Source organism: Diadema antillarum, unplaced genomic scaffold (assembly GCF_040938485.1).
Source record: "Diadema antillarum isolate AM-2024a unplaced genomic scaffold, OU_Dant_1.0 scf00000072, whole genome shotgun sequence".
Classification (NCBI taxonomy): domain Eukaryota; kingdom Metazoa; phylum Echinodermata; class Echinoidea; order Diadematoida; family Diadematidae; genus Diadema; species Diadema antillarum.
Genome location: NW_027270961.1, coordinates 2,853,861 through 2,914,808, shown reverse-complemented (window position 1 = coordinate 2,914,808; position 60,948 = coordinate 2,853,861). Strand labels below are relative to the sequence as shown.

Genomic DNA, 60,948 nt, shown 5'->3' with positions numbered 1-60,948 from the left:
TAATCCGCACGCTCTCCTCCCCCCCCCCCCCTCTCTCTCTCTCCATAAATGAACATCTGAAGACCCATCTGTATGTATGATTTGTAGCAAGCATTATTGAAATTATCTCGTATGAATTATTGAAATTATCTCATTTATGTTTACTTTCATGAAAACGTGCCCTTCTTACTGTTTGCCGTTACCGTCATTATTGCGCAATGTGTTGATAAATGAAGCAGTACTGGTAGCTTACATTGCATGCATTCATGCAGCTGCACATCTCTCGTTCCATGTTTCCACACACGTTTGCACGTGCAAAAAATGCACAGGGGACTTCCCTGTCTGCTACTTCCTACTAACGACGTTAGAGCACTCAACTCGAAAACCCGTACCTGAATACTCGTCATTCTCAGGAAGTTTTGGTAACTGTTATTTCATTTGTCTCTTCATACGTGATTATTTCATTTCAGTTTTTCTCAAGATATATCTCCGGATCCAGGGGGTTCCGAGAAAAGTCTGTGACAATGCAATGTGTACTTGTACTAAAGTTTACCGACGAGCAAACGTATTCAGTCCCACATGTTAGATAGTGTGCTGGAAATTTCCAAGGTGAAGAGTGCGAGTGCAGTAAAGTGATGGTATTAAATGATCCGGCATGGCCTATATAATTCACCATTCAATACGTATTTGGAGGGGGCTTGACAAAGAAAGACTAATTAAAATAGAAAAAGTGAAGTTGTTAACTTTAAACACATGCAAGCCCAATGAGGCCGAGGTGACTGTAAAAAGTCCTATTGATGTAATAGTATTACAAAATAGGCTATGTGTATAAACATTTAGTGACTGTTACGGCCGGCTGGCCATGATATGATGGCTAGGTCTGGTAAAATTAGATTCGTCTCTAATTTTTTAAAGTAGTCTTTAGAGTAGGGCCAAGTCAGTAGCCTAGTAGGGGCTAGATCTACATCTAAACTCTTGTTTGAGAGTGGGTTTAGATCTAAGATATTTCATTGTTTGATATGGTTAGAGAGGTGTGGCACTAAGCAGAAGTTGTCTCCATGTAGATATTCTCACATTCTGTACTCCCAAATTGCAGCAGGATCACTCAGAATACATAAGCCTACTTCCAATCTCCCGCGTAAATTTGAACCAAGTCGGCGAGGCAATCGGTAATTAGAAAGCGTCGATCCACATCAACATCGACTTTTAATATGTATACTGCTTAAAACAACTCACTCTTTGTGAGCGATCATGACACGCTGCCTGCGCAATCTGAAACTGAAGTTGGCCTGTACTGTAGGCCTTTTGATAATATATGATGTATCTTTCAAGAAAATCAATATTAAAAGGATTTATTGCAAATTGAACGAAGTTGGTTGATAAATGCAGTTCGTAGAGCACACATCACACACACACACATGTACACACACTGTGACACAGACATTCGAGGCAGACACAGGTACACATGTACACACATGCATAATTTCTCAACCAACTTCTTTCATGAAACTAGCCAATTGGTATCATTGTACATTGATTACCAGTATTAGCTCCTGGCCCGGTTACCAGTAACTTTGCTAAAAAGACAGTTGATTTAAAATGCTTCTTTACATCATTTTAATGCTTGGAAAAAGATACTGGATATTTTCAGTTGAAATCCTCAGCTACAGTCATTAACTCTTTATATGCCAAGTTCGCACTCCCAACTCAACTGAAGGTGTGCCAACTTCGCATATTCTGCTCAAATGCACAAACCCGCCCAAACAGATTGATAAATCGCCAAAGGCCACAGTACAATGAAAGCATTCATCACACTCTCGTTCTCACATGTAGCGTGCATTTTGTGTGGTGATTAAACAAGTGGTGTTCCGTACAGGATTTGTGTGTAAATTGTAAGTTTCAGTCACTGTTTTGTGTGCAAAAGACATGCCTTTACAGTAATGTAGCTACTGGTCATTTGAAAGAAAAACAAACATAGATTAGTCATACAATTTACATCAAAGCAAAGCTTGGCATTTTCGCTACAACTTTGCTCACTACATGTCCAGCTTAACAGAAATCTATAGAAGTTACAAAGATTTGGAAAACAGAATGTTTTCTTAGGAGCAAAGCATGACTTTGATGGTGTCTCAGAATAATGTGGCACAGAGGGGGTTTCCACCATGGCACATAAAGAGATAACTGCCCATAAATGTTAGTAGTGTGGACTGCTCTCTTATGATTCAGATAATTCACTGTCCATGAACTTCATTGTGTATGGACTTGTCAGTGTCCAACAAATTTTGACAAGCAAAAAACAAAACAAACAAACAAACACACACACACGCAAAACGGCATTTATTGTTTTACTTTGGCTTTATTAGTTTAAGTAGTTCACTATATGAACACCCCAGCAAAATATGATTTTGATTCACATTTATTCCCTTGTGCCACTTGCCATGAAACAACATTGGCTACCTGACAATCACAAAAGGAGCACAACATGGATATTTACCATGCAATATTTGCAAAAAGTATAAAAGACATGTTCAAATGTTTGATAGAATTAGAATTTCTCTTTGTGTCATAGCAATACCCTTTCACCTGTCATGATATATTATGTCATCATGTGCTTCTGTCTCTCTGTTCAGGCATTACCCACACTGTGAGTTTTACATTTTGAAAAGAAATGCTGTGAGCAATCTGCAGTGTAACAGGAACAATGGCCAGAAAAATTGACAGGTAAGCTGCCTTTGGTTTTAAAACCAAATATGTCCAATTACACACTCAAATCAAGTTTCTACAAAGCAAATCTTACCACATTATCATTACTTTCTTAAGGTAAAACTTATATTTGGTTAAATATAACATTACAAAAATTCAATTTATATTGAATTGTTAATTAAAGGTACTGTTTACCTTTGGGAGCAGTGATTTTAAAAATATTTGAGTTATCACATTTGATGCATATGTGTAGGTCAGTTGTATCACAAAACACTCTACCATATAAAAATTTTGCAATAAAGCCTAAAATATAAGGAGATATCACTATTTTTCTCACTAAACCATAACTTTAGATGGTTTAGTCTAGAGACAATTTTATTATAACGATTGTTCACATATTGTATATTTAACAATACTTAACATTGATTATACTGATTAACTTTTTAACACTGGTTGTTTCTATCCCTAACTCATATTTCAGAATTATTTTGAAGCATTAAAGCTGGGTTTTTGTTTCATCTGCATATGGTAAACAATGCCTTTAGATGTAAAACCAATTTGAACAACTCACCTCCATCAAAGCTGTCCCAAAGCTTGTAGCATTTACTACAATCCTGTAAAGAAATAGTTGAGATATCACTTTCTACCTTCAATGTCAACAGGACTCAGAATGGAGGTGTGCTAGGATTTGAAATTTAGCTGCCAGTCATTGCATGGTACCAGGATGGTTATTGTTATGAAAATTCCAATTCATGAAACTTAAATGAAGTGTGCTACTATGAATGAAATTCTGTATTTAATTATTCAGTTACAATTACCACTCTTTTCAGTTAGCAATATCTGGTTTTGTGGAATTGATCAAAATGTTGACAGTTTTGAGTGTGTAAATCTACTTGTAAAAGTCAGATGTTTCATCAAAACTCCTTTGTTCTCTCCCCGGTACCAACTGTTCAGCTATAATTTGACTCCTCTTAGTTTTGTTTAAAAGATTATTAACACATTCTATGTGGTTTAAGTTGGTTTGTCATGATATATGCCATTTCATTGCTTTATTTTGCATTTACTGCTCCTCAGGTATACTGCTCCACCATTATTTGAAGAAGTGAGCTTTCCAGAGGGTGTGTACCCACTAAGCCAATCAGCAGCCAGTAAATCTAGCAAAGAACTGTGGCTAATCAGAGCTCCTGCACATGTAAGTTTTTTGGTATATTTTGTTAGTAGCTCTAATATCCAACATTTTCAACAATGTAGTGATCATATTATACAGTTTAGGATGAATTTTGTCGAGAAGAATTATCTCAAATTTTGGTCGACGCTTGGATGAATTGTCTTAATGTTTATGCCCACACAAATTTGTCTGCTGGTATTTCACATCTGAAGTGTATTTGTGAGTTCCTGTAGATTTCATGATATTGGGTTGCTGGTTTCTCTATTTATTTGAGTGTATGAAAGTTGAATGCATTTAGCAGATTTCAAGTTATGTGTGTAGATGTCAAGTAAAGTTTTTTTTTTTTTTCTGGAATCCCTTGATGTGTTATTTCATAGCCTATTGTGCCTGTCAAATGATATCCTATTCGTTTGAGAGAGGTTTCATATCATAGATGTCCTCTAACCCATTGAGGGCGAGTCCCGAGTATACTTGGGCAGGTGTCTGTGAGAAATGCATGTTGTAGCAAAATCAGTCTGTCCTCAATGGGTTAAGTATAGCATTTTATGTAGTGTCTCAGGACCGATAACATGATATTTGCTGCTGCAACAATTGCTCCGGTCTTATTTTCTCCAAGGATATAGGGTTAAGGTTGGAGTGTGATAGGGTCTATTTAGGTTTATTTTCATGTAAGGATTAGGATTAGGGTTAGGGTTGTGTTTGTTGATAGAATTTATGTTTGGCTCGGCATCCAGATATAAATGGGAGCAAAAGTCGCATGAGCAAATGTCATGGAACCATCAGGACTGTGTGTTTATTTGTACAAGTTTGCTATTTACTAAGATTCAATTGATGGATATTCCTACCAGCATGGAAGTTGTGCTGGGAGAGCTTTTTTTCGTCCCCTGAATAATCCTTTCTACATCAATGATTTGTTGATTAAAGGTGTTTGTAATGTGTCTATGTGGATGTTGGTGTGTGGTGCTGTTAAAAATCAGGGATGTTCTCAAATTTCCAAGCTCTCAACTATGATGACGATTTGTTGAATAAGAAGGTGTTATTTGTGAATTCATCCCCACAATTTGGATCTCAAAGATTCTAGAAAAAAAGTATTACAAGTAGTTGCTTTTACTGTGTACTGATTCTCTCAATATGCTCCTATTTCAGTGTAGATGTGTCATGTGATTGAATGTCCTTGGCTGAATTCAGACTTCTACAAAAATTAATGACAAAAAAAGAGGAATAAATAACTTTTTGTGGTCAGAATGAAAGTGATTTTCATTTTTGGCAATGAACAGTGTGATAACCCCGTATTTTCAACACAGTGAATGCATATTGCACAATAAATGTAGTTTATAATGGGAGTATTAGATACATCATGTGGTGGTTCATTGCCCTATAAATTCTCTATACTAGTACAGAGTTAATGGAGTGAATTCATAAAGCTTTTGGAGCTTTTTCACTATGCAATTCCTGTTAATGACAGAACCCTGAGTGTAGTCCCAAGGGGAATGATTCATTGTACTACATGTAGGTACAATTGATCGTTAGTTGTTGTTGTTTTTTTTAATACATGGTCAATTGCTGAATTGTGAATGACACTTCAAATGTCTACACATTGAATTAAGTATCATGCAGTTGTTCACTTAAAAATAACATTTTTGTACCAAAGTAGTTGTCTTTCATATAATGGCAGTACATCCAGACTACAGAGTAAAAAGAAGTTTCATTTCATTTTATTTAATTTCCAACAAAAACGCAATTGAAATAAGACATTTGAATACAAGTAGTTACACAAAATTAGTAACATTGTAATACAGGAAGATACTGTAAACTGAAGTACGATTGATGTTGTGACTTTTGTAACAAATACTGCTTAAGTTTGAAAAGTTCAAGTTTAGAATTAAATGCATAACACAATAGATATACATCCGTGGTCTGAAGATTAAAGAAAATAGATGAAAGATGTTGATGGCACTGTGTTGCCTTGAATCAACTGTGAAATGTTTACTTAATGACTCATGGGGGTGAACAGAATACAGTATGTTCCCAAAAAATTACAATCAGATTTTCACATGATTACACCCAATATGATCATACTGTCTAAATGCTACTTCAGGGTCTTAAAATATAACATCTTAACTCTATTTTGCAGAAAACTCCATTCAATTTGGTAAAGCGGTCACAGAGAAATGTGGATTGTTGTAAAGCATGTCATGAGTCTGATTCTTCAAAGTTTAGCACTTGGATGCTCATGTGTTTGAACACAATAGACAAAACTTGGAGGGAAGAGATTCCTGACATACTCAACAAAATTCCTCATTTCTCTTTGACCACTGAAGCAAATTGAATGGGGTTTCCTGTAAGATGTGGGCAATGAGTTATAGTTTCATACCCTGAAATTGTATTTGGATTGATTCACTGTTTTTAAAGTTATCATTATGGAGGGTACCGTTGTAATTTTTTTGGGGGACATACGGTACATCTACACATATTATGAGTCCACCCTGTAAATGTAGCATGAATAAGAGAGAAGAACACCCTGTTGCTAATGATTTGCAAAATCTACACTATGATGAGCTGTGTAATGATCATGAACTGGTCATGTGCAGGATCTAGCGATGCAGATGTATCTTACATTAAAAAAAAAAAAAAATGAAGTTCATTTCACCTGCAATTGTAATGTGTTGCACATTTACACATGAAAGTGCAGTGCAACTACCGGGGTAGGCAATGTGCATTCTACATTAATGTTGAACTTTTCATAGCATTTTGGTGATATAAGGCCACTGTGGTGGTATGTCTTTGATAGACTGATATGTGCTCTGTCTAGTTTTTAAAGGTACCATAAAAGTTCTTTTCCCCAACATGGCCTGTTTAGTTCTTCTGCATCTTGTTATGCTTTATTTGAAATATGCTACCTATCAAACCCGATGCCAAATGAATCCCCAATCAGGGTTGTTAGTGGGTGTGCAAACTTTCATGATCAATGTTTTTGTTGCAGATGATGATTCTTGCCATTATTATCACTCTGTCATCATTATTGCAATAATTTCACTCAAATTGTCACTTTCCAATTGCAATAATAATACATTAGCGTGGCAGTTGTAGCACACACATCATGCCAGTTGGTAGCGATGACTTTGCCGTCCAGGGGAAAAAAAACTTGGCAGACCATTTAGTGATGTCATCTGTTATTTTGTCCTAACTGGGCTGATATCGCTTCAGTGCCATCCTCACCCATGCGGTGGTAATACCATTGGCAATGTGCCAGCTCTGTGAAGGAAGCCATTATCACTGATCTGAACTTGAACTCATGATTTGCACTCTTTGTGGTCGCGGCCATGATGGAATATGGGAGACAACTTTCCTTTCTTTTCATTTCATTTTTGTCTAGAGATTCACTCCACAACAAAATTTAACTAGAGATTGTAATTTGTCATCACTGACAAATTAAGGTGATCCGATTTTTTTTTAAATCAATGATTCAAGTCCTGATAGTGCAAAGTCTCAGCTACAACATATTAAAATCTGAGAGAAATTCACCAAAGATAGTGCTCGATAAAGAGAGTCATGTTAATTTTCACATCTAAAAAATTCCCTCCCATAGAGATAACACGTCATAGCGAAGATAGAAAAAGAAGTACATATGACCTTTGACCCCACTTTGCACACCCAAGATTGCATCTGAACAAAATGTGGTTATTTTATGAAATGATCCCTGTAACATGGTCTTTACGTGTGCAGAATATGGGAAAGATAGGACATGTATTCACCAAGATACAGGATGAAACATCTATGGCCTTTGACCCTAATTTACATACCCAAGATGGTGTCTGATCAAGTAGTTGTTATTTTATGAAATAATGTTCGTGACATGAACTAAACATGTGCAAATATGGTGGTGATAGGGTATGTTTTTCTTGAGTTATTGCACATAAAGTTGCAAAAAGAAAGACATATTTCAATACGTCGTTGATGAGCTTTAATTTCAATCAAGTATTTTGACGTGATACCAACATCGTGTGAAAAAACAAAGGGCGCTTACATGGTAGCACAAAGTCTCAGCTACAACATATTAAAATCTAGGAGAAATTCACTGAAGCATAAGTGAGCTAGTGCTTGATAAAGATAGTCATGTCAATTTTCACATCTAGAAAAACTCCCTCCCATAGACATAACACGTAATAGCGAAGATTGAGAAAGAAGTACATAATTATGACCTTTGACCCCACTTTGCACACCCAAGATAGCATCTGAGCAATTAGTGGTTATTTTGTGAAATGATCCTTGTAACATGGTCTTTACGTGTGCAAAATATGAGAAAGATAGGACATGTATTCACTAAGATACAGGATGAAACATTTATGACCTTTGACCCTAATTTACATACCCAAGATGTTGTCCGATCTAGTAGTTGTTATTTTATTAAATAATGTACGTGACATGAACTAAACATGTGCAAAATATGGGGGTGATAGGGCGTGTTTTTCTTGAGTTATTGCAAAGAAAGTTGCAGAAAGAAAGAAATATCTCAATACATAGAAGATAAGCTTTAATTTCAACCAAGTTTTTTATCGTGATGCCGACATCGTATGAAAAAACGAGGGGCAATATCCCGATAGCGCAAAGTCTCAGCTACAACATATTAAAATCTGGGAGAAATTCACCGAAGGGTAAGTGAGCTAGTGCTCGATGAAGACAATCATGTCAATTTTCACATTTAAAAAAATGCCCTCCCGTAGAGACAACACGTCATAACGAAGATACAAAAAGAAGTACATATGACCTTTGACCTCAATTTGCACAGACAAGATGGCATCTGAGTTAAAAGTAGTTATTTTGTGAAATGATCCTTGTAACATGGTCTTTACGTGTGCAAAATATGAGAAAGATAGGACATGTATTCACTAAGATACAGGATGAAACATTTATGACCTTTGACCCTAATTTACATACCCAAGATGGTGTCCGATCAAGTAGTTGTTATTTTATGAAATAATTTACGTGACATGAACTAAAAATGTGCAAAATATGGAAGTGATAGAGGCCGTTTTTCTTGAGTTATTGCAAAATAAGTTGCAGAAAGAAAGAAATATCTCAATACATCGAAGATAAGCTTGAATTTCACCAAAAATTTTGACGTGATCCCGACAGCGTATGAAAAAACGAAGGGCACACTTACGGTAGCGTAAAGTCTCAGCTACAACATATTTAAATCTGGGAGAAATTTACCGAAGGATAAGTGAGCTAGTGCTCGATAAAGATAGTCATGTCAATTTTCATTTCCAGAAAAACTGCACTCCCATAGAGATAACACGTAAACTGGTCAAATTTGACAAGATTACTTTCAATCCATTTTTACGAGGTGATACCGTCATCCAATCAAAATTTTGTAAATATATGTTTGTAAGAACATTAAATAAGCTACAACATACCGAAATCTGGGTGAAAATTGACAAAGGACTAGTGAGATATGGTCGAGTGAACTTCAAATTTGATGACGTCATTTTGAAAATTCACTTTTTTACTTTATTAAGAAATTTGATATCTTTTAATCATTTTGTCAGCATTGCCATCCAATGAAATGACATGTACAACTCATCAGCTTTCAAAATATGTAAAGAAAATGAGGGGTCACCGTCCATCCTGACGAGTAAAATCGGATTTAAAATTGGCAGTTTTTTGGCATAGTTGCACTGTATATCGCCATTGACGCGCGCGCGGAATTTCAACTTTGACGGGCCCGTATGACGTCATATTGAGTCGGATCGACTTGAAACTTGGTAGAAATATTCCTTGACATTTCAGACATTCGATCCGTGCGATAAAATGGGAAATTTCTATTGCATATGAGCTGTGCGTGCGTATATGCGCGCGCGCGTACGCGTCCATCGATTTTTTTTGAAATGCTGTAAATGACCTGAAACGTGTGCAAAACAATTTTGAGGTTGATTAGAGCATGTTAAAATTTCAACGCGCGCGTACGCGCTCGTTTACTATGAACGTGACTAAATTTTATGAATTATATAAATAGACCTTGACTTGAACTATATGATATCTTAATTTCATTCAAAAATTCCGTTCCATTAATGAGATATTGATGTAAACGTGATTTCAGATAATGACGTCATAATGACGTCACGGTTAACTGATCACATTGATACACTAGATCTGTCGTCCTTAGGACATGATACATATATGGTATAAGTTTGAAAGTGATAGGTAGGGGACTTTTTGAGTTAACCGCTGCACAAGATTTGAGGAGAAAGAAATAAAGAAGAAGAAGAAGAAGAAGAAAGAATCCGTACAGATACAATAGGTGATCCGAGAGGATACTCGGATCACCTAATGAAATGGCACGAGGGAAACAATAGCAGGAAAAATTCATTAATCGCTATTTTTCTTCTGCGTATTCAGGTTCTTTTCTCATCATGTCCAATTTTTGAATGTTGCTATATGGTTACTGAAGAAATGACAGCAACTCAAACTTGAGAAATTTTTATTATCAACGTATCCAGATCATATACTGTAAAACCAGACATTTGCGCACTTGAAATTTTCACAAATTTGGTGAGGAGCCAAGATTTCTGAAATTTGTTGTCCACACAATGCGTCGAAAGCCAGTGGCTATCTAAAGTTTCATGCTGCAAAAATGGCTGTTGGCTCTATTTTGTAAAAGTTTCATGCACAGAATTTTTCTGGTTTTACAGTATTCTTTGTGTTAGCTTTCATTGTTGACCTCTAGTAACATGTATGATTTTCTAAATGACCTTCTTTTATATTTGATCACCCATCTAGTTTGATGGCTCAGCACTCAATGATGTCTCGCTAAACTTGGATGGGGAGGTCGTGGAGTTCAGTTCAGCTGGCAAAAGACTGAGGAAATATGAGGCTGTCTCTATCCAGGCGTTGCAAGAAAATGGGGTATGTTTAAAGGAAGTTATTTGGTAGAATAATCTTCCACAAACCCACAAAATATCCAAGAATTTGGCAGGTTCAGGAGAAACTACTAATTAGCATGCTTAAATTTGCTGAATCATACATCCTCAGGTTTGCCATTTCCTCAGGACTAGTTTGATTCGAGTCAAAATGGTATTTTCCCTTCATTGTGCAATTTTTTATTATCTGAACATTGTTATCTTTTTCATGTTTGTGTGCGTCTACCACATGAAGTCATGACCTCAATAAATGCTAGGTGGTGGTGGCTAATGTCTTCTGTGGTTGGACTTGAGGCTGTCTTTGCCGAGGATTTTAAAGGAAAAGTTGAGTGCTTTCTTGTGACATGAAATCCAACAGGAAAACTTGCATCCATTGCATCAAATGTTTGTTGTGTTGCAATATCCTAGTTATGTTGACTGTCTGGGGAAAGGGTTCTTATACCGTAGTCACCAAACAGAAACGCGAGTTTATGAAAGTTTGATGGGCAAACCAATTCTAGAGTATTTTTTGTCACATTTTGATGAAACTTCTGTAATTTTGTGAAATGAAGGATTAAATATCATATGAAAACTGCCAGTGATTATGAAAGAGGCCCAAGCAATTTTTTGACGTGAGTGAAAGTTTAAGTGAATGAGCTACTAGTATTGATTATTCAGGACATGGTGGAATATTTACACATAATATACAGCTAGACTGCCAAGTTCTATCTTTTGTTTCTTGTATTCTGATATTACTGTAATTTCAGGGTAAATTATTTATTTATTTACTTATTTAATTTATTTCATTTTGTTTATACAGGGTTTATTTATACAATGATAAATATTAATTTGGCAGTTCCATAATTTAAGAGTAAATAATTGATATTTTGTTGTTTGATTAACAGATGGAGTCGCCATATCTTCTGCTACCATCAAAGGACAAAGAGGTGCTTCTACCAGGTAGGATGTGGTCAGACAAGGATACCTGGTATACATTAAACAGTGCAGGCTGTCAATGTCATAGAGTGGGACTTCAACTCACAAATGACCTGCCTCACTTGTAACTATAGTTAGGTTCACATGCCAATCCAAAACTTTAAGTTTAGGTCGAAAACTTAACTCTCGATGATTAGCTTGTAGTTAAGCGCCGTGTGGATGCACTCAAAAGTTAGCAATCTTAAAGTTTAGTCGATGATTAGAACTACAAGACATCTTAGGGTTTTACGCTCTCTCCACGAGCCTCAGGGGGTCCCCGCTCGTAGTTTCGCTCCTTGTGGACATAATAATCAACAAGCTTGTGAGTTAGCATGAACCTTGCGTCTCGTTTGCTGCGCTATTTTGTATGGGCATAAGGTCATCTAGCAAAGACTCTGCACTTCCGTTGTAATCATCGAGTGGGGCTCGCTCGTAAGTTGTAACTTCAAGTTTAGATGCCCGTGTGAACCCGTGTCGTGAATTCACGAGTGGAGCTAATCATCGACAGTTAAGTTTTCGACCTAAACTTCAAGTTTGACAACTGCGTGTGAACTTAACTTATGAGTGTGGGTCAGTCCAGTTGTTTTCATACTGACAGCTTTCAGGCTGTAATGAGATTGCAGACCTTGATGTGATGCCAGTTGTGGTTGTTGTTTGTTGGGTGTAGTAGGCGTCTTCATTCAGTGTTTGAATATTTCCACCTAAACCATATATTTCAAATTCAATATCTGCATTAATTCTCGCTATCGCTAATGACGTAAAAAACTCCTGCGCACGCTGAAGAGCTCTGTCACAGGTGCACTGTGGGATTCCTCGGTCCCTTGTTTGCTTCCGGTTGTCTCACGCGAGTCGCAGTTCCCATACGATTAAATGGAGTTATTTGTCTGCTTTTCCATTGTTAGCCCTTTTTTCTCTTGGCTATTAATTCAGCTTAAAAGAGTTGAAAGTGTCTAAGCTTTACTGATTTGCGGTCACTAGAGTCATGGTTCACTACTGCAAGGCTTCAATGTGCTGGTCACATGATGGAAAGCGAAGAAATCTTCAACAAAAAAATACCCCTTTATAAAGACAGAGCGTGATGTAAGTGCATGTGCAGCAAAAACTGGGGCAAGTTTGTCTCATGAGCTATCCCATAATGCATCTAAAACGCTGCTCTGCGCACGGCACCTACGTTTCAATTAATTATCATAACATGTCTGTATAGATATTCTATATAAATTAATGAAATATTTGGTCTCAAATGTTGTTACACATTAAAAAATAGTTATTACACAAATGAAGAGAATTGATTTAGTTTGTCTCAAACTATACCACCCCCCCCCCCCCCCCCCCCCCACCCCCGATATATGTTACATCTTCTGGTCACCCTGAGCACTACAGTTCATTGAGCAGCCTTCTCAGGGCATGCACATAGACCACTCTGATGCTTTGGAGAGAAAGTCAGATGGCATATCTTAGAATCTCTTCAACTGGAATTTTCATCTTTTGATGTATCACTGGATAAAAAGATAAAATACAATAATAGCATTTGTGGGTGTGTTAGTAAGCGAGGATGAGAGTGAATGTAAGAAGAGCTGCCCAGGTAGTATTGGCCAGCAAGCCAGTAAAGGACAATACACCTTCATATACATATGGATTGAGTGAATGCAGCAATATTAGTACAACACATTAGTGAAAATTTGAGGAAAATTGGACAATCTGTTCAAAAATTATGAATTAGTAAAATTTCTTTGCAGTCACCGCTGGATGAGAAGACTACTATAGTTTATGATGTCACATGCATAGAACAATATAAGGAAAATATAAAGAGAATTCCGCAAATTTTTATTTTTTGAAAAAAGTACACAATCCCTTGACTTGTCACTGGCATATGTTAAGGATAACATTATCTCCCCCCGCCTTCTGAAAGAGGCAAGTCAAGTGTTCTTTTGATATGCGAGAAAAAGAAAAATATGTTGAGATTTTCTTTTATATTTCCTTTACAATCGTTGTACACATGTGACATCTTAAGCTGTTCTTAGTATAGTCTTGTCACCCAGCGATGGCAGCACTGAAACTTCAACAATCTATATTTTTTAATAGATTGTCTGATTTTCCTCACACATTTACCGAAGTTCTACAAATATTGCTACATTTTCTCAATCCATGTGTAGGCCTACATGTATATTAAGGTGAACTTGTCCTTTAATGGATAGTGTGCTTGTTTCTAGTAAAGTGTTGGGCTAACTGGAAACTCTGTGAAGGGAAAGTAAACAGGCTGTAAGAGATAGTCACAGGATATTATGTAAGATGGTGATAATAGATGTTGATATTATGATATGAATGATAAAAATTCATATTAAATAATAATTAATCAGCTTAAGCATACATTTACCAAGCACTCAAACTGATATCGCACAATCAATTTGTGTTTCATGTTAAAGGAAGTAAACCAACAACTTTTTCCGTCTTCAAAGGATTTCCAAAAATTTACCCAAGGTATAGTTGATAGTGGCTGGATGTGCAATTGATGAAATCTCAGTCTGTTTAAACTACCTACCACTATCTTTCATCGTGATAATGCTCATGAAATGTCTGTAATTAAGTACAATGTTACTTGTGTCAACTTTTATTGGGGTGGGGTGGGAGCTTTTCAGGAAAAATAGAGGATAAAAATAGTATTCAAGTTTTTCTCAGCAAAAAACAAAAAACAAAAAACTGAAGATGTTAGATAAGATTAATCATTTTCAAGAATCTTAACTTGTTTGGACTTCAATCTATGTAGTATTCTATAAATTCTGGCATGAAAGGTAAAGTTCTTTTGGTTATGTGCAAACTGTCAGATCATTGCTTATGTCTACAAGTTTTGAATAGATTATCCCAAGGGCAGTGACCCTCTCATTATTTTAACAAAATAGCCCCCACAATTTTTGGTCATCAGGAAAATGAAATTCTACAGTTTTTGTTATCATTGTTATTTAGATTGCCATGGTAATTCATGGAAACAAAATAATGACAAGTCACTGATTCTCAAGATCAGTCCTCTGCATTTCCTCCAGACTTTAAGACTGTATTGTTCCTATTAATTATCAGGAATATCAATTAAAGAACCACTAGAACCAGAAAGACTCCTTCCTCTGTGGTTGTTACTTTTACATGCGGAGCATTACATCAGAAATCTTTGTTTGACAGCTCAGTCTGTCTCCTAAGAAACCCGCCATGTTTCGTTTGGTGATGGCTGGTGATGGCGTCATGGAGAATTTTTTGGAAGACATCCTGAGTGGAATTCGTAAAGACAAGACCCGCAGTGTGACCACATTCCCACATCAGGTTTTAAAACTCATTATGTGAAAGAGAGGAAGTTTTAATGCCTTCTGGACTGTGCGGTACTTGTGCGATGTATGTTTTAGGGCACTTTGAGTGAGAAGGAATCCGCCAAAAGGTCAAGTAGTGTTTACATTCTGATGAGATTCCCACAATCACGCTTGATGATATTGCAGATGAGAAAATAATCACCATGTGACAGGATGCAGTTCTGTGGTGTGGATTTTTCATGTTAAACACACTGTGCGTAGGCTGAGCTTTGCGCAGCATTACCGAATTAAGGCATGCTCTGTGATAATGCTGCAAGTATTATGGAAAGTTTTCACTTCTGGGAATTAAGAGAATATATTGGAAAAGTGTGACTGGTGTGCTGTAATAGATTGATGCAGGTTGCTATAGCAACAATAAAGTATTGGAGGGCTTCTCATCGGTTGTCAGTCAAGGGATCAATAAGAGGGCTTTTGTGTATCCTGCAATTTTCTCTATATTATTGTTCTAGACTACATTTCTAGCATAAAGCTTTTATTAAAAAAAGGTTACATGGCATAAAAATCATAATGTTTTCCAAAAGCACTTGTGGGTTGTAGTCTCAGAGTGATGTGACACACAGGAGTTTTTTTCTTGGGTGCTGTTCGTTTTTCCGAAGGTTCGTTATTCCGAAGGTTCGTTAATCCAAAACACACAAAATCCCTATACCTAGAGGTTTGTTAATCCGAAAATGAAAAATGGTTCGTTAATCCGAACATTTGTGGAGTTATTCCGAAGGTTTGTTGTTCCAAAGGTTCGTTAATCCGAAAATGAAATAGGGTTCGTTATTCCGAAGGTTCATTAATCCGAAAATGAAATAGGGTTCGACATTCCGAAGGTTCGTTGATCCGAAATGATATATAGGATCCATAACGAACCTTCGGAATAACAAGTTTTGTTTCATTTTCGGATCAACGTACCTTCTAGATAAGAACCTTATTTCATTTTCGGATTAATGAACCTTCGGAATAACAGACCTCATCACATTTTCAGATTAACGAACCTTCGGAATAACGAATCTTCGGAATAACGAACCTTCGGAATAACAAACCTTCAGACTAAAGAGCCTTCGTAATAACAAACCTTCGGAATAACGAGCTGTAACTTTTTTTTACACTGTGGCACACAAAGAGTTGAAAACAATATATGAAAAGTAGCCACGGGATATAGCATCACCTGCTCGGCAAAAGGCCCTAAAGGAATGCAAGCCGAAGGAACCTGCTATAGCAAGTTTAGAGCACGCAATCTGTAGGACCCTTCTGCCAGCCAGGCGATGATATATAGTCTGCTGTATAGCCATTGGATATACTGTGTAGTCTGCTTTAGGAAGGTCGACCTATAGATTTAGATGCAGTCAAACATTAAAGAAATTCGGCTTGTAAACAAAATAAGTCAGCTCAAAACACAACAGTAGATTTTCACCTAAACTGAAAGTTACTAAGAAGTTCTTTACAACTCAGAAAGAAGATAATTAGATATCTCTTTCAAGTTTGACTTTGGATGTATTAAATTTCCTGTTTGTCAATAAATTGAATTTATTTGTATCTTCCAGTACTCTGAGCTGTCATGTCTGCAAATTTTATCAGGGTAACATGGTGATTGATCGCAGATGTATGTCACAACAAATAGGAGTGATATGAGGTGTGAGGCAGCCACTTGGCAGAACAAATTCTGTTTGTTAGCTTCAGTGAGGTGTGAGTGTGGTGGGACTGCTGAGGTCTCCTTGGACTTGTGACAGGTTGTCCTCACTGTGTCAACGGATTGATACTTTGTTCATCGAACAGAAGAGTAGTGACTTTCTTGCGTGCGTCACATGGGGTGCGCATCGAGGAGCATCATATTTTTATGATTCACTGTGTTTATGTTCACTGTGTCAACGTATGGTTACTGTGTTCATTGAGTAGAAGGAGCAGTGGCTGATGGGGGGGGGGGGGGGGAGGTAGTAATATGAATAATAACTAGCACTTATTCAGTGCTTAGTACTGACGTTTCTAAAAGCAAGTAGTTGGTTTAAACGCCCCTTGGGCTGCTTTTGTGATTTTTCATGTCTTTAATAATTAGTTTTTATTTTGTTTTTGCTTGTCAGTGGATTTGGGGAAAGAAGTGGCAGCAAAAAAATGTGAAGATTTCTTTTCTTTTTTGCTTATCATGACCCATCATCATTAGGTACCCCCCCCCCCCCCCCCCTTTAGCAGAAAGCTAGATCCACCCCACTGAAGACTGCTTTCTTGCATCTCTCGTGTTCCATGGAGCAGGTATGGAGGATCATCGTGTTTTGATGTGTTTGATGTGTGCTTTACACAGATATCCGTGGCCGGCCTCAATGGGCCTCGAGACTGGAGCTGTCAAACAGGCACCTCCCACATCACCCAGAGTTCATTATGTAGCCATGTTTGGGTGTGAGAACCAATGATTGACAACTAGAGGCAGCCAGTCAAAAAAAAAAACAAAAAAACAAACAAAACAAAACAAAACAAATGAAACAGACTATGGAAATTTTTGGCATATGTGGTGTAGCTGAGAGGTGACGAATCATTTCGGGATAAAGTTTTTGCTGAAATGAAAGCAGCATGACATGCCAAATTTGTGAAAAACAAACGTCTGCCAACTCAAATACAAATCAGGACTGATGTGACTTGTTTCTTTCCTGATGTGAAGAAAGTGTTTATGTTCCAGGATGACTGCACAACTTTCTCAAGCATTGCTTTTGTTTTACCACCAGATTAAAGAATACATCGTTGACTGAGAACTGGAAGAGCTTTATTGCATTTTTTTAGCGGAGAGATGGGGTATTGAGTTATTTGTATTATGTTGTTGAGCTCCATCTCCTCTATGTTATGGTGTCAATTTTGAATATTTTTCATTTTCAGTAAAATATTAAAAATTAAAACCACAAGGGCACTATTTTACCTTATACATTTGGAACAGTGCTTATAAATCTACCCACTTTTGGTTGATAGACTTTTCATTTCATGAAAATGTATTATTTCATTTTTATCTATGCTCAAATCTTGGAATGCGATATTGCCTTTCTGGTTCTGAGCTGATGACATCACATATGATGATGCATAAAATAGAATGTAAACTGACATGAAAACTGGATGATGAAACCAATTATTTGGTAGTTGTGATTTTAATGAGCTTCTTGAATCATGTTTAGAATCACCTGTTTAGTCAAGTCTTTGGAGGTATAAAAGCCATGGGAGTCTTCGTGTGAAAGCCACTTGACTGTTAAACTGTCATTCCCTGAAATTCCCTTTTGTTTTAGCAAAGATTACCATATTTGGCTAGGGAGGATATCACGCTTACATGTAGAGGGTTTCTTCCCCTCGTCTGGCATGTTCTAACCTGATCCATTGAAAGTGGTTTAAATCGCATTGAATTCATGGTCATCCAGGGTATGATATGACAAGAACAATACAAAAATCCATCCTTTGGAGCTCTTTTGTATGCAGGGATTTTCAGCAGTATGGTTTCATTTCCTCTTACAGGATCTATACCGTTGTCTTGGCACAGATACCGGTACTTAACCAGAAAAAAAAAAATGGAACATGTTTTGTTTTAAGCTATTCATTCCTGGGGGACATTTATTGCAGAAAATATCATCTTTTCATCATTAAATATGCACCTCTGAATTTCACTGCATATCTTTTTATTACAGAAAGATTAGGTAGAAGTGGTTGAATTCACTAATTTGCACAAGGTCAGAAAAGAATCATAAAATCACAACAGCAAAAAGATTGCCAATGTGATAGAGGAGAATTATATTTGATTTTTTTTTAAATCTTCTTTGATTTGGGGCTGGAGTGTGTGACATATTACCCTATTTGGGCACAACATGCTATCTGTCCTGGAAAAGATGTGAGAAAGGAAGTAGGCAAGCATGGCCAGCCTAGTGATACAATGGGGGAAGATAAGAACATCAAGCAGGAAGTTGACCACAGTCACAACAAAAGAAAAGAACGACACAAATTAGATGAAGGAAAGAAGAAAAATCTGCAGGAAAAGCTTGTCATGATCGTCCGGCCCCAAGATCCTGAAATTTGGAACATTACTTCCGGAAAATTGATTTATAATAAATCCTTAATGTCCTGTTCACCACCTACCTGATGGTGGCTTTTGCATGAAAGATCATCAACTCTCAAGGATTCATTGAAACATAACCTCATGAATTGCTAGAGAGTATTACTGGCTAGAGTAGAGGAAATAAAGAGTATATACCATCCAGAGTATGTCAATACTAAAACCACCCAATCTCCCAAAGCTGGCATTTCCTTTTTCATTTTGAAAAAAAAAAAATGGGATTACCCATCTTGATTTCAACACAGAACTACTCTCTTGATTGCTGTACTAGCAGTTGCTTTATTTCTTTCAGAGTACATCAGATATCTCATTTTTGTATATGTGTGAGATACATGTTATTGCATGAAAAGTGTGGTATATCAATTTTAGGAGTTCGTTTAAGAAAATTAGGAAATGTTGTTCCATCGAGTATTTCCAAGTGGCAAGGAGTTAATATGTTATTGCTGTAGAATAGAACATTAGCTGTAGGGGCTAGAGAGGTATCAAGGTTTTTCCAATATCTTTTTAGAATTAAACAGTCAATATGACTGAATGTATGCTTGATTCATGAAGCTATGCTGTGTTTTGAAATGTGTAGGCCCCTATGATAGCTTAATATGAGATTAAGATGAATTACAATTAGCTGAAATCTCAGTTGTGGAGCAGATTTTTTTCCCCACATTTTTGCTATAAATTACTTTTGGCAGTTTGGAGATTTTTTCTGTTATATAGGAAAGAATTGTTGTAGGATTAATTTCCAGGGATATCCTCTTGAATGTCCGGAGTACACTGCATTGTGCTGCAGTGAAAACTTTTTACCAGTTAATAATGGAATGATCAGAGATTCGATTGTGTGTGTGTGTGTATGGGGGGGGGGGGGGCAGATCTTTTTCTTTTTTGGACTACCTGTTGTTAGAAACAGGATATAGATAGGGGTTAGATTGTGGTAGGATGTGGGAGCGGCTCTTCCAGTCAGAGGAAAAGCTTTTGTTTTTGTGTGGATACAGTGTGCTGCAGTGCCAGCTGAAAAAGGGTACATTAGGTAATGCTATAACATCACTATGCTATCACTGGGTCCCTGGCATACCATCCGGGTAGCAAGTTGCAGTCTTAATCATTCATTATTCATAATTAATTTGCTGTTTTTACCCTTGATTTCATCATTTCCTCACATGCAAATAACTGGCCTGTGGTATAAGACACATGGAGAAATTTGTTTGAACTGCTATTGGTTTTTATTTTTTTCAAATAACATTTAAATGATGGTTTTTCTTGTGTGTGTGTGTTTTTTTTTTTTTAACGTGATTAATTTCATTTATAATGTTAGTGTACCTCCAGCATACGGGAGAAAAAATGTGTGCCCTGCTAGTAACTGATGCTAGACTTGAGACAAATCCAAAAGAGGGTGATTATGAATTATTTACTTCTGTCGTTGCTGTCTTGGCATAAGTTTGTATACTGTATATATGGTACAACATCATGATGCATAGTCTTTGCTTTATTGAATCGATATGCAATTTGGTCTTATTTTGCTTTGATTCCTTCAAGTGACAACAGAGCACTCTACCAGATGTGTAAATGCTCCTCAAAAGATGGGGTGATGTTTGTTATTCTGAAGGTTCATCAAACGATAATAAAATGTGATTCATTATTCCGAAACACACAAATTCAGTATATACCTAGATGTTTGCTAATCCGAAAATGAAATAAGGTCCGTTATTCAGAAGGTTTGGTAATCCGAAAATGACATATAGTTTGTAATTTTGGAGGTTTATTAATCTGAAAATGAAATAAAGTTCTTTGAACCCAAAATGAAATGAGGATATGTACTAACAAGCCTTTGGAATTAGAATCATAATTTGTTTTCAGATTTATAATGAATAATGAACTGTGACCAAAGGAGGATGTAGCCTCCTTATGAAAGCATGAAGATTTCCGACAGAGACCACTCACACTGTGTCCTTATAGGTCAACTTAGTTTCAAATTCATTGAACATGCACATACAGGTCATTTTGTAACATAACTTGTAGACATTTTATTACATATATCCAAATATATACATTCCTAACACAGGTCTTTGCTCTATCGATGATTTGAAATCAGCCATGATGCTGCCATACATGTAGATTGGTATGGAATTTCTCGTGGACTGCGCTGAACAGTTTTGAGGATATCCTGGATTGGGTGTGGTCACTGCATTGTGAAAACATTAACTGGTGGCTACAGAATGCATACATCTCTTTATTTAACTATGACATTGCTAATACCAAAATAAAGCAATGCACTATTTTTGTTGTTTTTACCCCACAAGCAAATGATTATGGAGGTGCATGTGAGAAATATGCATCCCATCTGAGTGTGATGATACCGTGACTGTGTTACTCCGTTAGGGACCACTGTATGGAAATTGAAGGAAATGAGTAAAATTCATCTCTGCCCCTCTGAGGTCCTGCCCTATCATAAAGCGTATCTGATATCGTCACGTGAATTAGCAATTCTGTGTTGATAGAGCGCCACCAAGAAGGCATATTTCCAAGGAAACGTGTCTCTCTTGATATGGTTATAAATATCCTTTAAAGACTTTCACAGGTTTGGATTTGAGTCAATCATATTTTAGATAATTGTGATCATTTGTGCTGAATTATTTTCTTACTTTGATGGGATGACAAGTTCTAGACTTCAGTGAAAGTTAAAATTTCCCAATAAGCTGGAGTGAAAGCTTTTCTTCACATTTAAATCAGATTACTTTCATCCAGATCTACAGATACAAAAGTGTATGGGTATACCATGATCATTTAGCTATAGATATTTCCCGGTTATGCCCTGGGACAGTAGGATGGTGCATTCATATAGACCATGTATTTTGTGAGCCTTTGCCAGGTAATCTGCAAGCAGGTTGTGTTGATACGTTGTCTGCACTGTACAATTTCTAATAGAATATTATACAAAGGGGGGAAAATTATGCAAATGTGACCACCCAGCTCCAAACCTACAAACAGTAGGCCAAAATGAACTTCCACTTTTCTATGTACATAGTTTAAAAGAGTCTTAGCTCTAAGCTTTGAAATGGTATGTAACTTGTTAAAATTGGACCATCCTAATCCATTCAAAAAGTGATTGAAATAAGAGAGAATTAGGAGGTGCAGTTTCATATAGAAAAGGGAGAATAGAAGATTCAAAGATTAGGGTCACTCAGGCATGCTGTGCACAAGTATCAATGAAAGCACGTTCTATTTCACAGTGAAGGTAGCAACTGTCTGAAAAAATATGGTCCAGAAAAGCTGCTAATATCTGGATTTCACTTTTGTTTTGAGCAGCCAAATTTTGATAGTAGGTAGAAAAAAAAAAGATTACTCCCCCAGATAAAACAAACTTAAAAATAAAATTGAGTTAATCAGCCCAAATGACATATTTTGGTCTCTGACAGAGAATCTTAATCTGCAACATTTTGTTGGTTTTGAGCTGGGCAGCCACATAATTTGTTTTTGAGGCCATCTTTATAGACTGATGAACATGAATGTATCATATACATCTCCATTTGTGTTTTGTGTAAATGCAGGTGCTGTAAAATCAGAAATCTTTGCATGCATGAAACTTTTGCAAATTTCTTGAGGAGCCAATGTTCGCAAAAGATAAAGTGCATGTGAAAGTTTTTTTTTCTACACAATACATTTTACTCTGCAAAAAAAAAAAAGGCTGTTGACTGAGATTTGCAAAAGTTTCATGCCACAAATGTTTGTGGTTTTACAGTAAAAGAATGTGCAGTGTTATAAGGATAGAGATTATTTGGGTCATACATGATATTGACCTTGCTTGTGTTTATCTGGGAGGAAGAACAACCCTTGGACTGGCATTGGTGTAAGCACCATTCTGTCTGGGCCAGGAGTGAATAGAAAGCCAAGTACCTGGTACCAGCCATAAATGTATGTCAGCCCTGTGGTGATGCAGGATTGCTGTGACCCCGTTTACAGTGCGGGGCTGGGCCGAGCCGCGGCCGAGCCACAGCCGAGCCCAACCCCAATTGCGAGGCCGAGCCCCGCAATTTTGTCCGTTTACACTGCCGGGCTTTTGATTCAAACCTTTCAATATTTTGTTGTAGTGGCGCTCTGCTTGTAAACAAACGCAATTTGGTATTGTCTGGTTTTCAGACCCTTTGCCAACTGAATTCCGTGGCGACGAAGACGCCGTTTGAGCAAAGGCCTTTGCCGAAGGAAAAAATCCTTTGCAGGACAAAACCACCTTAAATTATACTAGTTTTCGATGTTGAGGGGGTTAATATCCTGAATAGCAAAATAGTACAGGCAGAGGGTTTGGAAGCCAGACTAAAATTGGCCGCGCATTTGGCCCAGTTTGCGTTTACACTGAGAAAAGGCCGGGCTCGGCCGCAGCCGAGACCACCTCCAGAGCGTGGCCAAATGCACGGCCAATTTTGGCCTCGCATTTGGCCTTTTGCGCGTTTACACTGAAATGAAGGTGGGCTCGGCCGCGGCTCAGCCGCGGCCGAGCCTTGCACTGTAAACGGGGTCTATGATAATCATTGTACAGTATGTCCAAAAGAAATTACAATCAGATTTTGGCATTGATAACTTCCAATATGATTAAACTGTCTGAATGCTACTTTAAGGTCTAGAAATATAACATCTTACCTATATTTTGCAAAAAACCCCATACAATTTGGTTAAGTGGTCACAGAGAATGTGGATCATTATTAAACATGTCATGGGTCTTATTCTTCCCAGTTTAGCACTTGGGATGCTCTTGGAACTGCATATTAACCCATTGAGGACAGTTTGATTGGGCTACAACACGCATTTCCCATAGACCCTTGCACGAGTATACTCGGGACTCGTCCTCAACGGGTTAATGTGTGACCACAATAGACCGAACTTAAATTGGAGGGAAGAGATTCTTGACATCCTCTACAAAATTCCTCATTTCTCTTTTACCACTGAAGCAAATCGGATGGGGTTTTCTGTAAGATGTGGGTAATAAGTTATAGTTTCATACTCTGAAATTGTATACAGACTGATTCACAATTTTTAAAGTTATTGTTGCGGAGGGTCCTGTTGTAATTTTTGGGGGACATACGGTATTTTGTCATGAACCCTTACTGCACTTTCTTCACCAGTTAGCATGCATGCTGGAGTCCTTTCTTTGCTGATTGGCACAGATATCTTGAAACTAATTGTTAATAAATAAGAGATTACCAGGCACCTAATCCCCCAAATCCATATTGTGTCACCATGACCACCATGTTGTTCTGAAGTACAATGATACAGCTGGTGGGTTTGTTCAGTCTACAACTAGGCCAAGGTTTGGATGGATTACTGCATGCTAGTGTCATGAGAAAACTTGGCAAGTTAAGTGAAGTACCTGGACACATTAAGGGTTATATGAAATCAGAGCAACATGTAGGGCCTATGTAATCCTAGGATTCAGGAATGAGATTGTGATGTTGACAAAGTGAAGTGGATGCTCGCCTTAACCCACTGAGGATGGGCTAATTTTGCTTCAACACGCATTTCCCATCGACACTTGCCTGCTATACTCGAGACTCGTCCTCAATGGGTTCAGTGAGCGTTGAATCAATTGTATCTTGGGTCAGTGTGTGGTGTCTCCGAAATCCAATACCAACCTCTGACAATCTTCATACTTTCCAAGAAACACCTGGGTCCATTACAAAAAGTCTACATGTGAACGGTGACAAACAGATAATGTCGAGCTATGATGTAGATCCGTCATTTGCATACCACCAATCACAGTGCATTGAGTGTTAAAGAATAATACATATTCATGATGCAATCACGCGCCGCAAATGGTACGTTGAGCTAATGAATGAAATCTAAATAGTAATAAAGATGCGCGCACTTATTGTCACGTCACAAATTTACATACGCGCTACATCACGATCACGCGTTGACCCGATGCGACCTCTTAAGGCCAATGACATTTAGCCAATCAGCGTAGCGTATTCAAGTGAGAAGCACGCAATTGCTTTAGCTATATAGTGTATGAACATATTGGTGGGTTATTCACTCGGGGCTAAACTGACATGGTTTATGAATATTGAAAAGGTACTGATGGCGAAGTTTCACGAAATTCCTCCAAACTCAGTATGAATACACATGAATATTTGCTGCAACTTACTAGGCAGGTGCATTGTACATATACAACAGGTATGGCAGTAAAATAACCCTCCCAAAATGGCCTTCAGGCTCACAGTTGGCACACCGCGCTGTCAATGTAAAATTGCGTGTTGTCGTAGAGCTGATTGCGTTTGAGTGAGAAATGACACCTAATTTTCAACTCGAAAGGTACCGACGTAAAATTTTCACAAAACTCTACAAATGAGGTATGTAGAGCAAGCTTGAAATCTAGATTTTCATAAAAACCAGGTGCATTTAAGCAAAAAGACATATTCTGGGAGGTATGAGTTCGTAAAGTCGAGAGTCCGTGTAAATGTCCTATACCTGATTGTCCGCTCTGCGCGGTGCGTTTAAAAACACTCGTTTCCTGTGGAGGATGTCACCGCACTTTTTGTAATGCTCATTTCACAAATGATGTTTAGATAGCAATTTTTACTAGAATGGTAACTTCTTGTAGCAACAGCCAATCAGGAAGCAGGGTTGTTTTCATTACCATGGCACTTGCCTTTGCAGCAGTACTTGCTATCATAGCTACTTTCCAAGAAATAGAGCCCAGATGCTGGAACTTGCTTCTCTCCTCTGTTTTCACATTATACAATTGTATAGTACCAGTACCACATAATCATGTGGGTATGTATGTGGACATATATGTAGATATGTAATACTAAATATATAAATGCATTTGTTGTAGCTAATCAACTTCTCACTTCACATGATTTCCATTTACCTATTGCAGTTGAAAATTTTCAGGGGCATTTATAAAATGCAACAACCATCAAAGCGATAGTAAACTAGCTAGTCTACTATCGCTTTGATGGTTGTTGATAGTTGCTTTACTGTAGTTTGCTACTGGGCAGTGGTGTACTGTTATGAGTAAACCAGCAGGAACCAAATCTGGTTTGCTGGCCATGTTAGAAAGGTGGCCATTATACACAGGTGTTTAAGTACTGGTACACATTTTCTCTGCGGGACATTCTGATTTACTTGCTATGGGCAGGTGCTTGTTACAGACAGGTGATCGCTATTAAAAGCAGATTTGACCATACTTGTAATGACTGTTGATATATAGCTATGATATCCAGTCTATGCTAGATGAATGTGTAAAATGGATATAATTCATATTTTGGCCTGTTTTGCATTACTGTGATGACATTATTGGGTCCAGAATATACTAGTGCATCTATTTGGTGAAATACCAATTCTGCAAGGAAACAAATAAATCAGACTTTTAGGGCTGAGCATTGCTGAGATGGAAACAATACATGTACAGTAGGCAGGAATTACCAAACATGTCTCGGTCAGAGTGTCTCAAAATAGCTGAAAGGAAGACACTGATGATAAGGATGAGTGTGGGCCATACATGCAGTGGGATTTGTGGAGATAATGACCAAATGTTTGTTTTGATAGGTGTGCTTTTGGTAGGCAATGCTGGATTTTGTGGACCATGAGTCATTTAACAGCTTCATCAAGTATTACTCAAGTGACCACAGGGTGTTACATAAAGTGTCTGTAGTCTAGGGATGAATCAATTTAAACTCATGCGTAAGAATATATTGATTAAGCATACTTTTGGCTGGGAGGGTTCTAATCAAAATCTTGTTGGTCATTTAATCTTTGCAGCAAATTCAGGACCTCTTTCTAGCTGCGACCATGGAATGTGGTAGAAAATGGCAGATTCACAAGTACACGTGGTCAGATGAAGAGGAAATATTTTGTCAGTCCAATTAAAAACTGATGAAATATATAGTTTTTTTCTGTACTTATCCTCTTCAGGGCATATAAAGCACCCAGTGTGATGATGCAATACAAAGAAAGATCACATACATCATTTCTGTACCATGTATGCATGAATATGTTGTATCAGTCTTTCAAAGCAAAACTCTGTCACATGAATGATAACTTGGTTATCTAGATCACTTTCCGAGGTTGGTACTCATTTCCTCGACACGAGGGAAAAATGGTGATTGATACTTGACTTCTGAATAAATGTCTAATTGATGTCTGAAGTTATTTTCATTTTTAAGTTTAATTCACTTTAAGACTTAGTTCCCCTTTTCCCTTCTTTATATATCACTTGAAATCAGCTCCTGCATTCAGGGGTCAAGTCACAATCATGGAGACTCCAACCCTCCCGCCCTCCGATGGAGCTCCAGATATTGAGGCTTCCAAGGCGCCAGAGATGCCAAGGGGGTTGAGACAGCGCTTCAGGCCCTTTGGATGGGGTGAGGATATTTGTTCCAAAGTGTTAAAACAACAGTTTTGTGTTTTTTGAGAATTCAAAATACAGAAGCATAACATCATCAAACACTGTAATTGGTAGTATACCTTCCTTCATTTTTTTTTCTTGCCAGCAACATCTGTGAAAAGCTTGACTCAAAAGAAGTGAATTATATATTTTTTCTGAGAACATAATATTAGAAACAGAATGGTAGTAGCCCAGTGAATATTGTGCTGAGTGTACACCTGATTACTATTTCTGTTATGTTTGATGCTTACATTTAATGACTTGTCATAGAACAAATTCTAAGACAAGTGATTCATTGTCATTGGACACAGCATCTTTTGTCAATCTATCTGAATCATTTTTTATGCCTCCGCCACGAAGTGGTGCCGGAGGCATTATGTTTTCGGGTTGTCCATCCGTCCGTCCGTCCGTCCGTCCGTAATAAATTTTGTGGACAGGGTAACTATCAAAACCTTTTAAGGTATCCTAATGAAACTTGGCACGTATGTGTATTAGGGGGTGAAGTTGTGCCTATCAACTTTTGGGTGCACATGGTCAAGGTCAAAGGTCAAAAGGTCAAAGGTCAAAAGGTCAAGGTCAAATACGTAAAATTTCACTATTTCCTCCATATCTATGCAATGCCTGAAGATATTTTCTTGAAACTTAGTGTATACATGTATTACCCAATTAAGATTCTCTGGTGAAAGTTTTGGGTCATGAGGTCAAAGGTCAAAGGTCAAAAGGTCAAGTTAAAATATTAAAACTTCGCTTTTTTCTCCGTACCTTGGAAATTGTTCAAGTATCTTCATGGAACATAGTATATATACATGTACTGACTGGCAGTTATTATCTAGAGAATCTAGGGTTCATAAGGTCAGGGGTCAAAGGTCAAGTGCAACACTTCAAATTTTTACTATTTCCCTCATACATGTATTTATGTAATGCCAGCAATTTTTTTTTTGCACTTGGTGTATGCATGTATAACCTAGATTATCTGGAAATTTTCTTTTTCTCTTTTTTTTTGGGGGGGGGGGGTGGGGGTTTGCCTCAGGTCAAAAGGTCAAAAGGTCAAAGATCACGGGAAAGTGCTAAACTAACTTTTTCCTCCATATCTTAGAAGTGGCTCAAGTTATCTTGAAACTTACTACATATTTATGCATGTTCAGCCTGACAGTGATTATCCTATGAATTTTAGGGTCAAAGGCCAAAAGAAAATGGTAACAGTGTACTTTTCAATACAGAAATTACACTTTTTCTCCATACCTTGAAAATTACAGTATTCATACACTTATGAATGGGTCAAAGTCAAGTTAAAGTCCTTGAATCCCCAAATACATGCTCTCCTATTCATCTAATTAAACCTAGGTAAAGGAAGGTGAACATTCAACACATTTATGACAAACATGTAATTTCAATATTTTGCCAATATTGTGAAAATGTAATTATACATTGTCCACATGTACTATAGACCTATTAGGAGAATCATGCATTATGGCGGAGGCATAGCAGTCATTTCTAGTTTCTAGATGTTTTGTGTCTATTCATTTTGTTGTTTTGGTTTCATTTCATTTTTGTCCCCGCCGAACGAGTTCGAGCAGGGGACTATGAAACGGGCTCCGTACGTGTGTGTGTCCGTGTGTCCGTCCGTCCGTCCGTCCGTGTGTCCGTGTGTGCGTCCGTGTGTGATCAAAATCTTCAATTTGGTACTTCTCTGTCATTTATGAGCCAATTTTGATTCTGTTTGCTTTATATGATAGCACTAAATGGGAGCTTTGAAACTTCTACACAGAATTTCAGTCGTGACCTTTGACCTTGACCTTTGACCTATATTGTACATTTTGCTACAAAATGCTACTCCTTCGCCATTTCTAACCCGATTTCGATTCCGTTTGCTTTATGTGATGGCACTAGGTGAGGGCTTCAAAACTTCTACACAGAATTTTGATCTTTGACTTCTTTGACCTTTGACCTTGATTTTTTGACCTATATTGTACATTTTGCTACAAAATGCTACTCCTTCGCCATTTCTAACCCGATTTCGATTCCGTTTGCTTTATGTGATGGCACTAGGTGAGGGCTTCAAAACTTCTACACAGAATTTTGACCTTTGACTTCTTTGACCTTTGACCTTGATTTTTGACCTATATTGTACATTTTGCTACGAAATGCTACTCCTTCGCCATTTTTAACCCGATTTCGATTCCGTTTGCTTTATATGATGGCACTAGTTGAGGGCTTCAAAACTTCTACACAGAATTTTGACCTTTGACTTCTTTGACCTTTGACCTTGATTTTTGACCTATATTGTGCATTTTGCTACAGAATGCTACTCCTGCGCCATTTCTAACCCGATTTCGATTCCGTTTGCTTTATGTGATAGCACTAGGTGAGGGCTTCAAAACTTCTACACAGAATTTTGACCTTTGTCTTCTTTGACCTTTGACCTTGATTTTTGACCTATATTGTACATTGGCTACAAAATGCTACTCCTTCGCCATTTCTAACCCAATTTCGATTCCATTTGCTTTATGTGATGGCACTAGGTGAGGGCTTCAAAACTTCTACACAGAATTTTGACCTTTGACTTCTTTGACCTTTGACCTTGATTTTTTACCTATATTGCACATTTTGTTACAAAATGCTACTTCCGGCGGGGACATATGTTACGCACCGCGTAATTTCTACTTTTCCTTGTTTGAAAATGATATGCTAGTGAATTCAGTCTTCTTGTTCCATATACTTTGTCTGTCTGTAATGCACCTCAGAGGAGCCATGCAAAGCAAGTAGAGTCAAACTAAATGACTCTCAGACAGAGTCTTCCCAGTCCATCAAAGTCTCCAAAAAGGGCAGCCATAAACAGAAGACTTCAAAAGATCTTCGCACCAGTGATGTCTGCGAGGGTGACAATGTATCAGAACCAACACCAAGCAGTGAGCGACTTTCAGCGGAGGAGGGGATGCCACATGACCCGGACCGAAACTCGCCAAGCAGGAAGATGTCCAGCAAGCTGAAGAGGAAACACGAACTACGCAACGTGAGTAGATCCCAATTTTACTGGTCAAATGCGATTAGGCGATGATAGTGTTCTTGAATGAGGCAGTGGCGGATGTGGTTTTATCTGTACTAAACCCTACATTCGAGATGAAAAGGAGGAAACATCAGTGACCAAGTGTGATTATTGCCCCAATGTGGCAAAACGTGAGTTCATGTCATTCAAGAAGATCGGAGAGGAAATTTTTCATGCGCCTATCAGAGAAAGGAAGCATTTATCTGTGATATTATCTGTGATCAGATATGTGTACTATTGTAGGTTACAAGTGAACTTTTCAAGCAACTCTGAGATCTGGTCATACAGCACAGAATGAAAGGGAGCTCTATGAACATCCTAACATCTGCAAGTATTTAGAATAGGAGCCACTTAGCAGCAGAACCTGTTAATGGCTAAAGTGAAGATGTAACATGTTTGGCAAATTTTGCAAATTGTTTGCTTTACTTTTTTATTTGAAGGGTAGGTATGTTTCAATTTTGAAAAACAAGAGGGCAAGAGAAAAAGTATGTCCTGTATTTGTATGATGCTTCTGAGTGTCCATTTAATGTACTTGGTATACCTTTTGTTGTCTGTGGGCTTTTAATCATTTTGTGTACACCTGTCTCAAGCAATTATTTTTTCCATTTTGCCTGCCTTGAGCAGGTCAATCAAAACTGCTAAAGTTGCAATTCTCCCTTACTTTGTGAAAAACAAGACCAAGCCATGATTATTCAAATGGTAATAAAGAATTATCTTCTCCTGTTTTGGAGTTCCATATATAGGCACGCAACATCTTTGATCTATTGTAGGCAGATGAATTAAGTTTGTCAGGTTAATGAAAAATTGATGGCATATCAGACATAAGAGGAATAAGGACATATATAGCAAAACATGTTCTAGTCGTGTGAGCAAGAAGATCATTTTTATGTACCATCTGAGCTTTGTCACAAATACTCAACTGACTCACAAATACTCTACTGGGGATAACTTTCTGAATTCAGTCTAGTTTCACTCAGAGATTCAGTGGTGCAGTGTTCTTGTTTCCCTCCAGTCATGCCCACTTGATTTCCTTTGTGGGTGCATCCTTCCCTTTAATGAATCATTGCATTAAATCAGAAGCATCTACCAAAACTTAAGTGAACTTGCAGAGTGATATGCACTCCAGTCTGAACTCTTGATTTCTTGTCTTAAGATGTTGTTTCAATCTGGTAGTAATAAATTCAAGCAGAGTTTTGGGCCAGTCTTTTTCAAGTCTACTGGCATCACACACGTTCCACCATGTCTGTAGGTTTTCTCGCTTATGTCTGGAATAAATAATTTTATTCTACAGGCCCCGGAGTTTCTCCGTGATTTTGGCAGAGAATGACATGTAGAATCTCAAATCTGTAAATTGAGTTGAAGTTCAATCCACCCAATGGTTTAGCAGCAAGAGAACAAAGAATAGCCTTCAACCCTCTGTGATTGTTGAATTAAACACTAGGCGTTTTCACATCAGCCTGATAAAATCAGCCTGATAAAATCAGCCTGATAAAAATCCAAGCTCGAGATATTTTCCAATTTCCCAAGTCAGAAAATAGCACGCTATTTCGAAACATCGGGCTGATGTGAAAACGCCTATTGAGACACATTCTGGTGCTGTCTGAGCTGTTTCAATCATAATCTCTTACTAGCCTGAGTATGTTTCTTTACTTGAACTGTTGGACCCATATTTTGCAGAGTGGGTATTTTGCCCTTAAAATACTCAGACCCAGTGGGAAGATATTTTTATTTCCTTTCCAAAGACAGAAAGGAGAGGGTAATGAGGGGTCAACTTGTGGTCAGCTGGTCAGCCAGTCTGCCCCACAACCTTGTGGAGTGAACCACTACAAGGGTTTTCAGTCAGTTCTACTCATTTTGGAACAGACTGCTCCCACTGCTTTTAAATTATGTTAAGAAGAATTTGGGCTCACAAGCTGACCAAAGGATGTCTATGAGGATACCTGTGTGTTATTTTTCTTGTTGTATCCAAAGTACAATACACTTTTGCCCTGTCAACAGGGCCCCTATTTTGGAAAAAGGAAAATGATTCTAAAGTAATTGTGGTGATGTGTGGTATTCATGAAGGCCTTGAGGTTTACATGAGGGAAACATCGTTGATTTGCTTGTTTATCAGACTGAGTGTTGTGATGGTAATCATTGTTTGTTTAAATCTTACAAGCAGAGGGAGCTACTCCCACAGTTTTTAAAGCAATTGTAGGGCAACTCCATGATAAGGTCCCTGAGAAGACAACATTTCATCTTTCCTAAATTAAATATTGACATGGTTGGTATCAGTTTGAAGTGTATGAGTTGAAGTTTCAAATCCCGAGGCGGAAAAAAATTGTATTATGCAAATAAGCTGTGAATGAATCACTTTTTCGAACACTTTTGAAACCGCAGATAAAAGGGATATTGATGGACAATGTTCTTGTCATTGGAAGATTTATTCTATTGAACAGGAACAATGTTAGCACATTTAAAGTCCAAAGGAAAGTGGCCAGATTGAATTGAGGGATTGAAGATGTGAGTTGAGGGCATAGCTATCAAAAGAGTACTGATTTTTAATAATCTGGGATGCAAATCATCAAGACCTACAGCCTTAGTACAATTTTGGCTACTCTGTTCATTTAAAGAAAATTCAACAGGGATATCCTAGAAAACAAATTTAGATTTTGCCTTCTTCAAACTTTTCAAATGAGGATAGTCACTGTGTCTCTTATCAAAATTTATTTCAAACGCATGTTTTCCTATTTTTTCCCTACCTTACTAAACATTGCTTTAAACTCGGTTGCAATTTTGCAATTTTTGTGAAAAAAAAACAATTTTGTTTTTGTTTTGTTTTTTTTTTGGGGGGGGGGGTCTGGTCCCATAACTAATGGCACATATGTGTCATAATTGTCAAGGTCATTTGTTGCCATTTTTTACATGATTATTCTTCTAGATATCAATCAACATGATGAAGTTCAATATAATCAAAGGGGTTAAGGGCAAGTACCCTGTAGGCAATTACCCCAGACCCTTCCCCTTACTGTAACCCTAATCCTAATCATGATCCTAATCCTAACCCTAACCCAAATTCTAACCCTAAACCTAACCCTATCCCTAATCTTCACTCTAACCCTAAACCTAACCCTATCCCTAATCTTCACTCTAACCTTAACACTAATCAGTAATTAGCCGGGGGTAATTGTCCTCGGGGTTATTGCCCGGATACGAATCAAAGGCCATTTACACCAGTTGTTATTCAGACCATGAAAGCCTGAAATGTCCCATACCTAATTCCCCACGTTATCTGGAACTTGCCTTGTAGATAGCAGAACTCGAGGAAAATTTGAAACAGAGAGATTGTGTGCTTAAACATTCCCTTGCATTATTTGAATTTACATATACTATGCCTCTACAACTGACATTCTTTCATTTTTTGCTGTGATGGCCAAGATAAGTGGTGTTGTCAGTTTTTTTTTTTTTTTCAGCTTTCATAACATTGGAGTCAACGTAAAAAATCAGAGCATTGCACAAACCAAAATGCTGTGCAAATATTATCCATTCAACATAGATGAGATAAATTGATGTTGCTGCATATCCTTTAAAGATTGAGTCTTGCAGGGTTATTCATATCGTGTTAGATTAGTTACCATATCAAGTTCAGTATTGCCTGCAGATAGCATGATACATCTACACCTGACCTGGTTAACACCTCTAACTCCAGATCCAACACTGCACAACATGTTACTTGACTATGCTATATACTACACTTGATACTGTATTTGTGAGCTGGATTCATTTAGTAGAAAAAAGCATTTGTTTTACTTTGCCCCATGGGAGCAATTGGTACAAAACCACTAAAAATAATTGTGTAGTATGGCCTATGAGTATCATGTTAATGTATCAAATTTGATTTCCCCCCCCCCCCTTGTCTGTCATTTTATGCAAGTTGTGTATTGTGATCATGTAAGGCTGTCAGTACACTTAAAAAAAAAAAAATCAGATATAATGCATCCAATCCAATTGTGACCTCAAAGATTTTTAGTGGGACAGTTTTATTCCTGCCGAAGAGCATAGCCTGCACTTTGCAAGAAAAGATGAGGCTATAATATGACAGATTTGTAAATGTGATATAAAGGCTTCACACATTGTGGTATCCCACCTGTGAGTCACACACCTAACGTGTGCTGAATTCAAGACGTGTACCTTTACCTCATTCATGGGTTGTTGGTTTTTGTAATTGATTTTGATCATTTTTAACTCCGACAAACATAGCTGTCACTCTCTGAATCTAGCATGCTATATTTGGGAAAGATTTGTTATGGCTAATTGATTCCTTTTGATTGCCAAAATTCCTGTGTAACCTTGAAATGACAAAAACTTTATTCATGCACCATGTAACATGCAGCCAAACCCACTACCGTGGGAAATTTATTATGTCTGTATGAAAATTCTTAGTTGGGTATGTATGAGTTAAAATTCCTTGGAGAAAAGTGAGATATCCATCATTCCTCAGGGTGTGCAGAACCTCCTCTGTGATTTTGTTTTCAAAAGAATATGTGCTAAGTTTTAAAAAAAGTCATACTTTTTAAGAATTAATTGTGATAAAAGAGACTGCAGAGTGAAAATATAATTCCACTTTGAATATTGTAACTTACCAGCTAATAGGGAGACAACTTTGAGACCAGCCAGAGACTGGAAAAAGTCTCTAAAAAACTGAATATGTTTGATTCTCTTGTGACTCCCTAATTCCCCTGCAACTTCGGAGACCAGACTAGTCTCCAGGGGTCTCCTGGAGACTAGACTAGTCTCCAGGAGAAGGGTGGAGATGTCTCTGGGACCACTCTTCGACCAGTTAGACTTGAGTCACAATTCTGGTCGCCATCTAGTCCCCAAGACAATGAGATACCCACTTTAAAGAAAGATGGTATTATGTCATGCCATTATACTTTATCTGGTTCAGCATCATTGATATATATTCTTGTGTTTTTTTATCCATTATTTCAGGGGAGCTAGTTACCCCACTCCTACCCAACTTTGACCTAAGATGACATCTACGTATCTCCGCAGTTGCCAGTCTCCATACTTTTCGACACCTTCTGTTACAGTCTGTCACAGTACATACTGAATTAAAAACCTGTTGATAAGTTTGTCATTTGCAATTATCAGAAGAGAGAGTGTGATTGGTCCTTTCGTACTGTCACTTTGGCAGCCAAGTCAAGGAGATGCTGTCAGACTTTATGTTTCTCATATTATCTTGTGATCACTAAACCTTCCACATGAAGGCACATGAAGGCACGTACAGTTTTCCGGACTATAACATGGTATTGGCTGTAGCTAAATTCTGGCCAGACTGATATTTGTTTGTTTGTTTTTGTCTTGGGGGAGGGATGGAAATCCGAATGGTACTTAGAATGTGCATAGTGGTCAAAGAATGTGAACATTTTTTCCCTCCGTGAATGAACACTGCATGATTCATGAATGAATAGAAACGAGTGAGAATGGCAGCCAAAGTAGACGCTATTTGTACGGAGGTAGCCAGATAACTCATATTGTTTCCTGCTAGTATGCTGACAAACAAGCTTCCTTTCCTGTATGCCAAGCCCCAGTTGTAAACACGCTGATGATGAGAGGGGGGTTCCGTCTGTGCAGGTGTTTTCCTCCGCTGGAAAAACCTGTGACTCAGAGAGGATATGAACCCAGGTTAAATGACAGCAGCGAACAGGCCCTCTGCGGTGGACCGAATAAAGCACGAGAGGTATAGAAAGATGGATAGATAGATTGATATAAAGATAAATAGAGAGAAGAGTGGGTGAAGGGAGGGAACAGAGAGGATGGTAACAGAAGTTATATCTCACACAAAGCTGTTCATTTTCTGTGAAGATGTACACATAACACATCACATAATCTATTTTTGGAGAAAAAAAAATCACATTCACATACTTCAGGATAAACATACTTCACATACTTCAAAAACACAAACAACACATTTGAATATTTTAATTGATTCAATGTATGACTTGCTGAACACCTCTCCTCCTAACTGTGGTAGCAAAAACTTTCCTGCGATCAAATATGTATCAACACATTACCTTACTTGTTTTCTGTTTTGTTTTGTTTTTTGTTAAAATTGTGATTTTCATGTTATCCTTGAATAGATACAAAATTCTTGCCTGTACAAACAGCAGTCACCAGTTTAAAATGTTAGACGGTGTTGAGTTAACTTCTTGCTGGACACACGACTGTGGATATAGTCTCAAGTCAGATCATGTCTGTCAATTGTATTGAGAGAGACATTCTGGAGACCATAGGAAAGAAAGCCAGTCTGAAAGTAGAACAGAATGGAAAACACAGAAAAATTTGGCAAGTAGCTTGATCAGGAATTTATGACAATGAATGAATCATTTTATGCTTTGCAAAAAAACAACAACAAACAAACAAAAAGGAAAAAAGAGAGAGAAGAACACATCTAGACTAAAAAGGAAAGAGCCTTTGTGTTTGGTGGCCAGTTGGCGACAGAGGTGCAAACTTAGTGAATGGTTTGATATTTTGCTGAAGAGGCGAGGTAAAGCCGGATGTCATTATTCATGGACAAAAGTGCAGGTCAGCCCTTTATTCATGGTGGAAACCTTCACCTTGAGGGCAGAATGTTTTGAGACATTCGCTAGGTTCATGGTTTCCCATTTTTACCTCATGACTCGGAAGGACCTCTCACACAAGCTTCCTGCGGCTGTTGACAATTGGGACATCAGTGTCGCCATCAAGTTCAACCAGTCCTCTTGGTGTGTCTCTTCCCCACCCCCAGTCCTCTTCCTGTTCCACTCACTTCAAACAGGTGTCCTTAACATTGGACTCTTTACCCCATCATGTTGCCCATTACCCTTAACCTGTCCCTCTCATGGTCTCTGGGCTTTATGTGATGAAAATGCTGGCAAAAAAGAGAAAAAGATATTTAATGTTTTTTTACACAGAATTTCTTTCTTGAACTAGACTTGAGTTTGAAATGCACAAGAGCTAAACAATTTGTGATGAATGTATGGCTGAGCTAAACTCCTAGATCTGATGATCTTTGAATACGGTTTCTTGGGGAATGATTTTGAGGTCTTAAAACACACCCAGTGCATAAAATATCTACATCAGATAGAATAGCTTCACTTGGACTAGCTTCACTTATTGGGGCTTATGCTCAGCTCATTTTTTTTTTTGTTGAACCTGTTGAGGATGGGCTAACTTTGCTACAACACACATTTCCCATAGACACTTGCCCGAGTATACTCGGGACTCGTCCTCAACGGTTAATGGGATCTTAAGCACCCTCTATACTTACAGGCTATGTTTTATACACTCTAATGACTTGTAACTCAGTCCCAGACATAATCAGTGTTGGCCGTCACATAGTCACTTCTTGTTACCTTCTCAGCTAGTGCACGTTGAGGTGACGATTTCATACATGTGGGTTCATTCCTTGCTGCTCGCTGTATGATGAGTGACTGGTAATCAAAATCTAGGGCCCTGGGATCCAGGGAAACTGGGATGTGTCACACACATCAGGAGTCCTGCATTTCAGGGTGAGTTGATCACTCCTTGGGAAAAACCTGCTAGGCTAAAAACAGATAATGTCAAGGTGGGGGGGGGGGGGGGGAGAGGAAACCCTTCCTTGGCAGTTGAACCTTTGGTGCCCAAATCAACATCATATATTTCCTCTTTTTTATACTTTTCACCATTATCGTCTAATTTTTCTTTCTCTTCCTCCTCTTCTCTGTCTTCATATTCTCATTCTCTTTCTCCTTCCTGCTTCTTTTTCATTTTTCTGTTTTTTTCTTCATATTGTTTTTATGCTACCGCCACGAAATGTTACCGGAGGCATTATGTTTTTCGGGTTGTCCGTCCTTCCGTCCGTCCTTCTGTGCGTAATCAATTTTGTGGACACGTATCTAAAAAAACCGTTAGTGGTATCCTTATGAAACTTGGCATGTATATGTATGAATGGGCGAAGTTGGGCCTATCAAGGTTGAAGGTCAAAAGGTCAAGGTCAAATGCTCAAAATGTCCCTATTTCTCCTATATCAATGCAATGCCTGGAGGTATTTTCTTGAAAGTTGGTGTGTACATTAACTACCAGATAAAGATTCCCCAGAGAGAGTTTTGGGTCATGAGGTCAAGGGTCAAAGATCAAGTGAAAATGTTAGAATTTCACTTTTTTTTCCATATCTCACAAATATTTCAAGGTATTTTCATGGAACTTAGTATATATGCATGTACTGACTGGCAGTGATCATGTAGGGAATTTAGGGATCATGGGTCAAAGGTCAGGGGTCGTAGGTCAAGGTCAACTCATAAAAATATTTCCTTCTTATCTATGCAATGCCTGCAGGATTTTTTCTTGAAACTTAGTGTATGCATGTTTTACCGGTTCTCTTGGAAGTTTCTTGCCAAAAAGTCAAAGGTCAAAAGGTCAAAGGTCAAGTGAAAGTGCTAAATTTCACTTCTGTTTTAAACTTATAGAATGGTCAAAAGTTGGGTACAAATCCTCAAATCCTCAAATACCTGCACTCTTAGACAGCATAGCCATTCATCCAAATAAACCTAGTTCAAGGAAAGTGAGCATTCAATGCATTTGTGACAAACCTGTCATTTTAGTATTTTGCCAGTTAGTATGTGAAACTGTCATCACACACAGGGATGCCAAGTTAAAAAAAAAAATATGAGTGAGATTTCCATGACTTGGCATGTCGGCGAGAGAATGTGCGCGCAAGCGAGGGTGTGGGAGGGGTCCCCTCCCCCATGGCCTCCCACGGTAGGGAGCTGTTTTTATTTTTAGCTCTTAATGGTGCGATCAGGTGCATACTTAAGTGATTATTTTTTTTTTTCTATTTTGAAAGACAAAAGGAAAATATACCTTCAATTGTAACTATCACTGTAATCCTTTGAGCTTTGCTCCTGTATGGGCCCAAATTGCAGACTTTGCTCGATGCGTGAGAAAAATGGGTGTCATGCGTGAGATCGTGAGACGACCCCTAAATGCTTGAGTCTCACTCAGAATGCGTGAGACTTGGTAGCTCTGCACACATTGTCAAGACATTGTAACTATAGACCTATTAGGAGAACCATGCATTATGGCGGAGGCATGCCAGTCGCCATAGCGACATTTCTAGTTCTTTCTATTTTAACTTCCACTTTTACTTTTTCTTCTTGCTTTTTTTTTGTTTTCTCCTTCATCAGCTTCTTCATTATCATCTTATCTTTGTCTTTTTACAACTTATCAAAATACATCAGGATTTACTGAAACTTTGACATGTTGACTATGCAGAAAAATCATAATGAATATGTGCATGTCACTTGCAATTCAAACGAACATTTGATTGATTTGTGCATATCAGTCGGAAGTGTAAAATCATGATTCAAATTAATTGTCAGTTCTTTATTGTCTTTGACTGTCATTTGGTGATTTGAATCAACAGCTGATGTTGAGAATACAATTTGTTGGATTAATTTCAGAAAGATTGACTGTTTTGTTTCATGATCTTCCGAGAAGTTTGCCAAGTCACTTTTGCTGTCTGGTTCAATATGCCCTTCCCTCCAGGATACCAATTATCCACCTATCGATGGAGACGAAATCACTGCTGCTTCAGATAGTGACGCATGACGTTTTACAAGGAGCGAACACATAGAGCAAATTAATGAGGCAATTCTTTGTTAGTGCAAGGCCACAGTGTTTCATCGCCTCAGAGGTACAACCTGTAACAGACATAAAGCTCTACCAGTTTGGCTGATAAGGCAGTTAAATGAAGCTAGGAGCATGTGGCCGAAGTGTTTGTCGTCACAGCCATTTTGCTGTCTGGTCAGGTAGTCCAGTAGAAAATTGGGTCTCTCCAGGTAACATAGACCTGCTCTGCTCCCCAGAGTGACATAGTATTGCAAAGAAACATGACACAGATTTGACAAATTGAGAACAGTATAACAGCTGTTTTGATAAGCGTACCAGACAATAATTCTATTTATTTTTTATTTATTTATATTTTTTTGCTTTTGTGCTGTAGGAATATTGTGTGTAGTTGTGTATTCATCAGGTCGTTAAATGAAAAAAACTATCTGTTTTCAAAATTATTTTTCCAGACCGTTTTGAAGGATGATGAATGATAAAGCAGTTTGGAATAAAAACCAGCAAAAGGAATGATACCAATAAGTCAAAAGATGAGACTATATCAGCAATTCTGAAGGTATACGAGTCAATCGACCTCTTGGCCAATTCAAAGTTACCTTTTCAAGCCTGACTTGCTTTATTATTCATGACTTTATGTATTTTTTCAAAACCTCATAAGTATGAACTCTTTATGCACCATGGTGTAAGCCTCACGTGTAATAATCTTTTATAGATTTTTGTTATGCTGGACATGCAGCAAACAAAATTGTAGGGAAAATTCCAAGCTTTCCTATGATGTGATTTTTGTGGCAAATGTATGATTATTCTTTTCCTTCAAATGACCAGTAGGTACAATGTGTATAACGGTACGGGCATGACTTTTGCCCATATTAAAATAGTGACAAAAATTTCAAATTTACTCGAAAACACCACTTGCTATTCAATCATCACACAATGCAAGCTACATGTGAGGATTGTATCACGAGTAAAGCTTTCATTGCACTGTAGCATTTGATTTGGGGGGATTCGTGTGTTTGAGCAAAATATTGGAACTTGGCACACTGCCAAGTCCTATGAACGTATCTCACAAAGGGTTAATAGAATTGTACCAGTGATACAGTACAATCTTATTTCATACTGTGAGATTTAAGCCACAATGAAGCTATCTGTCTTTTCCTTTTCCTTGAAGAGCTGAAATATGTTTAATATTGGATGTTCTTATATTATATTTGCTGCAATAGCATACACATGTGTGTGTGGGGGGTTACAATATTGTGCTTGATGTTGTAGATAGATATCATTTTAGAAATAGGTGCTGTAAAACCAGAAATTTTCATATGCATGAAACTTTTGCGAATTTTGCAAGGAACCAAGATTCACAATTTAAGTCAAACGCACATGAGAGATTTATCTGCACAATGCATTGACTGACAGTACATTGCTATACACTGCAAGTAAGCTGACTTGTACTACTTGCTGTAACAATTAGACCTAGTGCTTGATCAAATATAAGTACCAGTATGATTGCACATGTGCACTGTACATCTCAGGTCAGGCTTAGAGCTTCCATAGTCAACTACTAGTATGTGTAGCAGTAGTGCACATTTGATTGTTTGTTTGATTTTAGTAAATTGTTTGTTTGGGTATGCATGTTTAGTAATGTGCATTCAGTTTAGTTGTGTGTTTTATATCAACCAGCTGTATGCGTTCAACAAATCCCTGTATTACTAGTACATGCAGTATACTAAATTTTTTCATGGCTGCTAATTCGCAAAAGTTTCATGTCATGAATAAGGTCTTTGGCTCCAATTCGCAAAAGTTTCATGCCGCAAAAATTGCCGTTGGCTCCAATTCATGAAAGTTGTGTGCTGCGAAAAAGGCTGTTGGCTCCAATTTGCAAAGGCTTCATGTTACGAATGTTTCTCTCTTTTTTTTTCCAGTAAATTGTTCCTTCTTAATGGCAAGTCATTGAACATTGTGTGCGTGAGAGCCTTCAGTTTCAAAGAGAGGAAAGATTAATGGCTTCAGTCTTTCTATACGATCATAAATCTAGTGTCTCTAGTCAGAATATTGGAGGAAGAGCATCCTGCTGCCACAGGTTTACTGCTTCCCGGGAATATATTCTATGTCATTGTATACCGGTACTCAATAAATCAAGGTCATGTTTTGATTGCTCCATCCTTATCACCTCACAGTTTCATGATTCTGGAAGCACTTTCGCTCAGCAGTGGTTAATTCTTACTGACTGAATAGGTACCTTTCTTTTTCTCAAATTATTTCACTTTGTTTAGATTGTTTTACACTTCTCAGCTTAATTTTTAATTACACTGAATTTATATCCAACCCCATAAAATGACATTAATTACAAAGCTACCAAGTCTCTCAGAATCAGTAAGAGCTTCCAGATAACTACAGCCCCGTTTTAACAGAGCCTTTCAATCTTTTTTTATACCCTGGCTGTTAAAACGGTCCTCACAAAATGTTGCTTGGACATTGTCGCGGTAACTTTTCCCAAATTCTACCTTAGCCAGCTGGGGTAATTATCCCAACATTACCCTATCATTACCCTGACATTACCCTGACATTACCCTGACATTACCCTGACGTTACCCGACTTCATCCTGACAACCCTTCTGTTAAAATGCTCTTGTGGTAATATTCCTTTGATACACTTAACACGAATATGCAATAGTCCAAACAGAATGACATGCTGCTGGCCAATCATGTGCATGGATTATAACCACACCCCACACCATGGGTAGGTTGCAGTGGCGGATCTAGAGGGGGGCGCACCAGGCGCGTGCCCCCTCTTTATTTTTTTGTTAAGACAAAAAAAAGAAGAAATGGGGGCGCATGGAGCCTCCCCTTTACGGAATTCCTGGATCCGCCCGTGGGTCGTTATGGACACGGAAACCTACCTGAACAGTCAGACCACAGCACCCGATAATTCGCTCGTATTTATTCAACTTGTATGCAAGCCCGCTCGAGGCTTTGCATACGTAATGAGCTGCGGAAGGGGATTTTGTCCTTGGGCTTTCGGCAACAAAAATGCACCTTATATTCACACATTTGGTATCAAAGTCAAGGAAAATATGTAAGCTTTCATCACATGTTACTCAAATGATTGTAAATGAAAAATATCACAGCGTAATTTGAGCTTGAAAAATGATGAAATAAGTACTTTGTGTAGTACACGTTCAAGACGTCAAAAGAATACCAAATTCACCTTGCGTCTCAATGAAAATGCATTATTTGGTAATAAATCCATCTCGTAATCTTTGTATAGTATGTAAATATCTTGACAATTTGTTGCTTAATCTGGTCAGGAACCAGTAAAATATACATCGATGTCAGTGCTGGTCAGCTTGAATCCGTGCAACCTCAAGAGTAAGCTCTCTCATTGGACAGCGCTTGCATTCAGCGCTTGCATTACGTCATTACGCTGCTACAGTTTCATGCCACGTGTGTGCATAGCGCAGGCACGCGTGTAGTTCAAGTCAAGTTCAAGCGCTAATGCAAGCACTGTCCAATGAGAGAGCTCTTTCGTGCCACTGCACACTTTGTGTGGAGCATACTTCCGGCTTATGAGTGAAATTTACAGGACATTTCAAAATGGAAAAACTAGTAGAAATCATGCTTGCGTCTCCTTGACTTCAATATATGATGAGCATCTAAGTTTCCTCTCTACGAAAAAGCCAAAATCAGAAACAACAGTTTCTTAATCTGGTCAGGAGCCAAAACTGAACTTTAGACGACAAAATCTTCTGTGAAAAGCAGGTACAATTTACACAAATTCAACTGATTATATCGTCATGATAAGAACCGATATTATACGCAACTTTGGTATCAAAATAAAGATCAAAGTCTGGAGAAAACTTTACCGTGGCTTGTAGCCATGATGAACGTATGTACAAATTGCTACACTGTGAAAACCATAGCCCTGTCAAACTCTCGCAAAATCTCGCACGTACGAGACACCTTTCGAATGCAAAGATCGTCAACGAGAGTGCTGAATAAATCTTGCCAGATCGGCTCATTAGCATACGTGCTGCGGTCTGACTGTGAAGAAGGTTTTTGGTGTGTGTCTGTTAAAACAGTACCAGGTACCCTACGGCTTGCTCTTTTATTGCCCGTAGCAGTGAATTTTGTTCTCTGAACATTGTTGGGGTAAAGTCTTTTAAGACAGGACTTAGTTATGATATCTCTTTTCATCCTGACAAGAGACTAAAAACCATTACCTGGTGAGATGCATAACATATTATCTCCTCAGTTGCTCTTTTGAACCTCCTTGCTTTGGGTGTGTGAATATTGGCAACCCTGTGACTGGTTTCAGTCTTACTGTTCCATTATGTTTAGGAAGAGGAAGTTTTCATACAAGGGGCAAATAGAGAGCACATTGTCTCTGTGTAGATTGAAATCACACACTCAGGACTGCCTGACTGAATCATGCATGTGTCCCACGCCCAGCCTTTGGTGCAGGCTAAACCAGCGTTTAGTGATATCAGAGTGAAGTATGGTTATTGTGGGAAAAGAGGTGTGGCATAAAAAAACAGGCATTATCTGCACTTGATCTTTTGGAAGGGGCGTAAAATGAATACTGTCTAGTGATTCATGTGTTTTGACCATGGATAATTTTTCCATGACCCCTGCATATCACAGAGTGTGTGACTTAGCTTCTCAAGTGTGTATGTGTGTTTGTGTTTTACTCATGCCTTAAATTTGCACTGGGCATGTTGTTTAATTAATCTTTGTGAGAGTTTCCCTAAAAAATGCAAGAAGTTCAAAGTTGGTGCAAGGATGAATATGTAAGCCAGTGCTATACTTTGGTCAGGTTCTTTAGGTGAAATGGTAAATTTATGACCTTGGATAAGATTTAGAGAAATTGGCTGTCACAACCACTGAATCTGCACTCTTTCCGCAACCACTGTAATTATACAATATTCTGTAGTTTGGTCACAAAGAATCAACAGTTTAAAAAAAATGTCCACACATAGATAAAGGCAACAGTCCACATTATGAAATGGTCATGCTTCAACATCCCTTGTGCTGTTTTGGTTGATATTTTGAAAGTTTTCTTAGATTTTGCAATCATGATTTCATCAAAGCCATTTTTTTCGGTGGTGCTATCCTGCAACATGAGGAAATGTCGAAATATTCAATTCAGATGACATATTGACTGTTAGATATTGCAGTGGCCATTAGAAAGAATACTTCAACAAATCCATTGTTACTGATTCATATCAATCAGCATTTGCTGATTGTGGTATTCAAGATGCTTTTACAATTGATTGTTTTACATTTTCTATTTTCTAAGCAACAAAATCCTTAGTGTATGGGAACTGGATATTAATCATTTAATATAAACTTCAAATGCTCATTTCCCCAAGTGGATGATCAGTACTGAAGTACCTCAGCCATAATGGGACTGGGTTATGTAGTGAGGAGACAAACTAAATGGGAACATAATTGGCCATTAGCTGTGATTGAAAGCTTGGTGGCAGGTGTCTTTATTGCATTTATCACATGGACCATAAGTGCTAATCTCCCTGATGGCGATCGATATGAAATGCAGGCCTTGGTTTGGATGTCACTACAGGTCAAGATGCAGATGAGACTGCATGTGCTTACCCAACTCACTGCTTCACTGCCCCATTATTCGCTCAAGGCAATTAAAGAGTTAATAGAGGGTTTCGAGATATTCAAGATGGCCATTAAAATGACCATCAAAAATCTTGGATATCTCAAAAACCTCAAAGAATGCAAGAGTTGCATCAACCAGGTTCAGATTAAGCACCTTCAAAATACGGTAAACCCCCAGGGTGGTCAGGGAGGGATTTCAGCATGTTACTGCAACATACTAGAATTTGTGTGCAACATCCTCAAATCTTGTGCAACATCCTCAAGAATTTGCAACAAGCTAAAAAAAACATATTCAAACATGTGAAAAGCATGTGCAAAACATAAGAAACATGAAACTACCTGGTACTTTAGATGTTTGTGTGCAAAACATGAGAGAGAACGTGGAATGTAAGCAGCACAAAGAGAGATTAGCTGCGAAATATTGCTTACTACGCGCTTGTGATGTGCGCTCTGAGCACATACAATATTTCTGCAATATTCTTAGATTCTGAGCTTGCAACATGCTCAAATTTCAAGTTGTGGACCACCCTGAACCCCTCAATTTATTTATTTATTTATTTTTTTTTTACATTTGTGAGGAATATCAATTTTTAGTGGCGATCTTGGATGTTTAAAAACCCTCATGGATGCAAGAGTTGCTACAACCATAGATTCAGAATCCTCAAAATAGGGTAAAACAATCTTTTTATTTCATTTTTCTTCTTCATTTGCAACGAATACATATAAAAGAATTTCAATTTAGGGGACCATTTTGGTGGATATTTTAAAACCCACAGGGATGCAAGAGTTGCATGATCCAGGTCAAGAGTTAGCTCCTTAAAAAGGGGAGAAAATCATGGCATGCACATTATGGTTTTGGAAGAAAAAGTCCCAGAGCGCAGGACTTTTCCCCGCATTGCGGGGACTTATGTGAAGGCTAGGATTGTGGCAGATCTGCTGAAAGTGGAGGAGTTGAAACTTCTGACCCTTGATCTAAGGCCCAGTTTTATTTCAGGACAGTGACTCAGCAATGGGCGATTGGCTGCACCAGGGTGCCCCCTCCCCTCCCACACGTCACCTTAGTAATGCCCCTTGTCTGATGGGAGTAAGGCGGTGCCCATCTCACTTAGGATAACTTGTGTTTTATAGACATTGTGGTAGATAAAGAGATTGTCCACCTCAATTTTGGAATCATGCTCCTGGGCAGTGTCTCGTCATGATACTGTGAGCTGTGGGTGGGAACATATTTTGACAGTATGAACCTTGTCCTGTCCTTCAAGGTGATCATGATATCATGAAACTTGGTTGTTCAGACTCCTCCCCCTCTCCATCTCCCTAGCATCACATTTACTCACAACTCTCCCCAAAGTTTGTACTCATTGTCCATGTCTGGCTGCCAAAAAGGAGATACTGCTTGTTTGAGTATACTTCCTGTCAACTTTGGCCCCAAGTAATTTTTAAACATCCCTGTTGGATAGTTTAAAACGCTTTGCAGACTTGAGGTCTGACCTTGTGTCTTATCTCTTCCTCTGCATCCCGTTGGCTTTAGAGGCCTGTAGGTTACTAATAGTCATTTCCCACTTTATTCAGGACATTCTTATGGTTGTGGCTGAATGTTCAGACAAGTAATCACTGCCGCTCCCACACCTCACAAAAACACAGGAATCACACAAGCTAAATTACGGTTTAAAAGCAGTCATTCCTAAAACATTATTTCGTCATCACTCTATTCTCATCTTGATGGTTTTGACTGGATTGTGACTTGTCCTTTAACTCTGTTTTGCTATATCAATTGTACACCTTTCTACTACATTTTTTTTTTTTTTTGCTCAGAAAATGATCAGCACCTTCTGGCACTAAACATTTTATGATACTGTTTTTAGGAGATAAGCTTCAATTTTGAGAGTCCTAGTCCATAATGCCCCTCCACATTCCCATGTCACAATTATATCTGTCCTGTGTGATCTAATCAAAAGAGAAAAAAGCATGTGTGCATTATTATTTTGACTTTTGACTTCTGGTAACCACATTTAAATAAATCAAAATCTTGTAAAATTTGAGGTCAATTTGAATGAGATGCAGTGTTGGTAACAGTTTCCCATCACCCTAATATGATTAATTATACCTGCATCATTTTCATTTTGTTGATATTTCAGTCTTTTGACAGTCATTTGATGATGGATTTGATTCATAAATAATCTGAGCACATTCCCCAGTCAATAGGATGATGCAGTTTTCACTACTTGTGGAAGATCTACAATACAGAGAATAGACAGGATGATCTTTGTTTTGTTTAGCCTTCAAAGAAAAGAATGTTGATTCAGCGTAAATTTGATAACTGCAGTCTTTAAGCTTAAAACCGCGGTCAGGAGACGCTGAGACGAAAGCACACAAAATTTGCAGGTACCCCCAGGTCTGTGATACTGAGCTTCCTCCTCCCAATAACCTAATTCATCGTCGTCCTTTACAGATGCACTGACAAGTTTGCTGCCCTCGCTTGTTGTGAGTCAGTCCTTCTTAGGGTTCCTTGACACTGATGACTGGAAGAAGCCCCGTAGAAAAATATGAAACTTGATATTAGCCAATTTAGGTCTTTTTGCCATTTGTTAACTTTCAGTCTGATATTGACAGTATTTGAATTAGGTGAGGTTGGTAATGATTTAATCTCCACTAATGTTTATTTTGGTCCACATTTGGGTATGTTTCTTGTGAGATAAAATTGCAGCATGACAAGTATTTCTTAACATCGTCACATGTAATCTGTTTTGATATCATGTTTAGGTATGAAATAATAAGTTATACTTGGTCCCCTTGTTGGCCAACAGAAATGACTTCTTTCAAATTTGCTAGAAAAAGGCATATCTTGAAAAAAAGTTACTCACCAATATGTGCATTAGATATATATATATATATATATATATATGTATATATATGTACATACAGTCAACCTTGCTTAAGTCGACCTTGCATGAGTTCAATAATCTCCCGAGTCGAAGGTCTTTTCAAATCCTCTTCTCTTTATACTAATTAATTGATTTTAATTATATTGTATTGATTTATTATATCAATTACATTAATTTTAATCCCTCATAAGTCAAATTTTCTCTAAAGTCGAAGCTGTTTCTTCAGTCCAAATAGATTTGACTTAGGCAAGGTTGTCTGTGTATATATATATATTCAAATCTATAGGCAAATCATATTTCTCTTTAGCCTCGGCAGTTTTGACGAAAATATTTCATGGTATTGTGCGACTGTTGGTGCTCACATTTTTATATGTGTACTTATAATTCCCTTGTCTGCAATGTTTGACCTCCCCTTCATCTTGTCTTCATTAACTTTACTTGGCTCTCTCTGTGGGCAACAGTGATTCTCAAACCTCTTACAGTCCCTGCGCATCTACTTCACTAGCTCCTCTTCTCCTACCTATCTCTCTTTCTGTCTGATTTAAAGTTTGTGATATAAGTACATGTATTAAAATTTTATTCCATCCTTCAAAGATCCTCAAGAGGTTTGTGCTATCAGTGTAGATTTTGCCATGTCTCATTGATAAAATACCATCAATTTGATTTGATATGAGTAATGTCATTATCATACCCCTTGTGTCATCTCGTTTTGTTTAGTTTTTGTTTTCCTACAATTGAATAATTTATTAGATGATTCAGAGGCTATGTCTCTACCCCCTAGTAGATTTTTCCTGTGGGAGTTAATGACAAATGTTAATATCACCTCGTTTGCCACTGATGACACACTAGGGAGGTTGAATACAGTCATGGGGAATAGTATATCAAAATGTCTCTTTTCATTGTCAAAGAACACATCATAATCACATTATTTTGTGCAAGAATGTTTCAGGCAAGGAAATAAGTCTGAGGCCAAACATTTAAAGTCAAAATTACATTGTAGTTATAAAATGACTGTTTTGCATTGTGACAAAACAACTGAAATGACTTCATAATGGCTTTCAGCCTTCCCATGTGTAACTTCCCAATGCACTTCAGGAAATTTTGCTAACTCTATATTTAATTTGTGGCAGTAAGATTTATTCAAATTGCCAAAATAAAGTCATTGCCTCTTCTCATACCCCACCCCCCCCCCCAAAAAAAAAACCAACAACAACAACACAACACAACACAGCAAAAAGCAAAGCAAATGTCACCAGAACTGTTCATGGAACCTTGAGGTGTCTTGTGAAAATTCCATATATTATATATTATAATTCTATATGTTCATATTCATATTTGTATGTGTGTATGCTGACACATCTCCTGACATATCTCCTTTCTTGCAGGCGTACATATGTTTCTAATTTTGTTTCTTATAAATTTTTATTACCTAGTTCCATCTACAGTCCTCTAAATCTCTGGCAGTGTTTCTATCTTCCGTTATTTGTAGATTCCTGAAGGGCATGATGAGTCAGCCACGGACAAATTGCCAGAAGAATCGGAAGAGGGACCAAAAAAGAAAAAGAAGAAGAAGAAAAAGGATAAAGCATAGCCGATTATCCTCACAGCTTCTACACTCTTTTCAGTGTTTTCCTTTGTGTCAAATTACAGCGGAAATTTAATCTTGGTGTCATCATGGTGTACAAGATTTTGGTTGCAAGATTGCTATGTTGTTCAAACAAGCAGATTAGGACAAATATTATTTAATTAATGCATGTAGCAGGTGTAACAGATGGGGCAATTAAAACTAATTTGCAGCCTAAATCACACAGCCAAGGAGCTATATATGGCATATTTCTTTTGGGTGAATGTAGCAGCAAAGGAGATATGATTAATCTTCAAAGAGGTGCATCTGCTTTACTCTGATGAGGATGAAACACAGACACTTGTATGAACTTAATTTTGTCTCTTTCTTTGAACATGTTGTACCTATGAGTTTGAAAGTGGTGTCAGTTTGATGGTATGTGCACCACTTCGAGAGCATGTCACAGGTAAAGGCTGGCTTACCCGTCAGTTTGTAGCACGTGGGAAAGTCTGCATGAACTGGCTAGTACTATTTAGTCTTGGGGAGTCAAGGTTGCTGATATTGTGAAATTTCACAGATTTATTCTTTTAGATATTATATCGTTTGTCAAACTTCTTTTACAAAGTCCGGAGTAGGGTTTGGTTTGCATCTTTTTTATGCTTTGTCAATTTACTGAATATGGTTAATTTGAATGTAAAACTATGTCTTATCCATCACAGATAATGAAGTGAAATTGAATATCTTACATATAAAAGATTGCTGCTCTCTCTTCTGAATCAATTGATGATATCATGGCATGAATATGATAATGCTATGTTTGAAGATTTTGAAAATCTTAATTTTTAACTTGTAACAGGAAATACTGGGGTAATGTCTCAAGCATTAGCGAGCAGGAGCTCTTTCACAATCTCCATCATTTTTCTTTTTTAGATTTTATTTGAATGCTCTCGGCATCAGTAACTGTTTCTCATTATAATAGCAATAAGATATGGAAGTGTGCCTTGCACAGCAGAGAAATGAGAGTCTATTGAGACATATTAAATTGGGTAGATGTTCATTCACTGCTGTTGACTATGCATCAAGTCAATTCACCAAGTGATTCCAATATTGTTTTGTTTGTCTAAGATTATGATGTAAGTAAATATCCATTGTTTTATAAAAATAATAATACAAATACAATATAAATTGTTAGTGATTATGATTATGATAGTAATGATGATGATAATGATAGTGATGATGATGACAATAATAATAACATTAAGAATAATGAATATTATTATTATTTGTGTTATTATTACTTATGCCATACTGCTTTAATTGATATTGATATCATTATTATTATAGCATGATCATAATTATATGTACTATCACCCTTCATAGATATTACTGTAGTCTGTAAGTTCCAAGTTGCAAGGAGTTATGAGTAGTAATGAGACATTATCTGCTGCGTGTAAACACAGTCTGTGCAAAGATAAATTATGATGCGAAATGAATTCTAAACAGAAGATCGTACTTTTCCTGTGGCATCACCCAGTGAAGTGATTACTTGCATTAAATTGTGCTCAAGAGCCACTGGAGTGTGAGCTATGATATGACTTATGTGAAAGAGATCAGGCCCTTCTAGCTCAGTAAAATACTTATTTTTATGATTTTTATTATCAATTCTTGCTGGGAGTATCGTCAATCATGATTGTGAATAAATTGCCCACAGACAAGGTGCTGTGTCGACAACGTTAAAGTTTATGAAAGTTTGTGGTATTGTGCTGAAGTCTATCAGAGAGTGTGCACACAGTTTTGTTTGATTAGAGTAAGCCTTACTAGAGTGAAATCATACCAGCCAAAATTACCCTCTACAGCAAATACAAAATAGGAAAAAGAAAAAAAATGTATATGTATTTCACAATTACCAATCAGATATTATGTTGAAATATAATTCTTCTTGCATCTTACGCCTGAACATTGCAGAGCTCCCTGTGCTGCCAAAACACTCTCACCCTGTCCACCTCCTTTATTCTATAGTTCCTAGCAATTTTTAGCCAAAGAATGACCACCTTTTCTCAACTTTTCACTCTTCTTTCCTCTGTCATTTCTCCTTCCTCACTGCTCCTTTGAAAACTTTAATTCAGCGACCTCATTTTGCAGCAAAAGAATACTCCTTTTCTGCACTCAATTATCCCCTTTCATCAATATCAGTCTTTTTAAGGACTAAATACCGTGACATATTACATGCATATGAGGGTATTTTCCCTTAAAAAGGTGTGTCTAACCAGAAACGAAAAAAGAAAAGAGAAAAGATCAGCAATACCTTACACAGAAACGAGCTTTTCTTGAATCGGGGCCACCTTTAAATCCCGTCAGAGAATAGTTAATTCTAGATGTCAAAGAGAACACGAAGTCCGTATATTGTTATTTTCATATTATGTCTGTTCGCTTTTGATCCGGATTTTACGTACTTATCGTGGTACCAGCTTTTTGTTTAACCTTAATCTTCAAAATCCTGGTAGAGAGTTGTTAACTCTAGACTGCTAGAAGTACAAGGAAAAATGAAGAGCATGGTGTTATTTTCACATGGGGTCTTGGCTTCTCATCAGGATTTCACGAACTAATCGTGATACCAGCTTTTGTTAGACCTTGATGAAAGTACTCTATAATTTCACGGAGAGAAGACGTGTACATGTATATCCTGTGAGATGATGAGAAATCAATGAAGCACTCCCCATAGTTTTACAATCTATTCTGTCACTGTAATCTTCCATGGAATTTAACGCCATGTGCTTGGCAATCATTACAATATGAATAGGATTTTATGATGCAAGAAAGAAGAGGAAATAAGCTTCCCGTCCAAAGTGAAAGTGTAGGGCCAGGTCTTGCATGATTTGATGCACAATGTCCATGTGTGTTGCAACATCAAAAGTTACCACAGGGTTCCCTGCAAAATGGATAAGTTTCCCCAAAAGCAGGATTTATTCATTGTCACATGGATCCGGTGTATGGAGCATGTCTGTACTTAGATGTTAAAAAGGCTTCCGACACTATTCAAAATGATCTTTTATAAACGAAGCTGATTTGCTTTGATATCAAAGGGGCGGAGCTTGCATGGCTTCAGTCCCATATAATAGGTAGACAGCAATGTGTGACATTTAGGGGTGTGACTAGTGATTTTCTTCCAGTTTATGCGGGTTTGTTCTACATCCCAACTTTCGTATAGATTGAAACTTTTACATAACAATTTCTGTGTAGTTTCGTTTTATAGCTATTCAATTTCATTATGAAATCTTTCTGAAGTCTTTCTCTCTCTATAAACATATGTTAAATATAAATTGTATTCATTTATTTACTAATTGCGTGTGTCTGAGAGAGAGGGAGAGAGAGAGAGAGAGAGAGAGAGGGGGGGGGGATTGTGTGTGTGTGTCTGTGTGTGTGTGTAAAAAGAGTTAACAAAATTTCACTCTCCCACAACATCAAAAGCGCACATGCCTTTTGCCATCAGCGTTAACATGTCTCGGTTCAAAGGGAATGCGCACTATAATATTGAACATGAAATTCTCAATTACCTTCTCTTTAATATTTCCATGAAATCATTGTTTTGGTATGACAACACAAATTCTTTTGTTTCCCATTGAGAGAGTGCCAAATGGGATTCATCCGAACTTTGAAAATTTCAAGTCTTGAATAGAATTATGTCCGATTTCGCTAAAACTTTCAATGATGTGCTTGTCCATTTGTTTTGCATTCTGAGAACCCCTGTTGATGGTCCGAATGTTTAAAAAAACCCTCAAATTAAAGGATAATGTCAGACGTAGAGATTTCATCATAATTTATTACTTTGTGTGCACCATTTTCATTTTTAACCCAAAGCCTACCATATACAGCATCACGCGCTGTCAGTCTATACTATACCCCGGGAGACATTGAATTGCTTTTGTTGAATGCCTCCCACAGATGCATCAAACAAACACAGCGCAACTTCCGAAAAGAAACATCCATGTCAGGATTGGTTTGTGTACAATCACACTCAATTTTTGTCTTTCATTCTTGATATGAGAACAAATCAGTTATGGATGGTCATTTCTAGGGAGACGGAACTTGGTGGGCTGTACCCATGGGCAGGGGGAATTTTATTCTACGAATCAGTGACTCCAGCAGATGTCCGACGACAGAGCTTGACCAATTTATATCTCACCCCTCAAATGACAGAATCCATGCTGTTTTCGCTAACTACCCTTTCCTCCTTGAAGCGACAGGTAATTTGACGGGTCTGACCGCATGCGATCCCCCTGGACAACGGCTTGAAATGTCCGAGGAAATTAGGGTCACCGCCCACCAGCCATTTGTTTCTCATATTTTGTGTTTACTCAGTGAAAGATGGTTATCATTTTATATGGTAGTTTTTAAGTGTATGTGTCTGTGTGTGTATGTATTTTAGGGGGACCTATATGAAAGTTTTTTGAGCATCTATTGCGTGTCAAATTGTCCGATCGAATTAAATTTTAAACCACAAAATCGTGCCACAACGTGTTTTCAAACGTTCAAACATAACGTTCATTTGGATAAATCACTCAGAATTTATGATTTCCTCTAAAACTACTCGGGATTTCCCACTCTGGCAGTATTCGATGCGCATATGAAGAAATATAAGAAAAAGAGACGAAGAGAGAACGAGAGAGAGGGGGGGGGGGGGGGGGAGAGCGAGACGAATTGACAAGACAGACGAGGAAGGATAAGAGAAGAGTGTTTCAAAAGTTGTCTTCCTTCTTGTTTTGCTTTTGTTGACGTGGTTTCTAAGGACTGAGATCGAACTCCAACCTGTAACCTCACGATTTCCAACCACAAAGCCACATAAAAAGTCGTTATCATACAGGAAAAAGAAACATTACTAACCGCACTTTTGAATTTGCGTAATTTTGTGTATGATAATGATTTTCAATTCAATTCAATTCAATTCAATAGTTTATTTATTTCCATCATCACAAAGAAAAGAAAAGAAAAAGTTGACATAATCCAAAGTGATACAATTTTTTTCATTTCTCTTACACTCGTCTGATAAAGGATTTTTTCAATACAATACGATATAAAGTATATTATACACGAATGATGTCGTAAAAAAGAAACAATGCACTTTGCCATGGCAACAAAAAGAGTAAATAATCACAATGATGGAAAACAGTGTTCCACTAAAAATGCCAAGCTTGTAAGACGTGGAACACTGGAACAAAACAACATCAGCACCAATTTGTTATACCAATAAGACATATTCATTTTAAATTCTTCTATATACTATTGTACATTTTACTCATTGATATATGATGCTGATACTATGAACAATACTTACTAGGATTTTAGAATGCAAACGTATAAACTATGTAACATATCACATTTTTGGCACAGACACTATGGGGCCAGGTGTGCCAGGAAAATTGAACGGAAAGGAAGAGATGCAATCGGCCACAAAAAACATAACGAAAAACATAACGACGACAACAACAACAACAATAACACAATACACAGAAATAACAGAATTTGAGGAAATACACTCAGACAGATACTGGACAACGAAGAACGAGGAAAAAGGAGCAGGGAAGAATAGAGAAGGAAAAGGAGAGGGAAAAGGAGAGGGATGGAAAAGGTCTGTGGACACACTACAAAATCTCAAGGAAAAGTGAAACATGACGGGTTTTTTCATTGAACAGAATTAACTGGTATATTTAGAAAACAAATATTTTTTTGAGTTTATACTTAAATGTAATTAACTTCACAGATTCTTTTAGATCATTATCTAAACTATTCCAAAATCTGGGTCCGGTATAAACAAATGTATTTTGAGTGTGTACAGTTCTCACTAAGGGAAGATGAAATTCTTTAGATTGTCTCGTGGGATAATTATGTACGTGGCTGTTACAGTGAAATAAAGAATCAAATATTTTGGGTAGATGGTTGTAGTTGTAATTAAACATAAATTGACCAAGTTGAAACAAATACAACTCTTTTATTTTCAGAATTTTGTGTTCAAGGAAAAGCTTGTCAGTATGTGCTCGGATATGAAGGTTAAAAACGATTCTGAGCGCCATCTTTTGCAGAAGAAAAAGTTTATCTAACAATGTCGAATATGTATTCCCCCAAGCAAGAATTCCGTAATTTAAGTACGGCAATACCAAACTTGAATAAAGCGTAATCAAAGCCGAAGAAGGAAGATAATATTTCAATCTATTCATTATGCCTATGTTACGTGCAATTACATTACAAATATTGTTTACGCGACACTTCCATGATAACTTATTATCAACACAAACACCTAAGAATTTAATAGACGAAACCTCTTCGAGGGGAGTAGTGTCAAATATAACATTACCTGGTAATCTATCTAAAGAATTACTGATAAACATATACTTTGTCTTCTCAATATTCAGTGACAATTTTTTTGCATATATCCATTGTGAGACATTCTTCAATTCATAATTCACTGTACTAATTAAAGTATTATAGGGTCAGGGTGGGAATAAAAAAGATTGGAATTCTTAGTGTTACACTACTTATAGGGAAAAATTAAATGCCATTTGAATTAATGATACTTATTGTGAAAATTGATGGAAATACACATTAAGACGAGTTATATTTCAGGTATGTAGATTGATCACTTCACTGATTTGCGCAGGACAAAACATTTGTGTCATGAGTAACATTGAACTTTTGGCTTCATTTCGAAACTAGAATGTTTAGATGACTATGGACTTCTGTGTTGTAGGATTTTTTGTAAAAATTCCTAGATCTTGGTAAAAATGCCCTCAGAAAGAATCATTAACAGCTATGCGAGATTCAAAGAATAAAAGTGGATGTGTATTATTATGACGGAATAATTATTGTAATATACTTTTTGCAACGTCCAACCAACATATAGAGTATCGTTTTGTAAACGTGTAGAACTCCATCGTATCATGAAGCCATTCAAAGTACAAAAGAATACATGTAGTTTTCACATGCACGCACAAGCACGCACACACACACACACACACACAAACATATATATATATATATATATATATATAATTATATGTATGTATATCCTTTATATATATATATATGTATATTAATATATATATATATATATACATACATATATACAGTGTATACATATATATTACGCTTTTCAGAACCTCATAACCCGCCTTGTACAATATGAACGGTTGTGATTAGGGAGAAATAAATCACAATAAAGGGATGATACAGTTTTGATTGAGATGGGGCTTCAGGTTTCCATTTTGTGTGTGTGTGTGTGTGCGTGAGAAATATTTAGAAACCTCTTATAAAACATGAAAGAGTATATAATTCTAATAGGAATTCAAAGTTTATTTGATGAAAATTGAAATTGAAAATTTGAAATTGAAATGGCTGAAATATCCACAACCAGGGACCCACATTTTATGAGGATCGCTTTGTTTTACTTTGTTTTTGGATATCTCACCCATTTCAAAACTGACTTCTGTCAAATAAACTTTGAATTCCTCTTAACATTGTATGCTCTTTAACATTTCAGAAAGTGGTTTCTAGATATGTCGCAAAAAGTTAAAAGCTGAATCCCCGTCTCAACCAATACTTTACCATCCGTTTATTATATGAACAAAATTAATCACCAGCACTCAAACAGATCTGGGTACCGTTTCATGAAAGTTGTCAGCCCTGACAAGTTGTCAGTCCCTGACAATAACCATAGTAACAGTCAGTGACCAGAGCATCTCAGCCAATCAAAACCAAGAGTTTTGCTGATATTTTCAGAGACTGACAACCTGTCGGCGCTGACTAAATTGATGAAACACCCCCCTGATCAGCAGCGAGTGCGAGTCATATTACTCACCACAAGAGGGCGCGATGAATTATTTGTGGAATATAAGTTAGGGTTCCATGCCTTTAGAATGTCCTTCAACGTAATCATAATAATAATGTTCGGGGAAACAGAGGCAATGGAAAGCCAGTGCAGCGCACGAATATCAGACAATTACGATGCATTTCCCAATGCTTTCGAAGGAAATCAAATCAATATATTTTTACAGTTCTGAAAGTTTTGTGGTAGGTTTGTTCACTAACGAAATCTATGTGAGAATCCTTACAATTTAAGTTTATTATACATAGGTCCTACTTGTGTATTTGAAACATTTGCTCATCTTGGATTGTATCCCGTGAGATTAAAAAAAAAAAAAAAAGATGGTTTCGCAAGCGTCAGGTTTGAAACTCTTGCATCAGTATGGACTGAGATAGAAGGGTTATTCAATCAACGCAACATTTTGTTGGCTTGAACGCCACGGAAAATCGTTTGTTGCACTTAATTCTTAATTAATGCGAAGCGATGCACGTTAACCACCTTTAATAGAGGGAACTTTGGTTGGTATAGACACACAATCATGTAAATTTGCGTTATTTTGTGTGGATTCCTCCTCCTCCTCCCCTCCCACACGCATACACACCATGCTGATTTTCACTGTAATGAATACAAATTGATAACCCTGTTATAGTCGGGATTTCTGGGTGGTATACATCGCGAGTGAGGGAGCATTTATATCCAGCTGCACTTTCACAATGGCAAGGTAACCTGTAGCATTCTGTTCTAAGATCGTCAGATATGAACAAAGTTTGGAGTTTTTAGGCAACTGAAGTTTGTATTTTGGATAGAGAGCACATTTATGACGCACATTGGCAATCTAAACACATCTTCGTCGGGTATAAGCCAATGAGCATGGACACTACCTACTATTTTCAGACAAGGAATTTAACTTGACTTATACTTCCGGATTCGCCTTTCAAATCTACCTGTGAATTTGCTATAGATCTCAGAAACCTACCTAGCGATTCATTATAGATCATATAAAATTCATCATAATCATACAAAATCCTGTATTTGAAAATGTTCTGCTTTTATATTTTCATAATTCATATTTTGCACAAGTTGCGCCTTGAGCTTTGAATTATAGAAGGATTTGGCGCCTTATGAATTCCACATTTTTATTGTTATTCCTCATTTTTTGATACTTGCTATAATTCTGACTTGAGAATCGAAGGCAAAGATAAGAGACTCTCCGGAACCAACCACGGCATATCGCAGGACATCGCTTTACGATACGTCATCAGTCGCATTTCGGAAGATCCTTGGTGTTCACCGTCCAGCCGCCAAAACGAACCCTGCGTGGGAAGGCCTCTTCGTCCGTCCAGACAAGATTATCATATCAACGATGAAGACATTCGTAATTACGAGCAAACAAGAGAAAAGACGCCGCTAACGTCTCATTTTAACAAACAGATTCATCTCTATCTAACATCATAGGTCAAACGAAGGCCGACCAGGAGTTACCAGTGACCTTGAGATCTCTTTAAAGAAAAAATAAATTTGGTGCGCAAAATGTCACCATGGCTACTGGAGCCAAAGATGAAGAAAGTTTGACTCAGAAGATGGACTGACGCGTACTCGTGGGGTAAAGTTTTAAACCTAAATTAATTAGTTAGACCTGTAAGTCTAAAAGATGGGCTTTTGTGTTATTTGATAGCTAAATTGATATTTGTATGTATATATATACATCTCGACTTGTGCAACTGTGCACTAACAAATTCTTTGCATTCATTCATAAAACGTTACCAAAATCTTTCTTTCTTGAATCATATGAAAGGTACAATTTCTATTTGAAATCGTTCAATGTGACATCTGTTGCCAAGCAACAAGTGTCACCTGCTTCTCTTGACTCACAATTCTTTAGCTTGAAATAGTTGTGCCTTCTACAGGATCGGGCAAGCTTCAGGAAAGCACCAATATGTGGAAAGAGATGGCCCTTTAGTATCATAATCATCCATGCGGACGCCACTGCATCTTGGTTTTTTTTTTTTCTGGTAATTTCGATAATCTCTTCTCTTCTTTGGATTCATGGTACATACTTATGTAGGAACACTAGCCATTCTAATCCTGCCATCCCTGTGTAGTTCAAAATTACTTCCTCTTTTCACTGGGAAAATGTATCAAAGAATGCAAAATTTCAAACAAGAGGATTTACTGGATTCTGCTGTGATGTGTGTGAGCTCACGAGCTTCCATGGGAATGAGAATGAAGAATGCGAAGATGGTGGCTAGATCTTCTGGTTGCTAAAAGGTTTGATCCGTGTCATACATGCAGAAAGAGTTCATTACAAAGATTGGCTGCAGTGAGCTCGTTTCGAAGATGTTGATGACGTCAGACCCAGACCTGTACAGCAAAGTTCACTGTGTGTCAGGAGTAATGGATGACAGAATTGTCCTTCATCATGAATTTTCACTGCTATCCATCTCCCGACACAGCAAACCCTTATCACGACGTCAGCAAATCGCCATCTTGAGATGAAAGGAAAATATAAGAAATGCTGTTTCTAACAAAATTAGGTGTTTCTTCAAATGAGAAAAGGATGGCGCGTAATTGAATAAGTATCTCGAGTGAATGACTGAAATTATTCTCTTTAAGTAGAGCGCCACCTAGCGACTCTTTAAAGATTGCAACTCCTGTCTTATGCATATATTGTAATTTCGGAAAAAGAACTTCATCTTACCTGTGAGATATTGTAAACTCATATTGTTCCATGCAACAGTTCTCTATAGAATCGAGAGTTGTATGCTTAAATCTGCCTCTATGAGCTTCAGAACAGCATTTTTGTGTCTGTGGCCCTTTATGAGTGCTAGAGAGAGTAAAACTGACTTG

The 60,948-nt window shown here is 37.6% G+C and overlaps 1 protein-coding gene across 1 annotated transcript; it reads left to right on the top strand.

Moving 5' to 3' along the window:
* Window positions 1–307: 307 nt before the first annotated feature.
* Window positions 308–27,535, top strand: LOC139717161 (DNA-directed RNA polymerase I subunit RPA34-like). The gene is made up of 6 exons (XM_071628662.1): window positions 308–401; window positions 2,610–2,700; window positions 3,757–3,874; window positions 10,631–10,756; window positions 11,655–11,709; window positions 27,348–27,535. The coding sequence occupies exons 2-6, from the start codon at window positions 2,681–2,683 to the stop codon at window positions 27,533–27,535; spliced, it is 507 nt and encodes a 168-aa protein (XP_071484763.1). The 5' UTR covers window positions 308–401; window positions 2,610–2,680.
* Window positions 27,536–60,948: the final 33,413 nt, after the last annotated feature.

Excerpts from the sequence above, each read along its gene's own strand:
- LOC139717161 (XM_071628662.1), top strand. The coding sequence starts at position 2,681 with ATGGCCAGAAAAATTGACAG. Across the intron at positions 3,875-10,630 it reads TAATCAGAGCTCCTGCACAT|TTTGATGGCTCAGCACTCAA; the intron begins GTAAGTTTTTTG and ends TCACCCATCTAG. Across the intron at positions 11,710-27,347 it reads CAAAGAGGTGCTTCTACCAG|CTCCTGCATTCAGGGGTCAA; the intron begins GTAGGATGTGGT and ends ACTTGAAATCAG.